The sequence below is a fragment of the Poecilia mexicana genome, unplaced genomic scaffold, assembly GCF_051168715.1.
Source record: "Poecilia mexicana isolate PSO_F unplaced genomic scaffold, ASM5116871v1 scaffold_8, whole genome shotgun sequence".
Lineage (NCBI taxonomy): Eukaryota > Metazoa > Chordata > Actinopteri > Cyprinodontiformes > Poeciliidae > Poecilia > Poecilia mexicana.
Window position 1 is genome coordinate 24,579,911 of NW_028263377.1, and position 72,089 is coordinate 24,651,999.

Here is a 72,089-nt window from a genome sequence, read left to right on the forward strand (position 1 = left end):
AACTACAAACCAACAGTTCATAAAACAATGTATTTGCTTTCATCAATAAAGTCCAAATCAGTTTATTTAGCAGCCATGTTTTTGCCAAATGTGCAAACATTTTGTAACTATAATCACATTTCATCATAACCTTGTTCAGCTGAATGAAAACAAACCCGAAGTAATTTATTTTTAGACCAAAGGAGGAAGCAGTCAACACACAGCTTCAGTTTTTACAGTGATTGACTCGAACCTGAACCTTCAAAGACGCATAAAGACGATTACAAAGTCAGTCTTCTACCACCAAGAGAATATTTCCAGGATTAAAAGCACTAATGTCACGGCAAGAAATTTAAAAGCTCATGCATGTCAACATCCCAAGTATCTCTCCAGTTTCCTGTCCCCTGAACCCAACCGGTCCAGGCAGATGGCCGCCCTCCTGGTGGTTTTCTCCTACGCTACAAGGAACTTGTTTTCATGTTTCTGTCACCAACAGGTGACTGGCTGCTTGTAAGGTCATCACCTCACAAGGTCGCCTGCGATTGCACGCCTTTTTATGCAAATAACGCTGAATAAAGTTAGATTTAATGCTAGGCAGGTTTTAATATCAGCTGCAGGACTTGATTTTGATTTTCTCAAACGTTTCGTGTTGAAGCCTGAAAATGTCTTTTTCTCCGATGCACACGTCTCAACACGCATGCAGCAGTGCAACGTGGAGAGTGACAGAAAAGCAGGAATAGAAAGTGCTGTGACACAGTTTTCCATCGCCCTGTAAATCTGGTCTCTCCTGCTGGTGCTGGTGAGAACATAAACTTAGTGACCTGTGGCTAACTGCCTGTTCCTTTCAGCAAAGAGACCACGAAGAGAACGGAGTCTTCCTTCTTGCCTCCAACTACAGCAGAGAGAAACGAGCCTCGTCTTCTCCTGGTCAGGCTGATGCTGTTCTCCACCGTAACATGGCTGATTCATAGCCGCAGGTTGAAGGGTTTACAGTCGGCAGGCAGAGACGGACTGCCAAACATGTTGAACCTCCGATGTTTCTAAACCTGATAAAATTACATAAAATCTAAAGGTAGCCTGCTATGCTTCCTTGAACAGATTAGGATTGATCGTCTACACAAAACACGTTCATTACATTTTTTGCATAAAATCATCCTTGGGTAGTAAGATTTTAGCCTGGTCAGTTGTGTCTATTTTGAACTCTTTCACAATGAGCTGTTTTAGGTCTCTGTCACTTTAAATCCAAATAAGCTGCTGCTTGCCACGCCCCCCCCAACTCAACGTTTACACTCCACATTAAAATCGCAAACAGATACGCAATTATACAACCGTACATCTTTGAAAATTCAAATTCAGTTCAATTCGGAAATAGTTTATTGATCCCAAAGGAAAATTAAATTGTGTTGTACCTCAGGTCTCCTGTAACAGTCTGTATTACAGCAAATTTGAAGAAGCTTCTGACTAAAGACAGGCTCATGAAGAGGATGGTCAGGCTTGTCTATAATTTTCTTGATTTCATGTAAAATCCTTCAGAACCTGAACAGAACCGTCCTTCTTTATCAGGTTCTTGGGCCGTTTTAGGTCTCTGGCTCTGATGCTGCCGCCCCAACAGATGATGGCAGAAGAGACGGACTGATGCTGCAAACACTGAGGAATCCAAGCATCTACAAAATGTACAGTTGGCTCTGCCCTTGCTTGTAGTCTTGTAGAAAAGCAGAAGTGGAGCCTCCTGCACAACCAACAAGACAGCAGCAAGTGGTTCCTGGCTGGTGAGTGAACAGCAAAACTCTTGCCTTTCCAGCAGCCATTGTACAGGGGTAGAACCAGCTGGAACTCATCTTGGGTTGCTAGGTAACGGACAGAACTCTGCTGGGGTTGCTAGGTAACGGCACGGTGCCTGCTGGTCTGTGACATTACATCTGGGACACCAAAACTCATTAAGTTATTGCCAAAAACAGGAGGTTCTTTTTTAGAAACGTTTGGGCTGATTTTTAGATGCAATAGAAACCCAGAAGTAAGTATAAGAATGCATTAAACACTGCAAAAACACAAACTATTTTTGGTCTAGATTTTAGTGCAAATATTTAAATTCACTTGAAATACGGTGAAACTAACTTAGGAGTAACTTTTTAGCAAAAATATAAAAACCTGTTTTAAGTCAGTAATTCCTTAATGATGAAAAAGTACTTGTTCTATTGGCAGATGATTTCACGTACAAGACATTTTTAAGTTAATAATTTATCTGCCGATGAAACAAGTGAATTTTTACATAAATGAATCAAGTCAGCTCTTGTAGCAGTATGTATAAAGTGAAAATATATTCAACAGATGGCTTTAAAAATGTAGACTGACTCCAAATGAGGGAATCTTGGAGGTTTAACCAGGGGGAGCTCCACCTGCAAGGCCTCAGGTTATAAACATCTTTTAAAAAATTGATTCGTTTTTGCCTGCAGTAAGCGCCAATAGATGTACTTGGATTTCTATGCAGAATAAATCTCTGAATGATTGGTCTTTGTGGTGTCACAGCCCAGAAATGTGAGGTAGATAAAAGGATCGATGGAAAAGAGGAGATCTGAGGCGCACAGACCTTCAGGACAGACATTAAAACACAGCAGCCCGGGCAGATCAGAGCCGGTCCACAATGACCGAGGTTCGGTGTCAGAGCCACTCATGAAACATGAAATGAGACGGATGATTCGAACCTCCTCGGATTTAGATGGTTGGCTCACCATGACGTCTAAATCGGCAGAAAACCAACTCAGACGACGGCAGAAGTCATTTCATGCTGTTGGAAAAAAGCTGCAGCTCTGTCTAGAAATCCACAGCTGCTGCTTTTTAAAACTGACTCAGTTCCCTTTTGTTTTGATGACAGAAAAACAGCAAATATGTCTGTGAAGCACATCTTAGAAAATCAGGCGTAATTCTGTAAAATAACATCTGGATTCCAAGTTTTATCACAGTACTGAAGTGTCGATAAGAACTACTGGTTTGTTTTTAGGTAACTTTATGACTGGAAATCACAGCCACAGGCACAAATACTGTTCTAGAAAAAAACGTTTGTAATGAACTTTTTTAGGCACATAAAAACATTAAAAAAGTATGATTTAAATCACTGAACTGGTCACCAACTCAATTTAATCATAATTACAAATCTATCAATAACTTTATTGGACAAATAGTGGAGAAAATCGTAAAACTAATAATAGTTTTGAGAGGTTTTAAACGTCTTTATTTGTAAATTATTGTGAAAAAAGTAAATCAGAATTCTTATGACAATAAATTTATTGTATTAAGTCTCCAACCAAAAAATTAAGGTTTTTGTTTGACATGTACACTGAAAAAAGAAAACTTAAAAAATTATAATTTGTTCGAAATAAATTTAATTTATTCAAGCCATTCTCTTTTTTTCCACCAGTGTAGTTGAAGTTGGATCCTAAAGATAAAGCAGAATATTATTACCAAAATGTTAAATTTCTGATTTGGACTGCAACTAACAATTATTCTAATATTTGATTATTCTAACCACTAATCAGATAAAAAATTGCCACATTTTTAATTTAACCACTTAAATCTTTTTTAAACAATATTAAAAATACACTATGTAATGTAATTTAACAATTAATTTTTTTTACATAAAAGATTTTATTGCCTAAAAACAATAATGTAGCATTGTGTTTGTGAATTTGAACCATGTGAAGCTGAAGCTACGCCACTTGAGGAGTTTTGGGTAAAAAATAATCCAGTTAGCGATTAATCATTTACTAAATTCACTGATTATTTAAATAAATGATTAATCTGATTAATTATTTTAACATTTTTGATAAAGCCATTGTAATAAAGTAGTTTAGTAACTAATAACTAGTTGAAGATTGTTTAAAAAGTGATTGATCTTTTTGGATAAGGCCGGTGTGATTGGTTAAAAATCGCTGCTGCTGTCATGAAGGAACAGAAACTCTGAGCTCTGAGATGTTTTTCGGTCAGTGCATTAAGCATTCGGCCACGTTGGCACAAAGTGCTCCCTGTGGCAGCATTCCTCCTGTTTCCATTAACTTCCTGTTTGGGACTTTATTTAAACTGCAGCCATGTTGAATGTGGACTGATTATTGCGTTGACACCAATAGTTTTAGTCTCGTAATCTCTCTCTCTCTGCGTGGCTCTTCTGTCCTCCAGCGTCTCTTGGTCTACTTTTTTCCCTCATAAACGTTCATGTCTTAAGTGCAATAAGTACATAAGAGTGAGCATGTGTGAAATGAAGACCTCAATCTGTCTTGTGTGCATAAAAAAAGGGATTGTCCCACATAAAAAAAGGGATTTACAACAATTTTGTTGGTTTCTGGTTTGACAAGTGGCCACTGCCGCCGGCGGAGCTTTTAGTTTCTCCCCCTCAACAATCCTATTTGTTTAACTCTCCTCCTCTCATCTCCTTCTCTCCTTTCCTCTCCCCTCCTCTCCTCTGTCGTTCGTCTCAGACTCGTTTTCTGCTCCACTGTGACAACTAGCAGAGGTCACTGTTTACTCTTATCAATCATCCCTCGCTGCAGGGCTGCAGGGGCAGCGAGCTTCTCCCACCCCTGAGGCCTGATTTGCCATCAGTGCAACCAGCCCAGTGATGGAGCCACATAATTATAATTAACCACACAGAATAAACTCAGATTCCTGCTCCCCCTGGAAATGCCAAGTCCATTTGAGCCTTTTTTTCTCTCCTAATACGAGACGACAGTCATGGTTTTATTTCTCTAGTTGTGGGAAAAACTAAACATCGTTGTTAGTGAGTTTAATGGAAATGGACTCTTACATTTTTTTTATTTTCCATTGAGAAAATAAAAGTTTGAATATAACTCACACTATATGCACTTTATTTCCTCTTCTGGGTGTTGAAGAGAGTTAGTTAAAGCTCACTAAAATTCTCCAACCTTTCTAATGCTGTGGAAGCTGCTTTTGGCTTAAGTGGTTTTTAAAATGTCTTCCAGTTCCAGTGTTTAGTGTTCTTTACAAAATTAAAGTTTATTGGTCTTTGAGTGGCGAACTTGCATTATTATGCCATTATCAATATATCACTTGAAATCTCAAAACAATATTATTGTTTATCGTGATAACTGGACAATTTACTATCCAGTAAAATTTATTTTGACAGGCCTAATCAGTAGCTACGTTCCCATCCAATTGTCATGCGAATTTTGAGCAAACATCTAAAAAACGTTGCAAAAGAAGAAAAAAGAAAATGCGAATTATACATGTTTCCACCTACTGGTTTGGAGCGAAATGTAATTTTGTCCGATGTTGACGCTGCGCATGACTGCAATACACAATAAGCAGAGGTTGCAAACGAGCATGGATCATACATCTCAGAAAAATGGAGAGAGTTCTCCTTGTTCAACATTTTGTGCCTCTGGTAAGGCACAGAACCAGCAGAAAGTTTCCTCCATCACAACTTATGTCCTTTTTAGTATACAATCTTTTCAAATTCAATACATCAAAATGAGCACAAAAAACATTGGGAGCACGGCTACAGCCTATCAATGTTTTCCAATGTTTTCTCCATTTTGAAGGTGTCACGTTCACCTTCCAAACAGCGTTGAACTTGACACTTTAATTGATTTTTCTTTAGTCATTGGTTTATCTTTTAATTTTATTGTTGTAAATTCTCCGTACCTCCCGGACATTGCTTAGTTTGTTCACTTTTTTCCCTGCTGAAAGCACAATATGCTGTCACGATCAGGCACAACAATTGGTTGGGTAATAAGACTAAAAGCAGCCAAATTCCAGAAAAAAAAACAACCTTAAGAAAGTCTGAAGAACTATTGATCCAGACTACTTTAAAAATACATGAGTCTGGCAGCTGTGGGAGGAAAAATGTAAGGAAAGTAGAAGTTGAAATGTACATATTTAATCGCTCAGGATGTTTAAACAGTACTTTCTGCTGAAACAAAGCGAACGCTTCGTTATGTAAGGAAACTCGACCCTCTGTCCCTCAAGATGTTCACTGCGTGTCGCCCTGCTGCTCCATTATGTCAACATGGTGAGCAATGTGCATCTATTAGTCTCTTTCTCTTTGTCATTGAGTTTTCTAAGATCACTACTGGTTCTACTGACTATTTGCTTCATCTTATTAAAAAGTAGTTATCAAGTATTGCAAATTAGATGGAGAATTTTTTTATTTTTGCTGCCAAAATCTTTCAGCAGAATACATTTTTAACCCTGACTTGGGGTGTTTTCACACCTGTTAGTGGGAACAAAATTGTAATATTTAAATTTTCAGCTTTTGTCTTTCAAACAATTCAAACCCTTTGAAAAACCTGTTCCCCTCCTCACCAGTGGGGGCGCTGCACAAAGAAACGACACAAAAACCTCTAAAGAAGACATGGAGCACAACTTCCTTATTCACAAAATGTAAACAAAAGTGGAGTGGCGTCAGATTTTAGCAGTTGAAGGATTTCTCTTTTGTCTTTAGTAAAAGACCACGAGCCGTTTCACCTGCTAGCGCTAAGCTAGTGTGTTTGCTTTGGTTTTATTTACCCAGAATGCCCTGCGCTGTGGTCCACTTCCTGCTTTTGGACCGGTGTCTGGTTTGCTTGGCGTTCACGTTTGCATCCGAACCGCGACAGAGTTCACTTTGATGGACTTTGTTTGGTCCGCTTTAGCTGAACTCTAGTTCGTCTAGAAAGTCTGGTTCATTTGAGGAGATACATAACTGACCAAAAAGTCAAACTCTGGTTTGCCTGCAACCCTCAGTCTTGGTTCGGTTGAAATGAACTCTGGCGCGGTTCGAATGTATACACACTCCAAAAACAGGAGGTGAACTACAGACCAGGGCATTCTGGGTAAATAAACCCAAAACAAAACAGTGGGAGAAATGAAACTTGGTCTTCTACTAAAGACAAAAACTGCTAAAATCTGTAACAGACTTCAACTTTCCAAAGTTTGGTAATCAGAGGTAAATCATGATCAAACTGGCTTGTGCTGCTTTGGATAACATTTTTCCCCTAATAAATAAAATCATCATATCAAAACTGCATTTTGTATTCATTCAGGCAGGTCAAAAGTCAAGGGATTCTTAACTTTTTAAGGTTTTTTAACCAAAGACGGATGCATTTCTCCGACCTGCTTTGCTTCACCAGAGCAGCTGGTGATGTTCCATAAAACACAGAAGCATCTTTATGTCCCCCTCTCTGCTTCCTCATGGCCTCCAGGAGAACATGATCAAATCATGACTCCAATAAGCCTATGTCTTCTCCTAACTAGACCTCAGCCTCTCGTCTCGTTGAGGTTTCCCACCAGCACTGACACAAGCAAGCACAGATCCGTGTCTTTTTCTGGCTGCCAGCCGAACAAACAGTGACCCACCATCCCCTCCTCATCCTGCTCTTCTCATCCCACACAACATTTTTACCTGCAACACACCCACCATCACCCCTCCAGGGGCATCTGCAGGAGGATTATTATCTAATCACAGCTCTAATAGGACCAAACAAGATCCAGGACGAGATCCAGAGACCATTTCCCACTAAAAAACACACACAGCAGCACTCACAAACCGCCTCTCTCTCCTCCTATACACGCCCCACATACATCAGTATGTCTTTAGTACAGGCAGAGAGAGGAGAGACGGAATATTAGTATTCAGAGCACAGGGAGGAAAAGGAGGAGAGGCAGCGAGCAAGCAAACGAGGGAGAGTGAGAGGGAGGGGACAGGAGGAAAAAAAACACAAGGAGGGGATGGAAATATAAGAGAAGAAGAGGGGAAACCGAGAGGTAAAAAAGGGGAGGGGAGACAGGGATCGTATTGTTCATTTCTTCCCTCTCAGTCTGCCTTCACCGGTTCCTGCTCGGACAGATGGATAGGTGCGGAATGCCCCTTTACGAGCGACGCATCTGAGTGAAAACAGCGGAGGAGAGAGAGCGGAGGACGAGCAGCAGGAGGAGCCCAGCGGTTCCTGCGACGCAGAAAGGTAAGGAAGGGGAAGATGTTCGCTTTTCGGTCGCTCCTGTAAAACATCCGCGGCTCTGGTTTCAGCGACGCTCCTTTGATTCCTGCATCCCCCGCACTGCTCAATGGGAGCCCCCGGATCCAGCCGCATGTGGCTGTTTTCCATCAATATTTAATGTTTAGCCTATTATTTGTGCATCCATGTTGCATTCTGCCTCTACATTTACACCCCAGGTATCTACTATCCGCCTGCAGTGTTTTTCTTCTCATTCTTTTGATCTAATATCCTCGCTTCTTGCAATGATTTCACTTATTATTATTAATTTTTTTTTCCTACGGGATATATAGGATGTACAGACGGCGGGGTGCGCAGAAAACACACACACAGAAGACAGGTTGACGTGCGTAAGACGTGCGTAATCCCACACCCCCACGGCCTCCACCCGACTCCCCCTCCATCTCTTTCAAAGCTGGAGTTCCTCCACCGAGGAGGGTCATATTTAAAAAATAACTGTCCCACAGACTCTTAAAGCTGCAGCTGAAAAATCAAGGGTGTGTGTGTGTGTGTGGAGGCGCTCCGTGTTGCTTTATGACCTTTTTTTTTTCTACCAGGTGCCAAACCAATCAGTGGTGTCCCGCATGTTGTTAGATGCCTTCCTGATTGAAACAAATGCTTTACTTCCCCGACATATCATCAGGTTCGACCCTAACGGCTCCAACATACTTCATCCGAAGCAGAACAGTCGACGCGCGGTCACGTGGTTTCGGGACGCTCGTGTTTGCACACACCTTTCACACACGGTACAGCCCACCTGGGGACACAGCTTACCTCCCCACTCCGTCCCTACGTCTTCCGTTTTGCTTTTAAAAAATGAAATGAAAGCGCCACACCTTTCTGCAGACAGCCTCTTCCAGGGAGAGCAACTCTGCAGCTTCCATCCAGGAGTTTTTAGCTTTTTGACGATCTTTGCTAGCCTGCTCAACGGGTCTCCCGCTCTGTAGCTGACAGCCATCTTGGAAGGTACCGTTACTAACGGCCGTAGCGGTTGCTATGGAGTTGCTATGACAACTACAAACAAGCCACATATTAGAACTAGCTCTCGCTTCATTCTGATCTAACTTCTAAGCAATAGTAAGTACATCAAAGCTATTTCTCGACAACAACTTTTGAGTACTCTACCCACCTCTGTGTAATACTAAGATAAATATCAGCGATATTTAATAGTAGTACTTACTGCCGAGCTAGCTAAATTAGCTAAGCTAGCATGTCCGTCCTAGCTGCTAGCTAAGACGAACATTTAGCCTGCGTGTTTGTTTCTACATGTACTTTCTGTGCCAGTCACCAGAACCTTGTTATTCACACACAGAGTTTTTACGTCCTTTACAAAACTGTTGAAACACTGATTGTGTGCCTGGATCTCGGTTTGGTTGTAGCGAACTCTGGTAAAAATAATCAGGGACAAAGAAAAGCAGTTGCATAGGGCTGTATTCACACTATTCCCGTTCAGTCCACTTTATTCCAATTGTTTGACGAGAAAGTCTGGTTCGATTGAGGAAATGTGAATGATGTAATCAAACATTGAATAAGTTGACTTTGGCCAACTTATGAAAAAAAGCAAGTCTCGGTTCAGTTGAAGTGAACTCTGGTGCAGTTTGAATATATTTGTGAACGCCAAGGACCGGAGACCACTCCAGCTGCAGGAAGCAGACTATACCACAATGTTTTCTGGGTAAATTCAACCAAAACTAAGGTGCAAATCTTGCATTTGCAGGTGAAATGGCTCTTGGTCATTTGCCAAAGACAAAAGAGAAATCCTACAATCGCTAAAATCTGATCCTACTCCAGTTTTGTTTACCTTTTGTGAGTAAGGGAGTTGCGTTCATGTCTTCTTCAGAGGGTTTCATGTCGTTTACATCAGTGGTTGCTGGTGCAGCGCCCCCACAGGCGAAGGGTGAAACATGTTTTCCATAGGGTTTGGCTCGTTTGACAGTGCAATGTTAAAGTGAACAACACCAGCTGAAGATGTAACACATGTTGTAGCTTTGGTCCCCAATAAAACCAAGTCTACCAGACTACCAGGTGTGAAAACACCCAAAAACCTGAACTCGGTCACATCACACTCCCTACCTGCTCTGCAGCTCTGCTTGCTGTGAGGAAAGAGCATCGGCAGTATCCCAGGGTTCCTGCCTGGCCACTTGTTCTCTCCTTCCCGCCTCATGTTATGGATAATTTAGACACTTGCAGCTCCAACAAGCTTAGAGTGGGAAGCTGTGAAAGCCTCAGCAGCAACATTTAGAAATGTGGGGCAGAAATAGTTGGAGATAAAAGGCGACAGTCTCCTTTGGATGAGCCGGGATGTTCGATTGCATGTTTATTGTGATATATGATCATGAGGAGATAGTTTCTGATGCTGCGAAGGTGTCCAGGTCTTATTATAGGGCAGACTAAATTGAAGCAACCTCGAGGCTGAGGCTCGGCAAAGCTATTACCTTCGAGTCAATAGGCATTAATATCCCCACGCTCAGTCTCAGCCCTCATGCGGCGCCGTCTCTTGTCCCTGCGAATCGCGGCACCACTCCACTGGAGTAACCAAAAAGCTGTGTTGTAGCAGCCCTATCTGTTTACCCCAGCGCATCAATCTGTCACGGCTGAGCGGACAGAGGAGCGATGATCGCATTGTCTCGGCCAGGCACCGCCGTGGCCTCGGAAAGGAAGTGATGCAAGGGGAAAAACGAGAATACGTCAGCCCTGGCAGGGAAGGGTCACGACCCCTGTGAGTCCAAGATATGTCTGAGGAATGGCGGGCGATCCGAGGGTACGCGAGTACATCGACTGGAGGTGGTTCGCCTCATGATGCGAGGCCAGCAGGGTGGCAGCAAAAGGCAGACGGCATGAAAGTCACGACCAGAGAGGAAGAGGCCACTGGGCCAAGCTGCCAGTCGGTACAGTGCAGCAGACTGGAAATGACACGTTTTTACAGGAAATACAGTTAACGCCAAAGCTGTCATTAAGGTGCTAACATGGGGGCGTGTGAAATTGAACAGATTTAAAAAAGAAAACAAAGAGCGGCAATGAAAACAAGAGCTTCAATTAAAGATGACTTCCAGGTAGAGATGAAAACAAAGGAAGGAGCGCAGCCGCGATGGGAAGACCTCAGAGCACGCTCACAGAGATCTGCATGAAACATCCTATTAAGCAAAACCAGCGGATTAGCTTCCTTTTGTCGACAGAGAGCATTGTGCTCTGACACAGAAAAGCATCTGCCTGTTTCAGTTTCGTAATTATGTAGGTGTTTTTTTTCTCCCCTGTAAAAATAGTTTGACGTTTTAGCAATAAACAGTAATTCCCATCGGTCTGGGTGTAATAAAGAGAGAGCAGGTTAATAAGACGACGATTTGAATATGCAGCAAATAAAAATATTAAACCAAGGGAGTGGAATTAAAAATTAATTGATAACCGTTGTTTGACCCAGAATTAAGACCCGAGTGCTTTCAGTGTGAAGAAAGCAAGATCAGGATACCAGCAGGTGAGCAAATCCAACCTTAAAAATACAGATTTAGAGTTTTTAAACTGCAGAAATGCTCTTAGTCTTCAGCCTCGTGGTGCAATGTGACCGTAAAATTTAGAAAACTTCATGTTAGAAATTGTGATTAATAAATATTGCAATAAAGATATCAGGTCAGAGCATCTGCTGCCATGAGCTTCTGTCCAACTGGCTAAATATTAGATTATTACAAACCACAATGAGATTTCTGTGTGAACGTTTACGTCCCCAAAGCAACACAACGAGGAACGTTGACGTCACACAGCAGCGCACCGTTTACTGACGTAATGCTGGACGCCAACGTCTCATTTTACAAACTCTAGAAGAGCTTATTCCCAAAAAAATGACTGGATGTTTTTTTTGTGAATTTAAAGAGAACATAGCAGCACCACTAAGATTTTATTTGCTGAGTTCATGAGAAGACTTTCGGAAATATACACATCATATCAATTCTGATTTATTTGCTGAAATCCTATATTTTTTGCATTATTATTCACTCATATCCAATGGAGCCTCGATCAGATTCTGCATGAACAGTTCACATCCCCAGAGTAACGTCAACAACAACAAAGCATTGCTTCTGGAAGTAATAATGGATGGAGCCATTAATGGATCCATTTTAAAGTTCATTCAGGAATAGCCGCTGACCGTACCGTGACGACATCATAACAACACAAAGGAAGCTGATAAAACTCGAGCACAACTAACAGCAGCGTCTGCAGAGGAGTCTGCTTGGACGTGAGGCTCTTCTCTTCCCTACAGACTGATGACGATCGAATTCCAGAATTATTATTTTTCTCAGCCGTTGTTTACGTCTGGCTCGGCTTCTTCTGGTGCAGAAAGATGATGTGTGTCTCACATCGATGACGTAAAAGTCGGATTGAATGCAACATGACCGCTCAGACTGCACATGGTTTGAAAACAATCAAATACAGGTCAGCTCCACATATTGGAAATGGATCAAATCTGTTTTTTGTTTTTTTTATGTGTGAAAAGATCCGAACTGAGCCCTGATCCTATTGTTTAGACATCTTTTTATGGCTGTTTCACTTTGACAAGGCGCCAAATTTTATTGTACAGTTAATTGAACTGAAATATTTTATCCTAGCGTTTATTTAACTTTTTGAAGTTTCATCGCCTGCTTTGCACCGCAGCAAAGGGAAAATAATGTAATCAGGTGAAGAACAACTCAAAACCACTCAGATTAATCCCTTTTCCTTCGCTCTGTCGGCTTCACTGCAACCGGCTGACAACAGCTCCGCTAGCCAACGTAGCAGAGGTTACCTTCGAGTTTATCCCACACATTGAGTCCAGTTTTACGTTTTCAGGCTTGATGTTTATTTTGCGTCTATTAATAATTGTTTGCCCTGAAACCCATAAAAATGTTACTCTTTTCGGTCTGTTTGGTTGTTTATCTTTATAGGGACATTTTTAAAGCATTCAGGCAGAGAACATTGTCTTTCCATGTCCGTCCAATGAGATTTTGCTCTGAGTCGTTGGATAAAACGGAAACCTGAAGGCGAATCTGTCACTTCATGACGCCTTAAAGCCCAGAAACTGATAAAATGTTCGCTGAGCTTCTGGATGTCATAGATGACAATCACTCAAATTCAAAATAACTCTTCCTCTCCGAGCCCAATGTGGATCCCTGTGTCTTAACAAACCTGCCTTCTGACATTTATATCACATCTGCAGGTCGATGAGGAAGAAAACTGTCTGGATCTACTTTGTGAAAAGACAGTTGAAGGAGCGAGTTCAATACTGGATATATATTCATTAGCGAGCGCCTCGGCAATAAGACTCTGGAGAATCATCGTCCCTTCTTTGTGAGCGCGGAAACGATCCCCTCATCAGAAGGAGATGCAGACACAAATGTTTCATCTGCTTCATCACCAGGAAGGTTGGATGTAATGGCTGCACTCAGCTTTAAAAATGAGTCATTGAACTGAAGCTCCCATCCTGGGAGATTTAACTGGAGCGGCGGGGGGGCGGCGTCTCACTCAAGGACATCTGTGGAGGGTCGAACTTGCAGCCCCCTTCTTCCTGATGCATCCTTGAATTTATATATTACAGATAAGGCTGCAACTAACAATTACTTTAGTTAATCTGGCGATTAATCGATTAACCTGTTGATTAATTGATTAATTGGAAGAAACCTTACATAAAAAAATCTGCAGAATTGACTAATTGCAACATTAGAAGTTTACTAAAAGATGAAAATAAACAATTTAATTCCTTTTTAATAAAAAAATGAACTTTTTATTGCCTAATATGCAATAACATACCATTCCTTTTGTGAAAGGATCCATCTGTATCTAAAATAAATATTTCTGACATCAGCATATGAAAAGATCAGCTCTTTTTGCTTGACTTAGCATAAATACAGTGTAGAGTTGATCTGTTAATTATTGTTTTGGACTAACTGATAAGTAATTGGATAGCAAAAGGTGCTTAAGAAACTTGTTTTACAGAATTTGAACCAAAGCTAAAACTGATACTTGAGGAGTTCTGAGTAGAACATATTTACAGACAAAGGTGTTTTTTATTCCTAAATGCAAAATGTACATATTATTTTTACAGTTTTGGCTAAATTACTGTTACATATTTTCCACAAAATTATTCTTAGATATTGAGATTTTAGTCTGCTCAGTTCTGCCTACTTTGAGGTCATTTCAGAATGAGCTGCTGTTGCTTTAAATCCAAATAATCTGCTGCTTGTTTGGATTTCAATTAAGCTTTCACACTCGCATGTGAAAATGGCTCAAAACTTATACAACTGTACATTTCTGAGCAGCATTAGTGGAGCCTCCTGCTCAGCCAACAAGAATGCAGCAAGTGGTTTCTGGACGATAGGTCAACAACAAAGCACTTGTCTTGTCCAGCAGCCATTGTACAGCGCATACGGTGGTAAAAAACCAGCTGACCAAACGTGTTGGAACTCAGCTTGGGTTGCTAGGTATTGGGTGGAACTCTGGTAGGATTGCTAGGCAACGGGCTGCACTTCTGAGGTTGCTAGGTGAGGAACTGCTAATTTATGGTTCATTTTTCAGACACCAAAAAACATTGACGTATTGCCAAAAACAAAATGCTTGGGGTGATAATACAAGGAGTTGAAACCAAACGGAAGTACAAAAGCATGCAAAGTTTGAATTTTACATCATGGCTCCCCTTTAATTTGATATTTGTTATCAATGTGGATGTATACAAAATAGACCAGGGTGAATTTGCAATTTGATTGCAAGGGAATGCAATACTATTGAGAAGTAACGCAAAGGAAAAGGAGGCTCGGCTACGTATCTCTCCACAAGCAGCTTTCTGCTGCTTTTATCCGGTCTGAGTGCTCCCTTTTTTTTTTTTTTTTTTTTTTACTTTTTATCTGTCCAGATTTAGCTCTTGATCTGATTGGACACTGATCTCATCTTGTTCGCCGCCGTGCGACTGGATGTGGTTGATTCTCCTGCCTTCACAACCCGACGAGGCGGTGACCTTGCACGCCGTCCTGTCTCCGCCGCTCAGCCGGACGGTGACCTTGCTGCTCCGGCTGCTCCGTGATGTGGCGTATTTATTCCTCGGCAGTATTGATCCCAGCAGTCAATGGAGAGGCTGTGGCAGCTTTACTGTTGTTCTGATATCCACTGGAGGAACATGTGTTTCTGGTATCGGTGGTCTTCAAACCGGAATGATTTGTAGATTTCTTCGCCACCAGCTTTTCAATCAGATTTTCTCATCTTTCTGTCTTTTCCTTCCTGCTTCTCCGTCTTGATGCTCCAGCTGGCATTGGATGCAGCCAGATTCTCTGCCAGACGCCCATTCCTCGGATTGAGATAACTTCGGCTTTAAGTCACTCAAACAAATTTGCTTTCCTAATGGAAAAGGAGAACTTGTTCTGGCATGGATACTGCACTGCAAAAACACCAAATCTTACCAAGTATTTTTAGTCTACTTTCTAAGAAATATCTAAGTTCACTTGAAATAAGACAAAACTAACTTTTCAACAACAAATATGAGCTTGTTTTAAGTAAATATTATAAGTTAAAATATTTTGTTCCGCTGGCTGATTATTTAACAACCAGTTATTTCCCCTCAATATCAAGAATTACTGGCTTAAATCAAGTTACTTGTAAGAATTCCACTGCCGCTGTTACCTAGCAACCCTAGCCAAGCCTCGCCTGTCGCCTAGCAACCCAGTTCTAGTTCCACTGGCAGATTCTTTCACAATATGGGAAAAATGTCTTGTTATAAATTAATCTGTACTTTTTTTTAATCAGTATTGGAGAAATATTGACTTTAAACAAGCCTCCATCTTCCTAAACATTACTTTTAAGTTTTGTCTTATTTCAAGTGTACTAAGATATTTGCACTAAAAACTAGACCAAAAATACCTGGTAAGATTTTGTGTTTTTCAGTGTTGTGGCCAATTTACCTCTTTAGCATTAGCTTACATTTACATACTGTTTGTTCCACTTTATTTTATTATAGGATATTTGGTGTTTTTCTGTGTGTGATTCCTTCGTTTGTAATATTTTTGCACCAGATGGACAGCTAAAATGGACTAGACTTGACCAAACGGGAAAGAAGAGATTGAGTGGAAGCACTTCTTGTTTCAGACGATGTTCGGAGAGTGAAATATGTCTTTGCGTAATGCGGTGACTGATTGATAGACGGGAGACAGATGGACACTGGAGGACCACTTTGCCAGGGAGGTGCCACTCGGCTGACGCTGACATCTCACAGAACAACATACATCAGATGATCAATAGTCCTGCTCCTGTTTGACACGTCACCTCGCTTGAGAAATTGGTCTTTACAAGGACGAAACAGCTGAGTGGGGAACTGAGCTGACTTCTCATCATGAACGCTGTGTTTTACCACTGATTTATTTTTCAGCCGCACCGCTTGTTCACGTTTCCGCTCACACCCGCTGGGCTTACAGGATGCTGCTAACGTCTCAGAGCAACACTCATTTTTTTAATACATATATTATATAGATTCATTACACACAGAGTGCAATATTTCAGGCATTTTTTTCTGCTCAGCTTCATGATTTTGGCTTAAAGCTAACACAACTCAAGATTCTGCCTCTCAGAATATTTATGCACTGCAAAAACAGAAAATCTTACCAAGTGCTTTTGGTCTGGTTTCTCGTTCAAATATCTTATTACACCTGAATTAGATGAATTAGCTTTTCATCAGGATGTAGGAGTTTGTTTTAACCCAATAATTCATTAATATTGACAAAAAATACTAGTTCCACTGACAGGTTATTTCACTTATTACATGGGGAAAAGTCTTGTAAGTAAAATAATCACACAGGAACTGCAACTTTTTCATCAGTATTAATAAATTATTGACTCAAAACAAGCTCCTATATCTTGCTGAAAAATTAAGTAGTTTTGTCTTATTTCAAGTGCGCTAAGAGATTTACACTAAAAATTAGACCAAGAATACGTGGTAAAATTTTGTATTTTTGCAGTGCAACTTCATTTATTAACAGGGTGTTGAGGTTTTAAATGTTAGAAGATATAGCAGCTTGTTTTAAGTCAATAATTCCTTAATATTGATGAAAACATACCAGGTCCATTGACAGATTGTTTCACTATAACATGGAAAAAAAAATCTATAATCTGCCAATGGAACTGGTATTTTTCATCCATATTTAGGAATTATTTACTTAAATTAAACTCCTACAGCTTGGTGAAAAGTTATTTGTAAGTTGGTTTTGTCTTATTTCAAGTGCACTAGACCAAAAATACTTTTGTGTTTTTGCAGTGAAGTTTATTTTTACTCATCTGGGGCACATTCTTCAATTGCTAAGTTAAGAAAGAAGTAGAAATGAATAAAAAGGCTGACCAATTTGAAAGTAAAGCCTGTAGATCTGCTGATTAAGATGACCTTAAAACATGATAACTTTGCAGCTTGGCAGCAAAGTAGAAAGAAACGAGGAATGACTCAGGACTTTTGCACAAACTTGTTTGACTCTGGGAAAGAGAAACGTTTTAGTGTTGACCTGTTTTTATTTTGACAGAATGGGACCAAAAAATGAAGACCATGAACTAAAAGCCAGTGTCTGTTGGATGAGAGGACAGAAAAGAGCCAGACTTCATGAGCTTGTTGTTTGTTTTTTTTCTGCTTCTTGCTGATTGGTTGGTTTGCTTTACTTTGCAGGTGCAGTTGGAGGGTTTTCAGCCAGACGTTGAGAAGTCGGCCTCCTGTCCAGGTGGATTGGTGGAAGAGACGGACTTCACCGATGCATGCCACCTGGTCCTGCTGGAGCTAAACACGCCTCCTCTGTTCACACCTCTCAGTGAAGAACGATGGTTATAAATTCACACGACAGATAAATTTGTTTTCCTCTGTCGAAGAAACTTTTACACAAACCTCCCTTTCAAATTCAGCATAACCAACACCAAGAGTTGAGTCCAGAAGAAGGTAAGGCTTTATTTGTGCTTTTCTTTTCAAATTGAATCTAAAATCTTTTTTTCAAATTTATCAAATGATCAAATTCATCTGGTTGTTTTAAAGGTGATCTAAAGGTTAGATATGTGGCCTATACAAAACATGATCATTACATTTTTTGCACAAAATCATTTTTAGAGATTTTAGTTTAGTTTAGGCCGTCCTGTCACTTTAAATCCAAATCACACCACTGTTGGTCACGCCCCCTCAAATAAATGTTTAAACTCATAGTGAAAATGGCTGCAGACAAATCTTTGAAAAGCAGAAGTGGAGCCAATAAGAATGCAACAAGTGGTTTCTGATTAGCAAGTCAAGAGGAAAACACTTTTCTTTTCCAGCAGCCATTGTACAGTGTTAAACCAGCTGACCAAATATTCTGGAACGTAGGTTGCCAGGTAACGGGCCTGGACTCAGCTGGGGTTGCTAGGTAACGACAAAATGACCGTGGAATTTGACTTAAAAGTTGGGAGGTTTTTAAATGCCTCATTTTTCAGACATCAGAAATAATTGACTTATTGCCAAAATACTATTTAGTGTTTTTTTTTAAGTGTTTGGACTGTTCCTTGGAGCAGTTCAGACCCAAACGTATGTACAAAAGGGTGCAAAATGTGGATTCTGCAAACGAGGTCCCCTTTAAACAAGGAAAAAAAACACAAATTACTTATTTTACTCACTCTGTGTGTCTCCACCACGTGTTTCAGAGACACAGCTTAAGAGAACCTATAATTGTGTAAATTACTGTGTAATTACTGAAAGCTACTGGTCAGTTTGAGACATCAACACTATCACTAAAACCACAGGAGATAATTGCCAACATGGTTCTGTGAAATTAGGCGTGCAAACCGTTGATTCAATAATCTGGCTTCAAATAAGGTAAAAATATAAATAGTTAATACTGATATTTAGGAAGCAAAAATAGAAAACCAAATTTTCTGAACATATTTTGTACAGTCAGTGATAAAAAGAAAGTACACCTCTTGGTCTGTGAGTTTTTTAATCAACTGCAATTTTACAGAAACATGCTGCAGATTCAAAAACAATTATTATTGATAAAGAAGAACAAATAACTGAAAAGGTTTGTGTGGAAAAACTAAGTACACCCTTGCTCCTTCCACTGGATTTCAGAATCAGCTTCGGTGAACAAGATTAGGTGAACAGATGGAGAATTTGACTTCGACTTCAAGCGTTCGCAGCTCACAGATATAAAGTATGAATAAATAACCATTAGAGGAAATAAAATAAAGGATAAAAAATGGTTTCTGAATGTATTTGGAGATTTGTGAGTCCCGCTAACAAAAAGCTAGTAGCAACATTCCCACTAATCGTAACCATTAGCTCTGCTAATACTAAAGTGCTAATCTAGCGTGGTATTTAGCAGAAGCTAATGCTAAAACACTACATTAATCTCTGTTGATACTCACAGCACAGCAAAAACACAAAATCTTACCAACTATTTTTGGTCTACTTTTTAGATATCTTTGTATGCTTAAAATAAGACAAAAATAATGTAAAAGTAACTTTTCTGTGTGATATAGGAGCTTGTTTTTAGTCAATAATTCCTCAATATTAATGAAAAGGTTCTAGTTAGAAGTGACAATCAGCCAATGAAACAAGACATTTTCTCATAAAAATGTCTTGTTTCATTGGCTGATTATTTTCATTGATAGTGAGAAATTATTGGTTTAAAACCAGTTCCTATATCTTGCTAAAAGGTTTATTTTTGTTAGTTTTGTCTTATTTTAATTGTACTAAGATATTTAAACTAGAAACTAGACCAAAAATACTTGGTAAGATTTTGTGTTTTTGCAGTGTTTTGGGTTTCAACACAGAGCAATTTAGCACTTTAGCATTAGCTTCTGCTAAGTACCATGAAGGTACAGCACTTTAGCGTTAGCAGAGCTAATGGTTACGATTAGTGCTTTAGGAATAGCACAACTAGCTTTTTAGTTAGCGGAGCCCAAAACTGATTCTTTATAGGTAAAGAAAAATCCTACATGGTCCTTTTATCCTTAGTTTTATTTCTTCTAACGATGTTGTGTTTGCAGTATTTGTGTCAATAACATGTTGATGGCATCAAATTTGTTGTTGCACACAAACCTGAGCTGTTGCGCTTCAGGAAGTGAATCAGACTTTTCTAAAAGTTTCTTCACTCTAAATTAAAAAGACTGGGTGACTTTGATTTGCACAGACGTTCGGTATCTTAGACTCAAATCTGTCCAGAATGCGACAAACAATTTAAATTCCTCCACAATGATGTGAGAGGCTAATAAAGTCAGAACTACCGGGAGCAATTGCTGCTACAGGTGGGCCTAAAAGCTGTTGAATCATAAATAGCTCCTCATTTTGGCTTCATCTTTAATAAATAATGAAATCTGTTGTTCTCTGTTTTGTACGCTTGAGGTAGGATTTAATTAATTTAACATCTTGGTAAATACCAGGTCCTTTTATTTTGCCCTCAGATGTAAAACATTAGAATTTGAAGAGGTTGTATTTTATTTTCACCACGTCTGTGGAGAAGCAAATGTTAATTTTCTGCCAGCATTTGCAGAAATTAGCAGCTGTTATTGTTCTGGTGGAGACAGAAAACGCATTAGTTTTTAGTCTTCAGAGTGAATCGAAGGCATCATGTTAAAATGACACAAAACTGACTTACAAGTAACTTTTCAGCAAGATATAAAAATTTGTTTTAAGTAAATAACTTCTTAATTTTGATTTTAAAACGTTCAGTAGCAGATTACTTTATGATGGGGATGTCAAAACGTTTTCTAACCAGAAAAGGCCAAAATCAACTTAAAAGAATAAAAATAAAAAGGTTTCTATTCAGAATTTTGTTTTCCTGCTCAGCCATAAACTAAGCATGAAATATTTTGATTAAACAAAGAAAATATATTTTTTTGTGAGAAAGTTCAAAGGGTTTCTTGTGTTTTCATTGGCTGCAAGAAAGGAAACATTTTACTAATTTATTTGGATTTAACAAAACTGAAACGATTTAGTGTATTTTCAGCATTAAAACACAATTTGTCACTCTTTACTTGAAAAAGCTTTAATAATGTAACTAAAAGCACATTAGGGGTCTTGTTTTAAGGTGAAAAGTTGTTTTTATGTTAGTTTATCTTATTTCCAGTATACCAACATATTTGCACTGGAAACTAGACCAAAAATAGTTTGTAAGATTTGGTGTTTTTGCATTTTAAAGTTAAGATAAGTGAGCCAGACATTTGATTTTCCGTGTCTTTCAGGGCATCTCAGCTTGGACCAGGACCCCCCGCCGAGCCGCTGCTGTTCTTCCTGCGTCGTCTTTTCCAGTTGACTCCTTGTGAAAGAAGGTGGACGGGCCGGCACTGTGCTTCTGCAGGAGGCCGTCCGATCGGTGAGGGCGGCGAGGGCGGCGCTGTCATCGGCTGACTGCTGCGGTGGGAGTGCGATGCGGATTGGAGCATGTCGGGGGACTGGGACGAAGACCTGTGTAAGAAGGCGCTGACGCTTTTGGAGGAGCTGTGCTTCAACTCCCAGAGGGTTTACAGCCAGAGCAAACAGTGCCAGGAGTTCAGCTACCTGGTGAGGGGCCACAACAGGCAGCTGGACACAGGTAACCCCCATCAAACCTGTTAACACCGAGTTTCACTGCAAAAACAATAAATCCTACCAAGTATTTTTGGTTTAGTTTCTACTGCAAATATCTTAGTTCAATTCAAATAAAGAGCAATATATAAATGTATTTGCAGAATTTATTTTCTTTTGTTTTTGCATATAAAGAAGCATTTCTGGGCACCGCTAGCTAAAAAGCTAGTTGCACTATCCCAAAAGCATCAAACCCAAACATTAGCACCGCTAGCGGTAAAGCACTATACCTGCCTGGTATTTAGCCAAAGCTAATGCTAAAGAGGTAAATTGATCCACAACACTGCAAAAACACAAAATCTTACTAAGTACTTTTGGTCTAATTTTTAGTGCAAATATTTTATTACACTTGAAATAAGACAAAACAAACTTAAAGCCAAATGTTTTGGGACGATATAGAGGTTTGTTTAAAATAAATATTTTTTAATATTAATGAAAAAGTACTGATTATTTCACTTTTAACAAGACATTTTTCCTACTTTGTAACTGAAATAATCTGCAGGTGGAACTAGAACTGGGTTGCTAGGCAACGGGCTGGGCTTGGCTGGTGTTGCTAGGTAACCGCGCCAGCGGAACTAGAACCTTTTCATCAATATTAAGGAATTACTTACTTATATAAAGCTCCTGAATATTGCTGGAAAGTTACTTTTAAGTAATTTTTTTCTTATTTCAGGTTTTCTAAGATAGTCACAGGATCAGAAAAACTAAAATTTTGTGTTTCTGGTTGGTGCAGCAGATTGTCCAATAAACACCTGATAATCAAATAGATTCTCTTTGATTGGGGACCAAAATGTCAGTTTGTTACATTTTCAGCTGCTGTGTTTCACTTTCACAGCAGAAGACATCTTTCCCATGTGTAAGTAAAATAATCTAGCAATTTTTCATGACTATTATGGAAATTTTTACTTAAAACAAGCCCGTATTTCTTGCAGAAATTATTTTTTGGTTAGATTTGTCTTATTTAAAGTGCAGTAAGATATTTGGACTGTAAACTAGACCTAAATGTCTTGTTGCTCTTTCTGAAAATGGCCTTTTTTGAGCCTGTTTGCTCCAGTTAATAATTAATCGATTACAAAATTGGATGACAGTTGTTTTAATAATCCGATTAATTGTTTTGGCAATAATGTTATTATGTAAAAAGAAACCATATTGTGTTTCGTAACTGTGATCTTGGTCTAATATGCTTTGTTTTTACTTAGGATTGGCTTTTATGATCAGCAAACTTTCAATAAGCCCAAAATTGTTGTGCTTCACTGGCCTTAAAATTATTAATATTCTGGTTTAACCAGGAAGTTTGACCCTGAAAAGACATGAAACATGCTATTTAGTTGCTAAATTATCTCACTAAATTAAAGGAGTAGCTATGAATAAATACTGCATTATGTAAAAGAAAAGAAGTGACAGTAAAAATGTGTTTGCTCGCATTTTTAACTGTGAAAAGAAGAAAATGAAGCCAAACACTCGTCTTCATGCTTTAAACATGTCAGAGACGGCTGCTGCTTCCTGGTTAGTTATGGATGATGCTTTGGATAAACGTTTGACCGTGAAAACACGATTTCACGGTCATGACGGAGGAGGAAGCATCAACACATCTGAAACGTTTTTTAGAATAAACAGCTTCTCCTTCTGGGCATACAGTTTGCTCAAGATCCTCCAAAGTGCATTTAGAGACGCCTGCTTTGAATACATCCAAACACATTTCCCTCCTAAAGATAGCTTTCATTTCCAGGTCAGTGTATTCAGGAAGACCACAGATGTTTGTTTCCCCTGAGGGGAAAGAACGGATCTAAAGACACCTTTAAAGTCTCCGGGGACAGAATTTAAGAAACCAGTCTCCGAAAATAGGATGAATCCATGTACTTATTTTATTCCTTTAATCAAAGAACAAACAGCAGGATCAAAAAATATATGATCAGCATTAAACACATCACTGAGTAAAGAGTGAGTGGCAATTATGACAAGGGAGATGATCTGAGAGGCGCTCCTGTTTAAGAATAGTTTGAAGCTGAGACGACTCGGAAAAACAAATCATGAAATATTCATGTTGCATATTGAAATGTTGATGGTTGGAGTCATTGCATTTCTTTGAAGATGCCCAAAGGAAACAAGAGACTGTTATTTATACGTACAGCTAAGCTCAGAATTGTTCATACCGCCGGTAGATTTAAGTCTGAAGTAATCGTTACGTTTCACCTGGTGACTGATGAAATATTGATGTTTCAGCTCGACGCAGACAGATTTAAGGCTTCGCAGCAAAACACAAAATATTACCAAGTAGTTTGGTCTAATTTTTAGTGTCATTATCTAAGGATACTTGAAATAATACAAAGTAAACCTACAAGCAATTTTTCAGAAAAATGTAGGAGCTTATTTTAAATTAAATAATTCCTTATTGACTGAAAATTACTGGTTCCACTGAAGATTATTTCACTTATAACAAAACATTTTTCTCACGTTCTAAGTGAAGCCAATCAGTTTTAAAGGATTTCTCCCAATTTACAAGACGTTACATTAGATTATTTTATTTTTGTACAGAATCGTTCTTAGATGAGGAGAATTTAGTCTGCTCAGTTCAGAAGGTTTTAGGGTCTCCTGTCACTTTAAATAAGCTTCTGCTGGCCACACCCACTAACTCAACGTTTACACTCAGACATGAAGATGACTTCAAACCCATGCGCAAATTTTACAACTTTAAATTTTTGAAAAGCAGAAGTGGAGCCTCCTGCACAACCAACAAGATTGCACCAAATGGTTTCTGCAATAACAAATCACTTTTATTTTCCAGCAGCCATTGTACAGCAGTAAAAACCAGTTGTCTGCTTCTGTTGCTGGGTGACAGGCTGGGCTTGGCTGGGGTTGCTAGGTAACGGCGCAGTGGCGGTTGAATCTGACTCAACATTTAGAGGGTTTTTGAAATGGTACATTTTCCAGATACAAAAAAAAACGTTAACTTATTCCCAATAAATGGCTGGGTGTTTTCCTTTCTTTTGTTTAGTTTTAAGCGTTTGGGTTCATTTAAAAGCAGTCGAGACCCAAATGGAAGCACGAAGACATGCACAGTGTGAGTTTTGCATAATAGGCCCTCTTTAGTTAAGTAATCGGCAGATCCCACCGTTCCCACCTTCACGTCTTCCCAGTTGCTTCTAGTTGTTTCCCTGTTACGCCACAACAAACTCACTTACATTTTCACTACCTAGTAAATCCTTGCAGGGTTCTTGGAGAGGCTAGTGGCCATTTTACCCCACCATCGTGTTTTTTATTTTGGCAGGAAGCGGGTGTACCCAGAGAGAACCACACATGCACAGGGAGAACGACGGCAGTGAAACAACACTAGTTCCAGCCTAGCATCTGCATTATCAGATTATTCTGTTATTATGCAGAGGCAGCGCTAATAAACCCAGTCTGAGTCGTTCCTGGTAAACTGCTGAGTTGGTATTGTGTGTGGTCTCCATGGGGACGTTTGGGTGTGCTACACCGATTAGCATGGATCTGTGGCTCAGCGTAGATTAGGCTGGATTGGCCGCCGTTCCTCCTGAGGTTTGGCCGACTCTCTGCAGAAACGCCAGGCCGCAGTTTTAGGCGTCGAGCCGCTGATGGAAGCGTCCGATCCCCCGGAGGGCCGCCGAACGGCGAAAGCTGTCAGCGAATGGCTTGTGTAAGCAGAGGAGATGCGTTTGATGTAGAGGATCGTACGGCTCCCGGCGGGGGCTGAGTCAGTCGCTGAGTGACGGGGAGCCTCAGCCGCTCCTCACGGCGAGCTTCAGAGGCCGGCTGCCCGCCCAGCAGCCCGGCCGCCTGCTGACTCGCTCTTTATGCTCGGTGGATTAGTGACGGATCTCTGGCAGGATCAGTGCTCAGGATGCTACAGCGACAAATGGAGGGGAGCCGTTTTCACCCCCCGACAGCAGCTGCACACGTTTGATCACATCCGTGACTTCACCGTAGCGCTGATCTCCCAGCCTGACTCAACCTACTGCTCTCCTTTTGTTTTGCTGCTGCAGATCAATGCATTAACCTTTCACATCTGAAGCTCTTCAGGTGTTTTCCTCTAAATCGCTGTCAAGCTCCTTCTGAGTTTCCACGGCTCTTACTCTTCTTATTATTGCCGTTTATGTGTCTGCTCTTTCACACATGGTAAGCAGGGGCGCGTCTAGATTTTTCTCCTTAGGGGCCCGGGCAGCAGGGTTGGCAGATTTGCCTAACTAGTGCTAACGACATGATTAACCAGATTAATCGTGATGCAAAACGCTAATCTTTGTACAATACAATATGAACTAACTAGCAGTAATTTAGCTCAAGCTAACTGGTGCTCAGTTAGCTTGAGCACTACCTAACATGATCTAGCATGAGAATTAGTTAGCCTTTTGCTAATCAAAGGGGCATGAGCATTGCCACAAGAGATTGTGATTGACAGCGCTAAGCTCCGCCTCCTGGCTCTCTGATTGGTTGTTTCTCATTACCATTGGGAAAAGACAGAGGAGCTAAATTTTTTAACACATCTCTTTCCTCCCATACTGTTACATAGTGACAATTTCAATAAATATGTTTAAAAAAAAACTTTTTTTAGTGAAAGTTACATTCTGCAGCTTATTATGTAAAAAAAACCAAACTTGAAAACAACAGAAAAACTATTAATGGACGTCATAAAGCAACAAAAGGAGCTTTTCTGTCATCTACTGACATGGATTGTGGACCAAACAGTAATCTATGTACGGTGTCAGCTCTGCTGGGAGTGGCCAGGCAGTGCAGCCAATCAGATTTCAGACGCAGCCGGTGCCCCGCCCCCAGCTACCCTCTGTGGCCACGCCCCTTTTCTGTAGATTTAACTGCCTTGCTGCCTTCCTCCTCCCTTGCCTCCTCTGGAGCTTACATGTCGGCTCCAACACGTCCTTTGGTTCGTCTTTTCTCGCCTCCTCCTCCACCTGGACCAATCCTGCTCTTCTTCTTTCCCCTTCTTTCTCTTCTTATCTCTTCTTCCCCTCATCTTGTTCTCCAACGAGTCGGTGCCCACCCCCACCCCACCTTCTTGCCACTCCAATCATATCTTTTGAACAAGTGCTGATTAATGACATACACAGACTAATGAATAATTCAGCAATAAGAGAGCGAGAAAGCAGAGTAGAGGAGGAAAGGGTGACGAACAAAGCGGTAGATGCTGAAGGAAAGAGTGCAGAGGAAAAGACAGCGAGGAACGAAGGGTTGAAATGTAACGGTTAAATAGACGATTAGCTTGTTTCACCTTTGACATTATTACATCTGGGGCTGAAACAATAAATCAGATTAATCGTGATTAAAATAGGTTTGTTGCATCTTTATGTGATGTTATCACACATCAAGCTGAAACAATTAATCATATTAACTGCAATTAATCGCAATTAAAATAGGCTTGTTTCATCTGTGACGTTATCACCACATCAGGCTGAAAAGATTAGATTAATTGTGATTAATCATGAGTAAAATTGGCTTTTCTCATCTTTATTTGACATTTTCACACATTGAGCTGAAACAACTGATTTAAATAATTATCAACTAATTTAGTAATCAATTAATCGTTAACTGGAGTCCCCCAGACAACCTGCTAAGCCCGGTGGTTGGGTGCGAGGGCCGTCTTTTTGAGTTAGAAACGTTTAAAGTTGACAGGAAATTTGAAAATATCACCTGATGATTATGGGTTATTGGAAGATTAATATCTGAACACCAACTGAAAGTCTTAGAAGTTGCAAACATTAAAAAAAACCTTAAGTAAATAGTAAATGCTAAGCCTGGTGGAGGCACAAGTAAAGCTTGGTGGCCCGCCAGGCTTATAATACACTGTGGGAACCCCTGGGAGTCTACAGGCTCAAATAAAAGGCCTTATGCTGAAAGAAACTCATATTTAAAGCAGTAATTAAACCAAAAAATATGCACATTTGCATCCAAATAATAATAATAATAATAATAAACATTTTCTTTTTTTCCCCAAAACTCCTCAAGAGGCAAAGTTTTATCTTAGCCTGGTTCAAATTCTGGAAAAACAAACGTCTTTTTGCTTTCCTATGTCAGAATATTAGGGCAATACTGTAAAAATAAGAAACATAAATTTCAAGAATAAAGTTGTAATATTATGAGATAAAGTCAGAATATTACCAGAATATAGACAAAATAAACTCAAACAAGTTTGTTCTCATAATATTTTGGTTTCATTCTTGCAGTTTTATGACTTTACGTTTGTAATTTATTTTTTATTCTAATAATTTTTCCTAGTATGGCCCCTATACTCCGATTAATCATTTAATCAAAAATTCATTTAGGCAATAAAATGTTTTCCTTATTTTAAAAGGACCTAATTTGTTTCAATGTATTTCTAATATTGTACAAAAAGGCTAAACTTTATTTTTCCGATTGATTGTTAGAATAATTGATTAATCGATAACAGAAATATGTCTTAGTTGCAGCTCTAATGACATCTGAAGTTATTGTCTTGTGACGCCTCCAAAGGAGCCATTTAGGAAGCGTTTTCTCAGTTAAGCATTTCTAATCTGTGGTCTGGAAGAAACCCAAGAGGGCAAAAGATGCCATTTTTGCTGCGAAGCCTCCGGTGGACAGGCCAGCGCACACAGTCTGCAGATCTGTAATGAGTCTGCTTGGTCGACACACTAACCATGCATATTCATGTTCAGAGCTCTGGGACTCGGTTCAGTGTGAGCTCCGATTGGTCCGATTCCGTCAAGACAGTCATCAGACCCGAAAGTGCTATTTATAAAAAGACTTCAAATGGTTCCAGGATAAGAATAAATATTCATTGTATATTTAGTCTATTTATCTATAAATATTAATGCAACCAGCATGTGCAGAAGTTAGAAAGCACATGTTTGCTATCACAGTTGTGGTCAGAAGCATGAAGCCGTAGAAAAGCTTTTTTCACATTTCAACCAAAACTTCAGTCTGTGCTGTTTGGTGATAGACGAACATGAAGCTGTGCATAGCTGCAAAGTGGAACCGGTGGTTAACATGCTCCCGCTAACACGCTAACATGCTAATAGCAGAGCTAATTTTTCCTTTAGCACTTTACCTAACGCTGAAAACTTTAGTGCACTTAAACACATTTTTCCTGATCATTTCTGAAGCACTAATTTACTTGGCTATTCTTTACATTTTCAGTTGTGTTGGAGCAGTTAGCATTTTTTATTCATGCTGTTATTTTGAAGTAAGCAAAGACTGTTAATGCAATAGTTTCATTTCCTGTCTAATTTTTTTCCCTTTATTTCAAACAGGAAACATGAAGGTACAAGATAAAACACAGACAGTAGAGAACTAGATAAAAACATAAATACAGATTATAAGGGAAAGAATGAACAAGCAAATTGTAAACTCAAAATTAAATTGATGATCATGGTTTGTAATGTGAACTTAAGTTAGCGCTTTAGCAGCAGCTTCAGCCAAATGCTGGCTTAGCAGTTGAGATTTAGCAAATTATAATGGTTATAATTCATGGTTTAGGGTTTAGCACAACTAGCTTTTAAGTGAGCGGTGCTCCCCACTGAATGGAGGAACTGGTTTTCACAATCTTTTAAAAGTGAAAGTCTGAAAAAGACGACACCCATATGTATTTACAACTCCTTAGACAGTACCTTCTAATAACTTAAAGTAGGCTATTCTAACCTTTTCAGAGTGTTTGTCCTGCTGGAAGGTGAAACAGTCTCAGCCTCTAACAGATTTCTTGCTCCATCCATCTTCCCATCAACTCTGACCGGCTTCCTTTTCCCTGCTGAACATGGAGGGTTGCATGTAGGCCAAAAATCTCTATTTTGGTCTTTTCTGACCAGAACACCTTCTTCCACTTTTGCTGTGTCACCTACATAGTTTGTGGCAAACTGTAAATAGGACTTCTTATCTCTGTCTTCAACAAAAGCTATAATTTGATGGAAGATTTTGGAGTGAACAGTTATGCTCCTGCTGAAATATTCCCCCACCTGAGCTATGGATCACTGCAGCTCCTCCAGAGTTACCTTGTTCTCTGGTTAATGCTGTCTATGACTGTAAGTTTAGGAACATACAGATGAATGGAGGAGAAGCTGAAATGAAAACCAATTAGCCATTTCAAAGCTAACAACAATGAATCAACTGTCAAGCATGGCAGTGGCAGCATTATGTTGTGGTGCTATTTCATTTTTCAGTGTAACAGGAGCATTACACAAACTCAGATCCAGCAGTGGGCAGCGCTAACTAAAAAGTTAGTTCTCTTAACACAGTGCTATGCTAACATGTTATTTAGTGGAAGCTAATGCTAAAGAGCTAAATCAAGATGTTATTTAGTGGAAGCTAATCCTAAAGTGCTAAATCAACATGTTATTTAGTGGAAGCTAATGTTAAAGCTAATGATGAAAGTTTACAAAACAGCCAACTTTGTTAACACTTCAGAATTTACTCTTGAAAAGTAAATTTAGGGGAAGCTAAGAGTGCTGAACATTTTCAATGTTAGAAAAATTCTAAAGCTCTAAATGAAAAACTAGCTCTGTTATTAGCGGGTTAGTGGAAATGTGCCAAGTGCTGTTTAAATCAACAGTTGTTCCTGGGGGCAACAGAAAGAAATACATAGCCGAATTGATTTCTGCGTGACGCCAGCAGGCCAACATTAAACTTCTGGACTATTCTTGACTTCAGTCTCATTAAAAATTTGTGGATGATCTTTGACATCCACCAATTCTGAAAATTAGAGTTGTCAGACATCCAGCCAAGCAAACTAGTGTTTCAGACATTAGCTTGAAGAATTAATTTAGGGGAAGCTAAGTGCTAAATATTTTCAAAGTTAGCTAAAGAGCTAAATAAAAAAATTAGCTCTGCTATTAGCATGTTAGCCGATTAATGTCAAACAGTTAGACGGCTACATCTAGACACATTTGAGTGTTTCTATGGGACAACAGAAAGAAATACACGGCTAAGTTAATTTCGGAGTGAATCAAACAGCTTCTGGATTAGCCTTGACTTCAAATCTTATTAAAATTTGTGGATGATCCTTAAAAACTGGGCCTGTTCAAAGAAATCTACTTATTATCACGTTAAATCAGGATGGCATTCGTGCTGAGTGTATGTAAACTTCTGACTGTTTGATGGGACGGATGTGGACTTCATTCAGTCCAGCGTTTTTGCTCGAATGAGTCATTCTCTCCCCACCGTCTGGCCCCCGCTCTCCCCCACTAACCTGTCACAGATTAAAAGGCTCATAACTGTGAAGAAATGCAGGATGACATCACTGTGGGTGTGTTTTTTTTTATGATTATTAATTGCCATCGTCATCATCGCCTCCTCCCGCCTCATCTCGTTTTTTTCCTTCCTGCCAGCGTTTGCCCCCATTTCCAGCTCGGATAAAAGCTGCAGAGAATGGCTGCAAATTACACTTTACGCCTGCAGCCGCTGGCGTTGATGTGTGATTTGTAGATGTTGTGGTAACGGTGCTTTGGTTTGGCATATGCATGATGTGTTAATAGCATGCGTCTGGAGACAAGGTTGTTGTTTTTATTCATCTTGGCGTTGTTGTGGCACCAGCAAGATGGATAAAGCTTTTTACGACGTCACATGACGAATCCTGCCTCTTCACTTGGGCTTTGCTCGTTAATTCGCCTCTTAAGGTGAATCATGATTGTTGCAAACCCCAAATTGTTATTTGGGGATTTTGTTGTGTTGGGATTAAAATAAAAACCAAAGATGTTGGACTTATAGGTGCTAATCAGAAGCTACATGTTCCTCCAATCCGATTAATATCTGTATTGATCCCAATATTGTAAAAAATCGGTGAATGATTCATAACAGTAGATCTATTCAGTCTATTTCTATGCTTTAATATCATATTTAGATTTCCTAATTGCACTTTCTGATTCATTTGAAAGGTTTGTTGCAGTTTTATTTTTAAAATGTTTGACCAAAGTAGTCAACTTATTGTTTTTGTCCGTTTCTGCGTTTCCATTACAAATGTGTGAATTTTCTGCTAATGTAAAAAATAAATAAAAAAAAACAATTTCACAATTCCTTTGTTTCCAATAATGAGAAAAATGATTGTAATCACACGTGAATAAGTTTTTTATGTAATAAGTCAGTAAAAACTTGGAGCTCCGTCATTATGGAGCTACTTCCTGTCGTCGTCGTCTTTGTGGTTTTTGCCAGTAGTAACATCTGGTTGTTGATCATGTGACTCGTGTAGTACTAAAAAAATGTTTTCCATCGCAGATTTGCAAAATAAACCAATTTTAATACAGCCAAAATAAAAAACTTAACCAACTGAGTTTTTTCTAAATTGCTGCGTTTCCATTAAGCAGATTTGTTTTCGATTGTCAAATTCTGCATTTAAATAGTCGGTTATTGACTTTTATCCTCCCAACTGAACTGACTGAACAAATTAAAGTTGTAATTTTTACAGGTTTGACCAAACTGTCAGTTGGTGCAGAGTCATGAAATGAATTTGTAGTTTATTATATTTATGCCTGAGTTTAAAAAAAAAAAAAAGAAACGTATTGAGTCTGTTCTGATTTCTGTATTGATAACAGAAGTGAAAATTTCCACTTATAAGTTAAACAAAATGCATCCCTGATGTAAGTGAAGTGATCAGATATTGGAAGTGGATCGGTGCATCGTCGGTCCCTCAGGTTCTTTATTTCGCTCCGTTTTCTGTTCCCCTCTCTGCAGAAATCTCCGTCAGCCTGCTGTCGGTCATCGTGACGTTCTGCGGCATCGTCCTCCTCTCCGTGTCCCTCTTCGTCTCCTGGAAGCTCTGCTGGCTGCCATGGCGGGACAAGGAGGGCGGCGGGCTGAGCCTGACGTCGGGGCTGCTGCCCGGGACCGCCGGGCTGGGAGGCGCCGCGGGGCCGTCGCTTTTACCCCCGCTGCTGCAGAGGAAGGAGGGCCACTCCTCTTCCTCGCTCTACCCCTCGCTGGGGCAGCAGGGGCACCCCCACTTCTCTGACCTGGTGGGGCTGGAGAGAGGGGAGGGCGGAGGGGTGGTCGGGGGGCCGAACGAGACCCAGGAGCATTCGTACCTGGACATGGACTCCTACCCCAACAATGCTGGTGAGAAATGCCCCTTTTGCCCCAACCTGCAGCTTTTATTTATTTATTTTTTTGTATTAATTCATCGATTCATTCCAAAATCTGAGCAACTTGAACCTGATTTTCTCTGCACTCAGTTACAAATTATTTATAGATTAACATATTTGCATGCTTGTTGTTCATTTATATTCAGTCATTTTAAATTACTTTCATCACTCTTAGATAAATTTTACAAACTGGAACTGAAGCTCTTTGATTTTCCAGCAGATTTATTTTTTCGTTGTGAGTTTTTGCTGCTGAACGTTGTTCATTATTGTAAAGATGGCCGCCCTTTTCCGACGGCGCTGCTGGCCTTTACAGTCCGGATGTCGATCAAAACACCAGCCTGTTTCTGTTTTTTACTGCTACAGCTGAACTGTAGTTACATTACTTCTCAATACTTGACATTTACTTGAGTATTTTTTTTTTAGAAAATTTACTTTTAGGAGTATTTTTACTTTTGCTTGAGTAAAATTTCTGGATTTTTTTTCCCCCTCTGAATGGAAAACAAACATATAAAAAAAAATTCACCAGTGACAGACCTGCAAGTTTAGTTAAAGTTTCTTAATCTTTTGGACTTTTAAACATTTTCTTTTGCTGATTTAGTTATATTTTGTTATCTATATAAACATTTTGGTTGTTAAAATAACAAAATTTCCACTTCACTTTATATTTTGTTTCATCTGATTATGTGATTTTTAAGTATTAAATGACTGATAATCTGATCAGATTCTCCAGGGGTGTTTCTGATCTGACTGTGGCCCGAGGGCCATTTGTGGCCCTTGTACTCATTTTGTGTGGCCCCCAGCTGTAATCAATAAAATGATACAAATTTTGGCTATAGATGCAGTTGGAGACTTTTAATTTGTAATCAAGACAAAAATGTTACCAACTTAATTTTTTGACACAGGAAAACGTAAAGAACAACACAAAGTATTTTATTTTAACCAAAAAAACACAATACTTTTTCTTTTTATCTATTTATGAAAAGATAAACTTATTTGTGTTTTTGTAAATAAGTGTTAGCAAAAAGTAAAACCAAGTTTATCCAAATCAGCTTTTATTAAAACTTGACTAAATATAGCAAAAGTTTTGAAAGAAAGTGACTGAAATCCAGTTCTTACTGCTAAAAATAAATGTATTCTATTAAACTCAAAATAAACTGAAAACTAGATGTTTTTCTTTTAAATCAGAACACGTGCAAAACCTGTTGCAGTGGATGAGGGCCATTGTAGAAAAAAATACAAATTAGTAAATATCTGCAAAAAATAACCTGAAATTTTCTAGAAAAAACAAGGAAATCTGCTGGGGGGGGAAATCTCATTTTTAGATTAATATCAGGAATTTTCTACAAAAAAACCTTGAAAATGTCTGAATTTCAAATGCTGAACAGTTTTCTATAAAATGTCCAAGTTTTCTAGAAAATTTCTGAGATTATTCACAAACGTTTTGGCAGAGATGTTCTCAGTTTTTCTGTCTTAAACGGCCCAAATGCGCCGTCATAAAAATCCCTTTCAAGTTTTGGTTCTGCATTAAACATCAGGCTGATTTATCATCTTCTTGATTTTACGTTGGGTTGTTTTCGGTCCAAAACTACTTTTGAGTCGCCAATTTTAACCCACATGACAAAAAGTTTGGACACTCCATACTTGAGTAGATTTTTACCAAATACATTTTTCCTCTTGAGTGATTTATTGGACGGCGACTCTTTTACTTTTACTCGTGTTGAAGCAGTTCTTCTCCTACTTTAGTGTAATTTCTGGGTGCTCTGCCCACCTCAGTCGGCAGCGTTAACTGAGACAGACGGGTTTGTTTTTGCTTCTCTAGGGACTCTGAAGCTGAGTCAAACGTCGCCGGATGTCCCCAACTCGGAGGGCGGGGCTCATCCCAACAAAGAGCTGCCCAACGCCCATTCCCAGCAGCAGGTCACCCCGCGGTCAGTCAGCCGACCGATTCCTCACCACTGAACTTAACGCATGCTAATTGTTTAAAATCAATATAATTGAATGTCAACTGGTGCAAAAATGTGTCTGAGCACAAACCGCCAGTCATCACAGGAAGGTCATCCTCAGGTCAGATTCTGCAGCGCCGAAAGAATCTGCTTGAGTTTGCAAAGTTGCATCCAAAAACAACCTGATATTATTGATTATTGGAGCTTTTTGGGGGTTTATGTGCAGAAAAAAGTTTGGTGAAATCCAGGCAGAAGGTCAAACTGAGATGATTAGAAGCGTAATGTTTAAAGAGAAATAAATACTTCTCTTCTGGGCCGTATCAAGATGATGATGTCCTCAGAGGTTGTCCCCAAATGTACCGATAAAGCTCATCAAATATTAATAAATAGCTGCCTCTATGTTTGGTGAGTACTTCTTGAAATTCAATAATGATAATTTGCAAAATAAAAAACTGAATTCTGAATAAAAGCCAGTACAAAGAATATAAAAATATAAAGTGTATTTAACTAAGTTATTCCCAAACAAAATCAATAAATCCCTTAAATATCACAGATTTGACAGCATAAAATTGGCAACAACATCAAATGATCATGAAGAAATTCAACAACAGATGAGAAGTTATTAAAGCTCATAACTGGTTCTTAATTTATGCTTCATTCAGTCAGCAGGTAAAGGAGAAAATAACCTGCAGAATCAGAAAATAATCTGCAGAATCACCAGAAAATAACCTGCAGAATCACCAGAAAATAACCTGCAGAATCAGAAAATAATCTGCAGAATCACCAGAAAATAACCTGCAGAATCAGAAAATAACCTGCAGAATCAGAAAATAACCTGCAGAACCAACAGAAAATAACCTGCAGAATCAGAAAATAATCTGCAGAACCAACAGAAAATAACCTGCAGAACCACCAGAAAATAACCTGCAGAACCAACAGAAAATAACCTGCAGAATCAGAAAATAATCTGCAGAATCAGAAAATAATCTGCAGAATCAGAAAATAATCTGCAGAATCAGAAAATAACCTGCAGAATCAGAAAATAACCTGCAGAATCAGAAAATAATCTGCAGAACCACCAGAAAATAACCTGCAGAACCACCAGAAAATAACCTGCAGAATCAGAAAATAACCTGCAGAACCACCAGAAAATAACCTGCAGAACCACCAGAAAATAACCTGCAGAATCAGAAAATCTGCAGAATCAGAAAATAACCTGCAGAATCAGAAAATAACCTGCAGAACCACCAGAAAATAACCTGCAGAACCAACAGAAAATAACCTGCAGAATCAGAAAATAATCTGCAGAATCAGAAAATAACCTGCAGAATCAGAACATAACCTGCAGAACCACCAGAAAATAACCTGCAGAATCAGAAAATAATCTGCAGAATCAGAAAATAACCTGCAGAATCAGAAAATAACCTGCAGAACCACCAGAAAATAACCTGCAGAACCACCAGAAAATAACCTGCAGAACCACCAGAAAATAACCTGCAGAATCAGAAAATAACCTGCAGAATCAGAAAATAACCTGCAGAATCAGAAAATAACCTGCAGAATCAGAAAATAACCTGCAGAATCACCAGAAAATAACCTGCAGAATCAGAAAATAACCTGCAGAACCAACAGAAAATAACCTGCAGAATCAGAAAATAATCTGCAGAATCAGAAAATAACCTGCAGAATCAGAAAATAACCTGCAGAACCACCAGAAAATAACCTGCAGAACCACCAGAAAATAACCTGCAGAACCACCAGAAAATAACCTGCAGAACCACCAGAAAATAACCTGCAGAACCAACAGAAAATAACCTGCAGAACCACCAGAAAATAACCTGCAGAATCACCAGAAAATAACCTGCAGAATCAGAAAATAACCTGCAGAATCAGAAAATAACCTGCAGAATCACCAGAAAATAACCTGCAGAATCAGAAAATAACCTGCAGAATCAGAAAATAACCTGCAGAACCACCAGAAAATAACCTGCAGAACCACCAGAAAATAACCTGCAGAATCAGAAAATAATCTGCAGAATCAGAAAATAACCTGCAGAATTAGAACATAATTTGCAGAATCACCAGAAAATAACCTGCAGAATCAGAAAATAATCTGCAGAATCACCAGAAAATAACCTGCAGAATCAGAAAATAACCTGCAGAACCACCAGAAAATAACCTGCAGAACCACCAGAAAATAACCTGCAGAATCAGAAAATAATCTGCAGAATCAGAAAATAACCTGCAGAATCAGAAAATAATCTGCAGAATCAGAAAATAACCTGCAGAATCAGAAAATAACCTGCAGAACCACCAGAAAATAACCTGCAGAATCAGAAAATGATCTGCAGAATCAGAAAATAATCTGCAGAATCAGAAAATAACCTGCAGAATCAGAACATAATCTGCAGAATCACCAGAAAATAACCTGCAGAACCAACAGAAAATAACCTGCAGAACCACCAGGCTGCGCAGCTTCTAGTTTCTATTTTTCCTTCGTTTTGCTCATATTTCTGACTCCCTGTGTGATTTCAGACCCAAGCCCATGACTCACCAGCTCTCCAGCCCAGATTTCCACGGCGAGGAGAAGGAGCAGGTCACCTGCATCGGGCAGATCAAGCCGGAGCTTTATAGGCCCAAAGGCGACCAGGGCGAAGGCAAGCAGGGCGACACCTGCGGCAGGATCTGCTTCCTGCTGCGCTACGCCTTCAAGTAAGCGAAGCACGGCTGGCTGCGCACTCTGACAGGAGGCTGACGCTAATTTAGCACATTTAGCTGGGAAATGCAGAACTGGAAGCACTGGGCAATTTATCTGGAACAACTTGTTCAGCTTTTGCTCATATTGTTTTTAAGGTTTGGAAAGTGCTTGATTTCTCTGCAGAGTCATTGAAAGTGCTGATATTTAAGCTGCATAGTTTTGTAATAAAGTGCGATCTGAGTTTTGGTTCAACTTTAAATAACGTTTTAGGCTTTTAGTCAGATATTTTTATACCCTGAATAAAGACACTCAGGTTTTCAGAACTCAAGACTGACTTTAATTTTCTGAGATCAGAAGTCAGAGTTTAGATTTTTTTTTTTTTTTTTTTTGTTTCTCAGAATTTTTTTTTCTCAGAACCTTAATTTTTTTTGCCTTGGAATTAAATTTTTTTTTTCTTTTCAGAATTGTTGTTTTTCCCCCCACAGAATTATGAATTTATTTCTCAGAAGTCTCACTTTAATTTTCTGACATCAGAAGTCAGAGTTTTGATTTTTTTCTTCTCAGAATTAAATTTTTTTTTCTCAGAATTTAGATTTTTTTTTTCCCCTCAGAATTTTGAAAAATTTTCCTGAAAAGTCTCATTTTATTCATGTTAAACTTAAAGAGAGACTCGTGTATAAAATCTGATTTCTGACTTCAGACAGAAACTACAGTGACTTCTTCACCGTCTGAAGTTAAATCAAACTAAACTTTTCTTGTTTTGGTTAGTTAAAATTACCAAACCTATTTCTGTTTACTAAGTTTATATATATATCTATATCTATATATATACATATTTATTGCTCAGTTTTAAATGCTACACAGCTTACCAAGAACATTTTTTTAGAGATTTATTTGTAACTTTCTTTGTATATTATGTCTAAGCATTTAATTTGAGCAGGAAGGTCATTAACATCATGTGTTTGTTTTAATGTGATGGATATTTGTTATTTCTCATGGATCAATAACTTATTGATCGTCTCATATTTCATACGTTAAACAACGTTGTTGAAATTGGGGCATTTTTTGGTAAATTAGTTTCTCGGACCAGTTTGTTGTTTACGCTGTGTGAGACTTTTCAAAGCATAAAGTTTTGTTATATTTTACTTAACCTTACCCCTGTTGAATATTATCATTAGAAACAGTGACAGTGAGTGAGTGTGGTGCTGGAAAAGTTTGATTACCTTGAAACGGGTTGGATTTTCCAGTGCGAACCGCGGCTTGTCTGCCGTTTTTAAGACAATGCTGGAAGTCCGACCCACATTTTATGCACAACACCAGCCGCTCCCTTTGATTCTGCGATGCCCTGCAGCGCTGTGAAAGCTTTCACCGACTTGCTTGATTGGGTTACGTGTGAAGGAGCAGAAGTGGTTTAAAGAGGGTCTCATGTTAATGGAGAAACCATGAAAACATAATCTGAAAAGACACAGTGGGAGCCTTGAAACGTATTCAGACCGACACTGGCTCGTCCTTCGGCCCGAGGTTCCTTCCTCTTGCATCGGAGTCATGTGTGAAATGACTGAAGAAGTTTGACCTCCGCAGTTACACCAAGCAGAGATCAAAGGAGTCTCTGACACAGCGGCCATGATGGATATGTGAGCGCGAAGCAGCAGGACTGAATCCCTGAACGCTCCTGAAGGAGGAGATCGTTTCTGCAGCAAAGCTTGGGAACCGTTCTGGGTTTTCCACCAGAAGGGTTCAAATAGTTGGTCAGCAAAAGTCCTGCATGCAAAAACACAACATGCAAAGTAAATTTGGTCTAGTTTCTAGTGCTAATATCTGAGTACACATAAAATAAGACAAAACTGACATATAATTAACTTTTCAGCAGGAAATGGGAGGTTGTTTTATTCAATAATTAATATTTACTGAAAAAGATATTAGTCTCATTATTTAACTAATACATTTTTACCATAAGTGAAATAATCTGCCAATGGAGTTTGAGACTGAGCTCATAAAGTTTCTAGAAAAAACGTTTGAAATTTCTGAGTTTGAAAAGTTTAAAATTTGCTAGAAGAAATTCTGAAATGTTGAGCCTAATCTCAGACTTTCTGCGGGTTTTTTCTTACAAATTCTTTACTGTCAGAAATTTATAAGTTTTTTCTAGGAATTGTCTCAAAATAATCTCAATTTCAGTTTTTTTTTGCAAATTCTTTACTTTTGGAGCTCAAAAACTCAAATTTCTTTAGAAAAAAGCTTAAATTGACATTTCTCAATTTGAAAAGTCAGAAATGTTCAACTTTGCAAAATCAGAAACTGTTTGACTTTTGAAGCTCAGAAATTTTCATATTTTTTCTAGAAAATCTCAGAGATTAATTTCAAAATTTCAGAATTACTCGATGGAAATTAACTAAATTTTTGTCTACCTGCGGTGAAGCTAATGCTAACCTGACCATAACGGTTATGCCATCAGTATGTGACGTATTTATGCTGAACATCCTTTACTCTTGGGCTGAGGTGTTGGTGTCACACTGATCGTTATCGAACCGATCTGCTGCTAAATGGGGATCGCGGTTCTCAGCCCTGCTGGATCTGAAGGGCATGTCGGGTCTGCGGGGGGCAGCTCTGCATGCCTTCCTGCCCTGACACGTTGAAACATTGCAAAGCATGAAAGTGCTGATGGTTGGAGAAAAGAAAGGGTGCGACCGTTTCATTCATGAATTATATATGTGAGCCGGTTTGAGCAGCAACCTGCATCATCAAAGGACAGAGAATTAGCCTAATGGAGGAAACGGCAAAACAAAACCATTCCTGCGTCTCGTTTAAGTCGGCAGATGACGTCTGTCTCTGTAGTTATGGAGTGAAAAACAAAGGTTGGCGTTGCTGCAAACAGTCACCTGGCGATGGGATTGGTGCGTTAATGTGTGAGACCCGCTAACAGTCGATGTCAGACCTGCTCCTGTCCTCCGGGAAACGCATTTCTATTGACAAGCCCATTAAAAGCTGACACGTTTCCACAGCGGGAATAACGGCGAGCTTTCCGTGGTCTGCCAGGAATAAGGTGGCGGAGCCTGTTGGAGCTGCGATAGGAGAATTCACTCTGAGGAAACATCAGGAAATCCTGAGTTATTCTCCAACACAGCTCCTTAAAAATGATTTAATTTCAATTTTATGTTTCCAAGGTTTGGAAAGTGTTTGATATTTTGTAATAAATGCAATATAATGATATAATTTGCATTAATTTGGAAAACATTATCATTAAAACAAGATGCTTTCATGTGCCTATAAAAAGTTGTGTTTTAATGTTGGTTAAAATGAACAAATTGTTTCTAAATACCAGAAAATGTAGCGAGAACATTTTTAGATATATTTTTAAAATTCTGGTATAAACAAATCAAATACAAGTCTTAAGATTAAGAGAACACACACAGAAAGAAAATATATTCTGTATATTCTGCTTGAAGGTCGTTTATTGGAACTGGTCGATACGGCTGAAAAACTGATCACAATATGAGTGTTTCATATCAGTCGATAATTATTGATTAGATTTTTGTTTTAATATCTCAAACTGTTATCGTTGTTTTCTCCTTCAACTCCACAGTTATTTTTATTTTTAAGCAGTTATAAGGTGAAACCTGGAACAGGGCAAGCTAACAGGCTGTTGCTAGGTAACCAAAGAGTGAGTGAGTTGCTAGGTAACCAAAGAGTGAGCGAGTTGCTAGGTAACCAAAGAGTGAGTGAGTTGATTCCACCAACTTAGCTTAGCTAGCCGTGAGGTTGAGCAGCTAAGGTCTTTCCTCTGCCTAGATCTCCCAGAATGCTGTGCGGTTTTGGATCGGAGTTCAGTGAAATTATTAAACACTGTGTTGGACAATATCTATCACGTGTCTATCATGATTGATTGATTGATATTGTTATTGATTTATTGCCCGGCTCCAACCCGATTTGTTTGGATTGTTTTAGTGCCGGGGTGTCCACACTGTGGTCTGGGGGCCATTTTTGGCCCATAAAATGATTTTGTTTGGCCCCTGAACACAAATCAAATACTAAAAATTTGGCCAACTGATGACCCCAAAATTAGGAAATGATCTGTTTTTCTTTTAATAAGGCAACAATCTGGAGCCTCTTTGTGTTTTGGATCTTTAAGGATATCTAGATTTCATGTTTATTATCAAGCATTAAAATAAAAATAAAAAACACAGTTAACTAAGTTTAACATTGTCAGTTTATTGAATCTTGTTGCCCATAGGTAATTTAAATTTGTCAGAATTTTGAAATTTCATTATTAATTTTGCTTATTATCAAGCAGCATTTTGAGTTTTTTGAATTTTGTCAGTTTTGGCCTCCGGAGGAAAAAAAATTAAAAATAAAAAATAAATAAAAAACACCACTGATGTAATGAATATTTATTATTCCTAATGGCTAAATTATTTACTGGTATGTGTAATTGAAATAAAGTAAACGTAGATTTATATTTTATATGATATTTTATTTATTTTTAATTAGCGTTTTGTTCTGGGTGTACAGGGTGTGAGAGATGTTTCAAAACAAAGTTTAGCTGTAGAATCTTGAATAAAATCATAAATCACTGTTAAAAAAGCAATAAATTAATATTAAAGTAAATTAAAGTAGTCTTTGTTTTTATCTCATGCTTGAATTTTCCTGTGGAAGAAATCTACAAACGCTGCTAATAAAGACGCTTCATTGCATTAGTTTCCTTTTCTTTCCAGTTATTATTAATCTGGTTAATTAATTAGAAAACGTAAACATTTATCCTGAAGCGCAGCATGGTGCAGCATCATCTTGATTCGACCTGACTGCGTGTTTATGTGGCTGGATGCGAGTCGGGGGTAAACGCTTGTCCAGATTCTCCACGGCTCTGATGTCAACACACATCCTGCGGACGCTGCAGCTGCTGCAGGTCACTGTCTGCCGTTTGCCCCGCTGATCCGGCCTCAGCCTCCAGCTCACGCCGGCCTCCTGTACGGCAGCAAATGAAGTGCTGACAGCCTCGTTAACACATGGAGACGCAGCCTAACGAGGTCTGATTAAAAGCCTCCGAGCTGTCCTCATCTTCATCTGGTAATTAAATGCATAATAAACGGCGAAGCGTTCGTATGTGCAGACATCAGCGCCGGCCCGCGCGGAGATCTTATGTTTGTTTGCGTGACAGAGATATTTTCAGTCCTGCTCGGTTGTTTGTGTGTTTGTGCAGAAAGGGGCTGTTAGGCTATTTTTATACAAAGGCTGCTGATTGTCCAATTTCTAACTAATGTGTGCAACCTTTCAACATGTTTTTGTGTGGAGAAGTAAGAATAGCTGCAGGGCACAACATCGTGATCCGCCACCTGAAGGTTTCTGGTCTGAGTGGCTTTTTCAGAGTTCAGTTTAACTCATTCTGAGTCTTATCCGTGAACAAAGTCTTCTTTAGATTAGGGCTGAAATGATTAATCGTGATTAATCGGTTAATGAAACAATCGATTAATCGTTAACTGGAGCATACCAACTCAAAAAAATACAAATTGTTGAAAGAACACCGTGCTTAGAGCAGTAATTGAGTCAAAACTGTACAAACATACATTTTGTATTTAAGATAAAAAAAACATGTCTATAAATATGTTCAACCCAAAACTCCTCATGTGGCTTTACCTGCACCTGGTTCAAATCCTGTAAAGTCTTCCTGTTTTGGTGCAGAGTTATCAGATAAATTTGTAATTTAATGCATTTCTGTCTGTGTTTTATTTAAGAAAGAAGCGTTTTCAGTCAGGTCAGCCTGGTTTTGTGTATCGGATCGGTGTCGGTCGATACTAATGGGTATCAGAAGTGGATAAAGTGGACCGGTGCATCCGTAAGGCTCATCCCAGGACGTTAAAGATAATAAACGAGCTCCGTTCTGTGTGCCTCTCTGTTCTTCTGCGCTCACTGAGCTGACGGTGCAGCTCTGGAGATGGCGCACACAAACACTCGCCGGCTATTCTTGCTCCGTCTCTTCTTCTCCAGAGACTCTCAACCCTCCCACTCCAATTTGTGTGCACGAGTTCAGCACAGGTGTTTCGGTGTTTGTGTGTGGGCTAATCCTGTCTGAGTCTCAGCGTGTTTGTTGTGCAAGCCCTGACTCCATGTCTTACTTTAAGGATAATTCGGTTCTGCTTTCTCCTCGTCTCAGCACGGAGCAGTTGGTGGTTAAGATACTGAAAGCTCTGGACCTGCCAGCGAAGGACGCCAACGGCTTCTCCGACCCGTACGTGAAGATCTACCTACTGCCAGACAGAAAGAAGAAATTCCAGACAAAGGTGCGTCCCGCTCGCCTCCGTCCTCGTCGGGAATCGGCTGTTATTCCGGTGAAAGGAAAACACTTTCCCACCAGTTTCATTCTGCTCTAACAACCCATGGAGAATTACACAGTCTCACTAATGTAATCCCATCTAATCAAGTCTGAGGCACAATTTATGCTGGATAATGTGCTTCAGATGAGAACTGCAGATAACTGTCACATTTTCCTGGGGTTTGAAGACTCTTCAGTCTGGTGTGAGGGAAAGCAGATCAAGATCAGATTGATTTACAGCGACGCGTAACGCCTCGCTCTTCAGAAACCGTGTTGCCAGATTGGGCTGTTTTTGGTGAGGTTGTTCAAATCCAGATTACTTTTCACAACATTTGGCCAAATAAATTTTCAGGAAGGTAAACCTTTTCCTTTTTTATTGTACTTCCAACAAAAGGGCAACAGTTTGATGCTATTGGACCAAACAAATATTAGGACAGTTGAGAAAATCAGTTTTAATGAGGATAATAATTTGCTATAGTTCATTTAAACTAAAAAAAAAGTTTCCATTCATGACTTTATGTCTAAATGTTGGTTTTTACAAGGTAAAAACCAACATAATATAATTTTCCATTTTGAGATTATCTGAGAAACGATGAAAATGAATATTATACTTACCAGAGACTGACCTAAGAGGTAGCATGCACAAAAAGAAAAACCTGGAATTGAGCCCTGCTGGATGCCGTATTGTAATGATACCATAAGTCACGACGTAAAACTGGAGCAATTTGAGAGCAGTGAACAAGCTACTGATAGACCTGAACAAAGTGAATTAAACTCTGAAATGTGATGCTTCAGTGCCTCTGAGATGTCATTAAAAACTAAATAAGATGACGGCTGTGGATAAAAAATACACTGTAGACCTAAAGTTAGAGGGAACAGAAAGTCTAATTAAGACGAGTAGTCCTGCTAAAAGAGGTAAAAATTATTTATTGGAGGGGTTATGTTCCCTTCATTTGTAGTTTTGGTTCATATTTAATATAAAGATGGTGCTGCTTTCTGTTGCTGGTACAGAAAAGTGAATGTTAAATGAATTTTCCCTTCAGAGAATCTTAGTTGCGTTGTGGAAACTGTCAAAGAGTGAATGGTAACCTGCATAACTTTGAGCTTAAAGCAAATGGTTGGAGGTGCTATAAACACAACAGATTAATAAAAAATAACAATACTTTTCAATGCAGCATTTCATAAAGATCCAAGGTTTAATAAACTCATCTTTCCTTCTGGTTTGTCCAGAGTGGGAACAACTGAGAGGTTGTTTGGGCCTATTGGTTGCCACAGGTGACCAATTAAGCTTCCTTGAACAGGTTGGGATCGGCTTACGGTCTACACAAAACATGTTCACTGCATATTCAAAATCATTCTGTTTTAGAGCATCTTCTCACTATAAATCCAAATAATCTGCTGCAGGCCACGCCCCCCAGGTCAATGGTTACACTCTCAGGTGAAAATAGCTGCAAAAAGATGTATAATTATGCAACTGTACATCTTTGAAAAGCATAAGTAGAGCCTCCTGCACAACCAACAGGAATGCAGCAAGTGGTCTCTGGATGGTAAGTCAACAACAAAACACTTGTCTGTTCCAGCAGCCATTGTACAGCAGTAAAATCAGCTGACCAAAGCTACTGGCACTCAGTTTGGGTTGCTAGGTTACGGGGCAGAACTCTACTGTGGTTGCTAGGCAACAGGCAGTGTCTGCTGATATGTGACGTTACATTTCGGGTGTTTTTGAACCAGCTCATTTTCCAGACAGCAAAAAACATAAACAGGCAGATGGTTATTTTTTTTTTAAGCACTTTGGTCGTTTTTAGAAGCAATTGAGACTCAAAATAACAGTTTTAAAACGTGTGAAAAGTGAACTTTACACAATGTGTCCCCACTAACCAGATATAACTCACCGTTGTTGTTTTATGACATCCCTTGGTTCAGTTTCAAAATGTCTGGTTCTTTCTTCCAGCAGCTTTACGCCACAGATCTGATGCTGTTCAGTTCTTCTTCTACTAATAATGGCTTTAGAAAACACATGGTCAGTTGTACCAGTTGGTAAACCTGACTCTGTTGCTCGTAGGTTGCAGACTCACAGAAGTCCTTCTCTCTCTAGCTTTGCCCTAATGAACGACTAATATGACTCCACAGAAATGTTTTTTTACTTTTAAGGTTTTAGCACCTCATTGATACTAAAAGTAGCTAACTAACTTTGAGTCTTGTTCCTTGTGTAGCAACATCAACCCTGAAGATTAGCATGAATTTAAAGGTAAGATGTGTTTACTGAATGGAAAAATGTCAGACTTTTTCATTTCCTATGTGCCAATCACCAGGACGGGACTGAGAAGCTGAATAGGACCCATTTCCAGTAGATGTGGGGTTCTCCAGAGCTGCCATCCTGCAGCTTTTTGAAGCAGCCCTTATCCAGCACCACTGGATCAAATGAATAGCTTGTTACCAGGCCTTTGCAGAGCTGAATGACATCCTGATTAGGTGTGTTGAAGAAGGGGTGCTTCTAAAACTCCAGGATCTCTGGAGGGCTGGATTTGGGGACTCGTCTCAGTACAATGTGCTGTTAGTCAGCCTCTGCTGCCTTGCACCAGAATAGTTTGTTCATTGTAATCCGTACAGATGGCAGACATTAAAATGGAATGTCTGGTTCAAAAATGTGAAAAATGTGCAAAATTTATATTTTGCACATTTTTGGGTCTCAATTCTAAATGCTTAAAAAAAAACAAATGATATTTTTTGGTAATAGGTTCATATTTTTTGGTGTCTGGAAAATGATGAGTTTCACAAGCCTCCTGAATGTAACAGGGCACCTTCTGCCTGTTACCTAGCAACCCCAGCAGAGCTCCAGGACTTTTGGTTTACAATGGCTGCTGGAAAAGACGAGGGTTTTATTGTTGACTTACCATCCAGAAACCACTTGCTGCATTCTCGTTGGTTGTGCAGGAGGCTGCACTTCTGCTTTTCAAAGAACTATGGTTGTACATTTGTGCATCTGTTTGTAGCCATTTTCACCTGAGTGTAAATGTTGAGTTGGGGGCAGCAGCTTATTTGGATTTAAAGCGAGAAGAAGCAGAACTGAGCAGACTAAAATCTCATTATCTAAAAATTATTTTGTGCAAAAATCTTATGAACATGTTTTGTGTAAACCATTGACCTATCCTAATTTGTTCAAGAATTGGTTAGCTATAAACTAAAACAAGAAAACAGTTTACTGAAGTGCTTTTATATTTGGAAAAATATTAAGTCAGACCTTCACTAGCTGTTGTATAATTCCCACCCGGCTTGAGGTAATATTTGAGAACATTTCAGGATGTTCTGTATCAGAAAATGTTCCTTTTGCTCCAGAGAATCAACCTCCCTCTGTCTCAGCTATCCTCTGTGGAGAAACTCAACATAACTACTTCCAAATGTGATATATGGCGGTGAACTTATATCCATAAACACCAGCAGTACTTCAGAAGAGCACTGGAACAGTCACAGAAGTGGGACAGAGTGAAAAGCAGAAGCTAACGTCGCCGATGAAGCTGTAGCCGTTAGAAGAAGCTCCCTCTTGGTTTCGCCTTTTGTTCAGCTGTCTCTCGCGTGCAACAAAAGATCCCTCAGCCTTTGAAAAGCATGAATGCTTCTGTAATTTACATAATGTGGCTCCCATTTTTTTTGTTTGAAGTGTGTCTGATTGTTTAATTTCAATCACACCCTCATTAACATTGAAATTTTACACCTTTCATATTTGGAGCTCTTTTATCACACACCCCGCCGGCTGATTGTGACGCCGGCTCACAGAAAGATGTTCGGAGGGGTTTGTGTTTCTAAGAGCCGGCGCTTCGCCATCAGACGCATGTTTGGCGACCATCAGGTGCTGATAAACCGGACTGACAGACCCGCTCTGGCGGAAAGTCTTCGTTTTCATTTCTGTTGGTGTCTGGAAAGTCATGTGACGTTTCAAAAACCTTCCAAATGCAAAGTCACAAACCCCGACGGCACTGCGCCTCACCCAGCAAAGAACCGTTACCTAGCAACCCCAGCGGAACTCCGCCCGTTACCTAGCAACCGAAGCTAGGCAGTGAGTGTTTACTCCTCGACAAGATTTATACCAAAGGCTTTTCCAGCAAATCTATCCCAATTTGGTGATTTACTTGATGATTCTGATGATTTATAGGAACAGCAGCAGCAGCTTCTACGCCCCACAAATCTGGAACAAACTTCCGGAAAATCGCAAAACAGCCGAAACTCTGAGTTTCTTTAAATCTAGACTAATAACCCGCCTGTTTAGATTTGCTTTTGTACCGTAATTAATGAAACACTAGACAACATTTTGGAAAAATGTAATGTTTTTTGTGTTTTTATGATATAAAGCACTTTGAACTGCCTTTTTGCTGAAATGTGCTATAAAAATAAACTTTGATTGATTGAATTGGAGGAGTTTGAAGGCAGATGAGGTTCAGGAAAATGTTACAAATGAAATCAGCAATCTTATTTCTCATTTGAGCTTTTAGTTGACCTGGAAAAGATGAAGAAGTTTTGAGCACAGTCACATAAAAAGAGAAATGAGAACCTTCCCTTTTAAACTTCTTGCTTCAATTCAGTGGATTTGTTTTGATCATTCTCTCCAAAATGGAATAAAGAAATTCATTTTTATCCTTCCGGCACAGGAATAAGGTCAGGCCATGGGTTAAGGTTTAAATGCACTTTTCATCCGTGAGTCATCCGTCTTTTCTTTATCTCCTCTCCAACCAGGCAGCCAGACTTTCTTATGATCTTTGATCAATAGTTGAGGGTCTCTGGGGGTCTTTTAATGTTTTCTCTGAACTTTGGCTGCTTTTTTTGTTCATTCTCAGTGCATTGGCCCATACATTTCCAAATGATTGTTTTTCCTGTCTGGTAAGCCACTTATTTTGTATTTATGAATTATTCTGACATTAAAAGGTCCTTGAACTTGACGTATGAGTCAGTGTGGAGTTTAAACTTAATCCACAATTTATGAAGCCATTTTTAGGTTCCTTTGAAAATCTTTTTCCAGAATTTTGTCACATTTATTCCTCTTTAATCCATGAAAAATTACTGAAGATATCATATTCTGAGTCCATATTAAGCAGTGAGCAACACTGTTGAAAGTGTTGTTCACTTTAAAAAATCAGGTTTCACTAAAACAGTCATTTTCCAACAAGATATTATAATATATACCTCCAAACTGTAATTTGTTGGTAAGCTTGTTGCAATAAGCAATAAATAAATTAATTGCATGATATTTTCCATTTCCATAATTGTTTTTTCTTCTCGTGTCTCTATTTCCACCAAAGTCTGGTGCTTTGGTCTCAACTTGCTTCTCTTTTTGAAGAATCATTTTGTTTACAGAGACTTCAGTGTCCATTTTATTTGTTGATTTGTTTAGTTATTTTGGATATTTACAGTGTTTTCCATTTCCAGTGTTAAATGCTAATTAGAATTTAAAGTTTATTGATCTTTGAGAGGCTGTGCTGTATTACTTTAATATTACTTCAAAATGGTCTCAAAACAATATTATGAATTTCTGGGACAATTTACTGTTCAACAAAATGTGTTATTGTGACAGGCCTATTTTTTTTATCAATCAATCAAATTAATTGTTATAGCACATTTATAGTTCACAACTCTAAGATAAAAAGTCATTAAAACAACCTACAGTTTGAGAAACCAGTAATAAACGTTACATTTTGTCAATCATCAAAATCATTAAATATGTTGGTCAATGTTCCATTTATTATGGTACAAAAGCAACTCTAAACTAAAACTAATGCAAATTTTTGACAGACGGAGACAACTGAACGGTGAAGCGGAGAAATTTTCACCAGTGATGGTTTTGTTTCTGTTCAGTCGAATTCTCAACAGGTTTCCAGAAACTGGTGCCGCTTACGTTTCCAAAATGTTTCGGATAAAAAAGGTTTGTGTTTCGCCACAGCACGGCGAGAGGAAAGGACAAAGCAAACACTTGTTGGATATTTAAATCAATCATCACAGCAGTGGGAGTGAAAACTCAGCGTGTTTTCAAAGACATGAATTCCAGGGAAATGTTTTTTTTTCCTGTGTGTTTTAGCTGGAGAGACGAAGGTACAAACTGTGATGATTGTCTGAAATCTGTGTCTTAAAAAAGTCTCTGGTTTTCCTCTGAGGAACCTCGGCTCGCTTCTGAAACTGCAACAAAGTAATCAATGGAAAGACTCAAATGTCAAAATGATTATTTAATAATCAGGGCTGATGCCATACAATGCAGCTCTCAAGTTACTGTGTAATTATTCAGCATGAACCCGGCGTTCGTCTGGACTCCTGGCCAGAGGCAATTATTAACGAATACGAGGAGGAGGGTCTGAATACGTCTCTTTCTATTTACTGTGTCCATTTCATAATTGCTGAGGGCAGTAAAATTATTAATAGCAGGTGGTTAAAAGTATTGAAGCAATTAAACTGTTTTATTTAAATAGTTATTACATGTAGCCTTTTATTTTTACTGCTCATTTTTTAAAGATCTCAATGAAAATGCTCACTTTTCTCAACAATCTGGTCTAATTATACCGATAAATGCCGTTTAAATTGGCCAAATGTGATTTTTAAGGCAAACAGAACAACATAAACAAATCAAATTTGAGTCAAAAAACATGAAAGTTTTCAAACAAGAAAGGTAAAAAGTATTCAAAGGGCATCATTTAAACAGTTTGTATGAATCGTTTGGGGCTTTTCTACCAACGTAGCTGCAATCAGACATCTTTACTGTCCAAGTTTTTCAAGTTTCCTAAAGCTGCAACTTTGCTCTTTCTCCTTCAGTCTTTTCCTAAATGTTTTTATTTAAGATGCTGATTAACCTGTAGATGTCGCTCGGTCTGATCTTTGGGATGACTTTGCTGAGGTGTCCACTGCTGGGAAAGTTTTCCACTGAGGAATAATTATTTTCTCTGGAGAAATATAGATTTTAATTGCATCTTTTCAGATTCATAAACGTTAGTAGTAGTGAGTTTTATGGCTGTTGCATCCTGTCAGAATAGTTCTTGATGAGCAGCATGTAGCAGATAATTTTCCTCTAAAGGAGACTTTTAAAACTTCAATTAAAGTAGCATGCTCCTCTCATCTATTACACCATATTTAAAAGGCTATATTTCCTCTGAGTGTTTTCTAAATTTGCCGGTGTGTCTCTCAGGTCCACAGAAAGACCTTAAACCCAGTGTTCAACGAGACGTTCCAGTTCGGCGTGCCGCTGAACGAGCTACATTCCAGGAAGCTGCATTTCTCCGTGTACGACTTCGACCGCTTCTCCAGACACGACCTGATAGGTCAGGTGGTGGTGGACAACCTGCTGGACTTCAGCGAGGGCAGCGGGGACAAACCCATCTGGAGGGACATCGTGGAGGGAACGGCGGTAAGACACAAACCGAGAAACGCTCAGAGTCCGTGTGACTCGAAGGTTGTGTTGGTTAGTCAAGTTCATTTTTATAAACACGTTGCAGCGTGACGTCATGGGCGAAGGTCCTGGAAAAAAGCTGCTTGCTAACAAAGACTACCATTGGTTTTAGCTGTTAAATTATCAATATACCAAGCTAAATCTTAAATGTACATAAAAATAGTGAAACAGTGCTTTGCTACTTGTCAGCTGTCAACACTAGCTTCTACAATGAGATGAAAAGGTCAAGAAATGCTTTAAATAAGAAAAATAGAGAGGCAGATGAAAGTAGGTCAACTATGCTAGCTTGACTTTGAAAATCTGGCATGTAGATGTGCTGTGGAATTCAGTGTGTTTCAGGTCAGTTATAAAATTTCTAAAACGGCTCTTCTGACGAAGAGAAGCTGCCGAGTAAGGCGTTCAGAACTGGACGGATGTGCTCTGTCTTCCTGGTTTTAGTCAGAATGCCAGCAGCAGCATTCTGGATCAGCTGCAGCTGGAGGATTGATTTTCTAGGCTGACCTGTAAAGACTTTGTTGCTTTAATTAATGAGACTAAAGCTAAACAAATGAATGAGTTTCTCTAGATATTGTTGAAACATTAGTGCTTTACTCCTGGAAATGTTCTTCAGGTGATAGAAGACCGACATTGTATTTGTCTTTATGTCTCTAGGTTCAGGTCTGATTTAGCTCATTTTGTACATCTTAACGTTAAAGTGGTAACGTTAAGCATTTTATGTTTTCTGTGATGAATGAATGAATGAATAAACCTGCATAGTGTAACAGATAAAAATCTGCTAAAATCGCATGATGGGCATCTTCCATAAATAAAACTGTTGCTTATTTGTCTCATAATCCAACAATGACTAAATTAAAACTAAAAATTAATAAAATTGTAAAAGTTTGCTGTGTTTTACAATCTGCTCACATCCTCCTGCTGCTCAAAATGATTTGTTGAAACAGAAACGTGGTGGTTTCATCATGAAGGCGTAATGTTGGTGTAGGTGAACGCGTCGGAGCCGGGTCAAAATAATCTCAGATTCAACTGAATTTTTCTTTCCTCAGACTGAGTTTTGTTTTGTTTTGTTTTTGGTAAGTCTGTTTTCTTGTAGCAGTATGGCTGCGTCTGTTTGTTTGTCTCAGTCATGTTTAATAAATGACATATATGGATACCTGCAAGGCAGCTAAATAAAATATGTTGTTTAAAAATTTATTTTAACAGGCTAAAACTTTTTTTGTGAAAGATTCTGAGTTTTGAAATTTGTTTAGCCTTCAAATGGAAGCAAATGGGGAAAAAAGAACTTCATTAAGTCTAATCAGTTACATTTTTTAATTTGATTAAACATTTTTCAGTCCTGAAGGAGACACTTTTATGCATAACTGTTTGTTTTTGTAATTCTCCTTCCTGCCACTAGAGGCGATGAAACGAGTTGCTGCCATTAAATGACGACTGGCTTCCTGAAGTGAATAGTCTGACTTTAGTTGGAGTAAAAGCAGAAAGAGATGACCCAATAACTTAAAAAAAATCTATATGACATAAATTATATTATATTATAAATTCACAGTGGTTTATCTCATATTTAGATTATTTACAGCTACCTGCAAATAGTTAAACCAGCAAATACTTGAAACCCTCTATAAAAATTCTAAAAACTGCCTATTTTAATAAATCAAACAAAATATACCTTAATATGCATTAATACGCTCTGTGGAAACTGTTTTAGCGCTACAGCAGAAGCTAGCATCCATCGTCGCATTACAGTTTGTTGCCTGGAGATGAGATACGTTTTGAATCTGCACTGAAATAATTTAAACTTTATAGACAATTTAAAGTAGTTTAATTAATCCAGTTAAATACTTTAATAAACAGCAGCTGCCACAGTAAATAGACTGATCCAGCTGTTGTTTGTTTTATATGATTTCTTTGAGTTAGAAATCCACATAATTTGCATTTCTATTCCAAAAACCTCATTCAGGAAAGTTATTTTCAAAATATTAGATTCACTCGCAGTAATCTGAGATCAATAGTTCAACAGACTAAAACTCGATATATTTATGTAAGGCAAACAAGTCGCCACTTCTCTCCCAGCAGGCTTTAACTAGACCTCCGATCTCGTCTGATCAAAGTGCTGAACTGCTTCCTGTTGCTCTGATTCAGCTGGGCGGTTCTGGATCCAGTCGGAACGGTGGCATGCTCAGGTTTTGACGGTAAATCCAGTCTGGTTTCTGCTCTTGGAGGAGCGGTCCGTATGGAAAACAGTCAGCCTGCAGGATAGATTGATTTAAAGTCTGGTCATGTGAAAAATCATCTAAAGAGAGTCTGTATAGATTACTGGGAAGGAGGCCGAATGCAGGCCGAATCCAAACTTTGTATTGGTTTACGTTCAACTTGATTTATATGAAATATTCATGGAAGGCTATTAGCAAATTAGACGGAGCAGAGCTTTAAAAATGTTGGCACCAGGGTCTAATTTATTAAATAAGTTTAAAGCATCAGTGTATATCAGTGCTTCACCTGAGGAAGTGTTGATGAGTGCGACTCTGACCGGAAAGCAGGGATTTTAATGGAAGATGGCAGGGAAGATAAAAAATATCTTCCCTTTAAAGGTAAAGTTTAAACTTTACCTTTAATAACAAAGTTACCTAATTTTTAAAGTGCAATCAGTAATACTTTTATAACAAATTTATATCAATAATCATTTATTGGTTAATGTCAAGTTGTCATAACAAAGACATTTTGAATAATGTCAACTTTGTATTAAAAGTGTCATAATTTACCGAATGACGCTTTATGACAACAGTCATAAATATTCATGAAGGCTTATTCATGTTCATGACGTGTGTTATGTCATGTTTGACAGTGTCATGTCAGTCTTATTCACCCCCCTTCAAATAAAGCATTACCGAAACAACTTGTTGCTAGGTAACCAAAGCTGGGCGGAACTTGAAACAAATTGTTGCTAGGTAACCAAAGCTGGGCGGAACTTGAAACAAGTTGTTGCTAGGTAACCAAAGCTGGGCGGAACTTGAAACAAGTTGTTGCTAGGTAACCGAAGAATGAGTGAGTCAGTAGATTCCACCAAGCTAGCTCAGCAAGCCGTGACAGGCTGATCATTTCCCAGAATGCTGGACGGATCTGGATCAACGTGAATGTCCTGTAGATTGAATGTTGAATATTTTTTCAGCTGCATTATACTGTTCATTTATAGATTTGTTTATAAGTTAATATTTTTCCATGTGTTTTCTCGTTTTATTTATTAATTTAAGTATATATTTATTTTATACATACATACACTTTATATCACACTTGTGTATATATTTTTATGTTGTATTTGCCAATATTTACCACTTTATTGATCATGTGTATATAATATATTATGTGTATATAATATATATTATTATTGGTTTATTTTCCAGCTGTACTTGATACAAGTGAAATCTCAGGTTTTTCAGAAATTGTCCGCTTATGAAAATCAATCAATTAGATCAATCAACTTGCATCTCAAGTGACTTTCCTGTAGCTGAATCCCAGGCTCCCTTGGTGACAGAGGGATCTGTGTTCAGGGTCAGATCTGTGTGTCCCTCTGTGTTTTTCCAGCTGAATCTGTTCGGATCAGAGCGTCTCCACCTGCCTTCTCATCTCTGTTCGTGTGTCTGTCTGCAGGAGAAGGCTGATCTCGGGGAGCTTAATTTCTCGCTGTGTTACCTGCCCACCGCAGGCAGACTCACCGCTACAATCATCAAGGCCACCAACCTCAAAGCCATGGACCTGACAGGTTTCTCAGGTGAACAAACTGCACATCATGAGGTCATCAACACATTTACAGGAAGCGGCTCCCTCTAAAAACTCCTGCTTTTGTTCAAAGCTTTCTCCATGAAGTGGTAATTTAGAAGCGTTTGGAGCCTCATCAGATTTTAATAATCTAATTCAATGACACGTTACAATTTCATTTAGACACCAGTCATTAAGTCTACAGCAAACTCCCACTGTTTTCTACGATTCTTCTTAAGTTTGGTTGGAAATATATTTCATACATAAAGGAAAGCTATATAGAATTGCAAAGAGAAAAGAATATTTTATGTATTTATTTTCTTTTACAAATGGAAATCTTAAAAGTGTGGCTTGCATTTGTATTCAGCCCCACTGAGTTGATATGCTGTAGTTACAGCTGCTGGCCAGTAGGGGGTATTGTTCTATCAAAGTTTGCACATGAAGCGGTTAAAATTTCTGCCCATCCTTCAGGGTAAAACAGCTGAAACAGTTTAGATGGACTTATTGAGGAAATGAAGAATCCCTTTGGATAAAGAAGTACAGTACACTGGCTTGTAAATAATAAAAAAGAGTAAATGTCCACCAAAAAACTCATTAATCTCTGAAATTTTCTAGAAAAAACTTGAGATTCAAAAGTCAAAAACTTTTGACTGTTGGAATTTTTCTAAGTTTAAAAAGTGATTTTGACTGTTGGAAAACTTTCTAAGTTTGAAAAGTCAAATATTTGACTTTTCAAACTCAAAATTTCCTTGTTTATTGTTGAAAATTTTTTGGAGCTCAGAAATTTCCTTATATTCGTTAGAAAATCTGAATTTTTCTACCTACTTTGGCCCTAATAAGCCAGTGTGGAAAAGGTTAAGATGCAGAAAGGCAATCTGAGTCGATATGACACAGATCCAGACTAAATCACTTAGAAGTTGCAGATAAACTTTGATTAAACCCAAGGGTGCTCAAAGTGTGGCCCGAGGGCCATTTCCAGACCCTGGACTGATTTTTTTTTGTGGTCCCCAGACCACATTTCAAGAAAAAATTAGGACAAAATTACAACTTCTAAATCCAAATCTACTTACAGGAATGTTATATACAATATGAAATCTAAAACAAATTGAAGGTTGTCATTGTAACAAGAGGAAATCAAGGGGTGTGAATACTTCTGCAAGCCACTGAATTTAAACCCTCAATGTTGTTGCCAGTTTTGCTTAATGTTGCACAATCTGAAAGCATGTCTAGAGAAAGGTAACAAATGGTGTAATAAGGATTAGAAACTAAATAATGCATGAGATGGGAGCGATTTTTTTTGTTGTTGCACACACCAACAGATTACGCCTACATGCTGTTATTATTGCCCCATTGATCTCAGCATGATTTAAGAGCATCAGAAGATACCGACACGTAGTAGAGGAACTCGGATGCGTGTGATTATTCCCGGCTGCTGTCGCTGAGCGACGGGATCCGACCTGTTCTGCTTCTCCCCTCCCTTTGTGTTGCTAATCCAGCTTTGCCTCGGCGACTCGATTCTCACCAGCTTTCATGTGTGACAGATGCAGATACGCGCGAACTCTTATCTCACGCTCCGTGCTTCCATCCTGCGTGTATCTTCTTCTTCTACAACTAATTCCCGTTTTTCTCTCCAGACCCGTACGTGAAGGCGTCCCTGATATGCGACGGACGGCGGCTAAAAAAGAGGAAGACCTCCATTAAGAAGAACACGCTGAATCCCACGTACAACGAGGCGCTGGTGTTTGACATTCCCAATGAAAACATCGAGAGCGTCTCCATCATCATAGCAGTGATGGATTATGATTGGTGAGGCGCTGTTCAGTCGCCGCTCGCTCCGGGCGCTTCGACAACAGGCTGATCGTAACTGGGAAGCAGCTGTTTGTCAAAAGTCTTTGTGCATGCGGCATGTTTGATTTTGGGGCCCGCTGTCGAACACGACGAGGGGCCTCCTGCAAGACGCCCCCCTCCTGCTGAATGATCCCTTTTTTACATAGATGGGCAGCTCATGAATAAGCATGATTTATGCTAATGGGGAAGGAAGACGTGCGGCCCTGCCAATGTTTATCTCACAGTCACTTGCAGCGTCACTTGGCTGCTTTATGTGTTTGTGTATAATTGCACCGCCTCCCTGTTATGCTGTGTAGACGCAGCACTTGGCCTCTGTATAGGTGTTCATGTCTGCCTGATGTCCTTCCAACCCCTGCCAATCTTTTCTCCAAAGCTTAAAGGTGACCTATTATGCTTCCGTGAACAGTTTACGATGCGCCTACCATCTACACACTGAAAGGATTTTGATCTCTTTTCAAAATGTGTTGTTTTAGGGTCCTCTCACTTTGAATCCAAGTTATCTGCTGGCCACGCCCCCCAACTCAACATTTACACTCGCAAGTTAAATGTCTGCAAACAGATGTGCAAATATAGACACATTTCAACATGACGTCACAAACGTCCATCTCCCTGCTAGAGGGCAAGAAACTGCTAACTGACAATGACTAACTTTGGTTTTAGCTGTCAATTTATCAAAATAACGCGCTAAATCTGAAATTTACACATAATATATAGAAGAAAAACTGCCAACTAGGTAACAGGTTAAAAGATGTTACATCTCACAGGTTTGGAAAAAGTTTTTAAAAAAATAGCGAGGGAGAACGAAGTAGCTCAGTTATGCTAGCTTGACTTTGGTAATCTTAACATGAAGATATGCTGCAGAATTCGGTCTGTTTCAGTTCAATTTAAAAAAAAAAAAAAAAACGGCGACCGTAACAAACTCTGACAGATCAGAGCGTGTGTTTGAATTAGTAAATCAACCACGGTTTGTGTTCAATCAGAATCAACATTAATTACATTAATCATCAGAAAAATAAACAGCGAGCCTGAAAACATTAAATTGTAACAGCCTGAACGTTCTGTCGTTTGTGTGGGAAATGTTTTCGTGTTTTTTGGCGTCGAGTCCTGATACATTTGTGGAGCTGTTGTCAGTCAGTTGTTATGGCAACGGGTCTTCGTGTAGCATAATCAACACAGAGTAAGAAAAACGACGAATTTCAGCCATTTTTTTCTGCGTTATTTTTGCAGTTGCTGGAGCGCACTGCACTAAATTAATAAAACTTCCATTTGCAGGTTTCATTTTAACATCCATAAGGTTTTTCAAATGGCTGATTTTCCAGATACCAAGAAAACATTAACTTAATGACAAAAACCAGCTCAGTGGTCGTTTTTTTAAGTACTTGGACTGTTTTTATACTTGTATGGAGGTATAAAAATGTTCAAAATGTGAATTTTGCATAATAGGTCTCCTTCAAAGCCAATAAATGAGCTTCCCTTCATTTTTGTGAAACTCTACTTGTCCTTTCTTGTCTCCTCTCGCTGTCAGCATCGGTCACAACGAGGTTATAGGCATGTGTCGAGTGGGCAGCGACGCCGACGGTCCCGGGAGGGAACACTGGGCGGCCATGTTGGCAAACCCTCGGAAACCAATAGAGCACTGGCATCAGCTCGTTGAGGTGCGCACACGCATGGTTGATTCAGAAATAACAGATGGTTAATTCATCTTTTAATGAAGAGGCATGATCTACCACTGGAAAATGTTTAAAAATTCAGCCTTTAATTTATTCAGTGTTGGGAAAATCTGTAGGTAGGAAAATAATACCTCACTTTTCATTCGTAGTTTAATTTTCTGTTTTCTTATGAGCAGAAATATCACAAAATGTCCTAATTATGAGACAGTTTGATTAATATCACATTCATGAGATTTGAAGTAATATATTTTTATTATTGTTTCTATCAATTGTTTAATTTTGAGTAAAAAAATTCTTTAGACAAATTATTGTCAGATTTAAAGTTGTACATATGTTCAGTCTGAAAGTTATGAAAAGTAAATAAAATTCAAGAGATTGGTTTAAAAGTCATAATTATGAAACTAAAAATCATAATTACAATACTTGATTTCAATTTTGAGTTTGAAAGAGTATGTGGGCTAAAAGGTCAATTTAGAAAATTATGATTAATTAGTGATTGGACTTGATTAAAGTTTTTAATCAAGTTAATTGCAGGGTTTATAATAGAATATATTCATTGATCTCCAAGGGGAAATTGCTTAAAAACTGTATATCGACAAAATAACCCAGCATTTAAATTAGAAAATCCTTTTTGCTGCTGAATTATAAAAACAGTCATCTGAGCTCAACAACAGATATTTATTGTTTTTAATCTGTTATTCAACCATCAGATAGTCAGAAATGCGGTGGACGCTGACATTAGCATTGGGAACTTATGCTAGCTCCTACATGCTAAGCATTGAGACGCTATTTTAGGCTACAATACCTTTGCTAACAAGCCAACTACTTTTAGCAAAACTTGGAACAGGAATAGTTTTTTCCTGTGTCCAATCAGATCGTTTCTTGGAGCAGAAATGAATCCCTAAGAGAAGCTGCTTCGTCGTCCATTGCTGTTGTCTGCATAGACATAATATAAGGATAGACGCCTCATGGACCGCTCTCGCCTATTGTCGCTGACGAGATTTAGGGCGGCCATCTTGGAGCGGTACTCCACTCCACTCAGCGTTATGCGTTTAGCAGCACAATGACGTATCAGCGGATTTAATCGATCATAACACACTTTTTTGTTACTGTAAACCATATTCAAACATCTATCAAAGCTACATTTATAAACAATTGTATTTTTTAAGTATGTTTTAATACATAGTTCACCATATTTAAATATGCTTAGTGGCTATAACAATAGAATAGGAATGGAATATTCTGATATCGATGTATGAAGAGCATATTACAAAGCACACACCCGTTCATAATTTATTTAATAAATTATTTAGTAATATCAATACATATTTATATAACTATACAAACACTAATAAATAAAGATTAATAATGGCACAAATAAATAATGAGTAATAGTGAATTATATATATATATATGCTTATGTTTTTCAGCCAACGAGTCCAAAATCCGATGTGATTCATCCGTGCTGCAGTGAATCCGTCTCTCTTTATAGATTTCTCCCTCTTCTTCCTCACATCGTGTCTTTAGGAAACTTTCCTTTTCTTTTTTTGTGACGTTTTTTTATGATAAAACAATAACAGGAGATTTTTCCCCTTACAGGAAAAAGCAATTGGTACATTCGTATCAAAGAGTGCCACAGCCCCCTCCCCTAAGCCGCATATTGTGGTGGACGGCCCCCACTCTGATTAAAACGGTGAGTCGCTCATGTGTTTATTGGCCCGGAGCATTCCACAGATAGCATTAGCTCTCTTGGACTCTGACTTTTTAATTCCAGCACACGTCCACCGCTGTGTGGCAGATGCTCTCTGGTCCAATTAACACGGGGGCATCTAGTCGGGTCTTAAAAAGCATGACCAAACTGTGAGGGCGCGATAAGGCAGAGGCTGTGAAGTCCTCAGATGTTGCAGCTCAAAGGCTCTTCTCTGCAAAAACACAAAATATTGCCAAGAATTTTTCTCTGCAAAAATCTTAGTACACTTGAAATGAGACAAAACAAACATTTCAGGAAGATAAAGAAGCTTGTTTTAAGTAAAATAATTTATTAATGATGAAAAAATACTACTTACACTGGCAGATTATTTCACTTATAACAAGATATTTGTTATAAGTGAAATATAAAACAAAGGATTAGAACAATGCAAAGAAAATAAAAACAATACAAAATAAATCCTAAATAATATGAGAATAAAGTCCTAAAGTTACAAGAATAAAGTCATAGTTTTGTGATTTTATTATCGAAGTATCAGGACTTTATTCTCATTATTTTGATTGTTCAAATAATGAATACCCTATTGATTATTTGAACAATGAATTATTATTCATTATTTACTAATAATGAATAATTATTACAAATAATCTGGTAATATTATGACTTTATTCTCAAAATATTAGGACTTTAATCTCATTATTTTGACTTTATTCTCAAAATATTATGACTTTCTCATTTTATTACAATTCTATTCTCATTATTTCAACTTATTCTGGTACGAATATATCTTGCAATATTATAATTTATTCTCAATATACTTTGTAATTTTATTTTTCCTAAGTACGGTCCTAATATTTTGTCACAGAAATTATCTGCCAGTGGAACTGGTCCTTTTTCTTCAATATTAAGGAATTATTTACTTAAATAAGCTCCTATTTTTTGCTGAAAAGTAACTTGTAAGTTAGTTTTGTCTTATTTCAGGTCTACTAAGACATTTGCAGAAGAAACTAGACGAACTTGGTTATATTTTGTTTTTGCAGAGCATCATCTGTAATCTAGATGTTATGGGTTATGTAATGCTTCTCCTCCTCCTCCTCCTGCCTGACTTGCAGAAACTCCATGCTGTTTATATATTATCCTGTCTCCCACTGTCTCACGCATGCTTAATCCGCCTCTTCTCTCCTTCCTCAGGTCATTATCATCTCTACGGCTCCGGATTCTCCTTTTTTTTATTTTCTCTCTCTTGTTTCTTCTCCTCTCATCTGTGAATAATTCTCTCCATCAAAGACGAGAGAGACGTGGAGACGCTGCCAGTGTCCAGCTGCTAGTGCCGTTTTGCTCCTGCTAATGAATACTCCAACTTCTGCGCTGTGTTTGCTGAGCTGGAGGGGAGGGGGCGGAGCTTCACCCATCCTGAGCTGCAGTGTGAACATCAGACTACAAACACATGCAGACAGGAACAAAGTCAGGTGTAAATCTGGGACCTAGCAAGAAGTGCACACACTTTCCTCTCTTTCTGTCTCTTACACGCACACACACACGCACACACACACACACACACACACACACACACACACACGTTTGTGTTGCTATCTTTGTGGGGACTTTCCATTGACTTCCATTCATTTCTACAGCCTAAACCTTACCTTTACCCTTTTCCTAACCCTAACCATCACATACCTAACCCTAACCAACCAAAACTCAATTCATACCTTAGCCCTAACTCTGACCCCTGACCCAAAAACAGGGTTTCCCCTCGTGGGGACCAGGCTCAGGTCCCCACAAGGAGCACTTGGTCCCCACAACGTAGTATATGTCAGGAAAATCGTTCCCACGAGGTATTACAAACAAACACACACACACACACACACACACACACACACACACACATGCAGATACACAGAGTTTGTAGTATGTGTGTAGTTCATGTGCTCTTTGGATATGTGTAGCAGTGACGTGCGGTTAGGGGAGGCAGGTGAGGCAGTGCTTCACCTGTATGAGTAAAAATAAGAAGTAAAATCAGATTTTCCACTTTTTCTATAAATTGTTTTTTTATTGATTATTTCAACATTTTTATGGTCAAATTCGCTGAATTTACGCTGCATTGCCTGTTGAAATGCATTAAAGAAGACCAGCGTGAGGCAGTGTAGTACCGTGCCTCACCTCTGGGGGCGCTGTATCACCAATCTCCTTGCTTAATTGCACATTTTCTACACATGTTGACTTTCCACAGTATGTTTAATTTATTTAATAAATGTTTGGGACACATTTAGTCTTTCTGATTGGCCATAAATGTGCAGTGGAAATGGGGCGAGTGAGGCAGAAAGTACCATGCCACACTGATAGGGGGCAGTGCTGAGCCCAATAGACGCAACGAGAAACAGATGCTCTTCTTCTACGCTTTGAAAAGAATGAAATCAGAGATGGAACAAAACGTCTTTGGCTGCCAGACTTTTTGAAAATAAAAGTAAAATCAGAAATAATTCATTGTTTAACAACACAACAAAATAAATATTTGTGGAGAAGGATAAGTTAATATAAAATAAAGGTAAGAACGCATACAATTTTCAATTTTAATCAGAAAAGAGAGAGGTCAGCCAATGAAAACATTTACATAATCAAAAAAATAACCTTTTTAAATATTGATTTATCTTTCTTGCTATTATATTGTTAGATATAGTTATTATAAAATTTGAAATATAGCATCCATGGACCCATTCAGCGTGACGTCACATGTGCAGGATCTCACCCCCACCTCCCTGCTGGAGGGCAAAAGCTGCTCGCTAACAAGGATTTTAGCTGTGAAGTTGTCAATATTACACTAAATCTTAAATGTGCCCCAGGTATATCAAAGAAAAAAAGGATGCAGTGCTTTACTACTAATTTTCGACACTATGACAACTAGATAACAAGGTCAGGAAAAAGTTTTAATTAAGAAAAAATTACTGAGGAAGAGGGAAGAAGTTCCGTTATGCTAGCTTGACTATGATAAATGTAACATGTAGATGTGATGTGGAATTCTGTGTTTCGGTTCAGTTAAGAAATTAAAAAAGGCGATCTGAATACCAACTCTGACAGATTATCAGTAGAGCAGGTGTTTAAATTAGCTAATCTACCACCACAGTGTTAGCTTAGCCAATAGCAGCAGTAGCTAACCTTCCACGGCGATCACTTAAAACAAACATAAAGCCTAACAACAAAATACTGTGACGAACTGAATGTTCTGTTCTTTGTGTGGGAAGTTTTTGACTGTTTTTTGATGCTGAAACCTGAAACAAAGTGGTGTTGTTGTCAGTTGCTATGGCAACGAGCCTGCGTTTAGCATAGCCAACACATAGTGTGAGAAAAAAGTAGTTTTGAGTTCTTTAACGTTTTTTCTCCATTATTTTTCCCTTTGCTGTGACGCACTGCACTAAACTAATAATGCCTACATCTCCAGGCTTAGGTAATTGTTCAGAAGGAATCGTCTTTTTGCCCTCCAGTGATTTCAAGATGTTAACAATGTCATGCAAGGGGTCCATCTTGGATTTTGGACTCTGGTGAAGTCCGTGCCTTGCCGGTCGTGAGCCTCGCTGCACGTCACTGATGTGTTGTAGTTCATTCTAGACACAAAAAAATAGAAAGCCATCATAGAGTGGTCATTTCAACCAGGACCAAAGCTTCATGCACTTGTACAGACTATGGAGAGAAAGTTAAGTTTCAGGAGGAGGAACAAAGATTAAAAAATCCCAAACATCCGTTGTGCATCCATTTGGCGGTTTGAGGGAAGACGTTTGGCTCCTATTGATGTCAGATGAGCGGGAAAATGAGGACGGACTCGTCGGCCTCAGCATGTAACGCAACCTTGAAGCGTGTCCCTCTTCGTCTTTTTTTTTAAATCATCCAAGCGTCTCGTCAGGAGGGGAACTTTCTCGCCAGACTTTTACGGGTTTCCAGGATCGGGGTTGGACTGTTTGGATCGCCACTCGGTTGTTTTTCTACCATTCCAGGACTTGATGTTTTTGCTTTCTCAATCGAAGAAAAGAAAAAAAAGAAAAGAAAAAGTCATTGTCACGCTTCAACGGATCAAATTGTTGTTCATATCATGTCTCTGACAGGACTTTAGAAGGACACACACTTCTGTGTTGCTTTTATCAGTGTGTTTCAGTGTTTGTGGGCGTGTTTGTTTTGTACTCGTGTGTATGTGTGTGTTTGACACGTATCTGTGCTCACCGTCGTCCCCTCTTCCTCCTCCCATCGTTTTTCTGTCTCCACTCCTAAAATTCAGGCGTCTGCTCTGAGAAGTTTGCTTCAGAGCCAAACCTTGTCTCGTTTTGTGTCTCTAGAGTGTGTGAGTGTGTGAGAGACAAGAGAGCGTGTGTGTGTGCGTGTGTGTGTATGTGTGTGTGTGTGTGTTCTACTTGTGCCTCATTGCACTATAGGTGGGGAAGCACCGTCTTTGATAGACGTTAGTTTTTATTGTCTATGTTGTCTCTGATAACTGCTGCCAGTCACCAGTCAGCCCTCCTCTCCTCTCGAACCTTTTGCCTGATGTAAGTAACCGTGTTAATCGTGTTCTTCTTTCACTAATTTATGTGCTGAATGTTGGCGCGAAAAACTCAGATGGGATCGAAAGTGGTGAGGTGCTGGTGTATTTTGCTTATAATTATTCAAAGGAACACAACAACTTAAAAAACATGAAAAAACTGCTGCTTTACAAGCTGATGACTGAAAGTACGGAAGCCCATTGCTACCAATTTTAAACTGGCACACTGCATGCCATTATCGGGAGTTAAAACGTTATAGTAATGGCACTAAAAGGAATCATTTAGTTTATATCAAAGGCATGTTTAGGAAATAAAATATCAAAAATGTGAGTTTGAAGGTCATTACATTGAAAACTATTTAAAAATTGTTTTTTGTGTAATTTAAATTTCAATATTTATGAAAGTCAATTAAGAAGTCCTATTTACATGACAGAAGTGGTCAGTTTTTAAAGTAGTAGGTTCATAAAATTCAGAAATCTCAATTCAAGTAAGTCATAAAAAAGATGTAAATTAAATAAAATAAAAATTATATAAAATTTATTTTATAGAAAATTAATTTTCTATTAAACAAATTTTTCATAGGAAAATTGGGTCAAAATTGTGAATGTAACATTTATGAGATTCAAAGTAATATATTTTTTAATATATTTCTAAAACACTTAAAGCTATGATTTCAAAAGTAACAATTACAAAAATTTGTCAGAATTTTTAGTAAAAAGATTATATATTGTCAACATTATCATGAGATGTAAAGTCATACTTTGGATCTCAAGTCACAAAATTATTTTTTTAAAGTAAATAAAATGAAAGAAATTAGTTTAAAATTTAAATTATTTTTTTAAATTTGAGTTTCAAAGTAACTGAGTAAAAAGTCAACCATTTTGAAACCCATGATGAGTTTGAGATAAAAAGTCATAATTCTGAAAATCTGAATGAATTTATTTTCATTCAATCTCTATCAAACATCCAAATTATCACGATAAAATTCAAAGTTCAGATTTCCAAGGCTAACAGAAATATTTATAGAAATGCAATGTGGCAGTTATGGGCTTCCGTATAGGTTTGGATCCCCCTGAAACAAAGCTGACGTGGAGGGAGGAAAAAACAACACTTATAAACCAACAGAGTTATAAAACCACGCCTGTCGCTGCTAATGCGACTGAACTTGAGCAGAACAGTAACGCTCGGCGTATTGTTGCCACTTCCCTCTAATCCGCTCCCGCACAAACACGCCGTGTTCTCCAGAGGGGGGATCTACTTTCTTTCTCTTTACGTCCGGATGAAGGAAATCAGGTCACTCGCTCTCTGTTCTCTGTGTTTCTCCAGTCAGGGGATGATCAATCAGCTCGTTGAAGGTGATATTGATTCATTGGAGCTCCATAATAATTCTCCTCCTTCTCTTTCCCTTCGGCTCTCTTCTTCTTCTTCTCCTCCTTTTCATTCCACCTGCTCGTTTTTATTGTTTTTTTTCCCCAGCCCTCCATCTTGTCATGTCTCTTATCGTTTGCCCTCTCTCCCCTCTCTCATGCTGTCTTCTCTTGTTTGTGCCAGTCCCGAATGGTCATGGGGAAACATGTTTGCATGCTTATATTAACACGAATGATGTCAACTTGATGCAATGAAAAATTCTATAAGTGATGCTTTAAGCAAAATCTGACAATGAACTTGATACTAATACTACTAATGACGGCTAAATGGAGACCTAGCAGTTTAATCTCTGTGGTCAAAAAAACTACAACAACAACGATGAAAATGACGTTTATGCTGTGTTTATCAGTGTTCTGTTTCCTTTCTGTCGGTTTACAGTTGTTTTTTATATATATAATTTATTCAAGAAGTTTACTTTTTTATTGGTTGTTGGTGATTGAGGGCGATTGTTTCAGTCTGGAAAGGTCACAGGATGTTGGTGAATGTGTAAGTAACTGCGTGGCTGAAGCAACAATAATGGAAATAAAGGATATGTATCATCCGCTCTGGTGTTTCTCTCTTCTTCTTCTAACTGTTGCTGCGCTCCTCCAGGCAGAGTATCAAATGTAAAGCTGGGGGGATATCAGGTTTTTTACCCTCTGTAATTGACTGGAGTATTAGGATTAACATGCTCCACCTGCAGAAAAGCTCTCAGACTCTCCGCTGTGCATTAAGTCCTGTAATTATTCAGCCACTTTGTCATGAATTCTTCATCGAGGCCTGAAATACAGCGCCAGCGCTCGCTCCTGCCACTGCACTGCAAAAACACAAAGTCTCACCAAGTGTTTTTACTCTAGTTTCTAGAGCAAATGCTTTGCTTCACTGGACAAAAATAACTTCAGCAAGATATAGGAGCTTGTTTTACGTCAATAAAATTAGCAGATTATTTCACTTATAACATGGGGAATAATGTCTTATTATAAATGAAATAATCTGCCAGTGGAATTTGTTCATTTTTATATAATTATTTTAGAAACAAGTGCCTATATCTGGTTGGAAAGTTTCTTATAAGTTAGTTTTCTTATTTGATATTATTTTCTATTCATTTATGACCTCGTCGTGTTTGAACACTGTAAAAACACAAAATATTAGCAAGTATTTTTAGTCTAGTTTCTAGTTAAAATATTTTAGTGCACTTAAAATAAGACATAGGAGCTTGTTTTAAGTCAATGATTCCTTAATACTGGTGATTATTTCACTTATAAAATGGGGAATAATATCTTATAATTGAAATAATCTGCCAGTGAAATTTGTTCATTTTTATATAACTTTTTAGAAACAAGCTCCTATATCTTGTTGAAAAGTTTCTTGTAAGTTAGTTTTAATAATTTATTTAATATTATTTTCCATTCTTAGGCGTTTATGACCTCGTCGTGTTTGAACACTTCAAAAACACAAAATCTTACCAAGTATTTTTGGTGTTGTTTCTAGTATAAATATCTTAGTGCAATTAAAATAAGACAAGTTACTTATTCAGCAAGTTATAGGAGCTTGTTTTTTTATCGATGTATGCGTTTTGATGTTAAACCCATGAGGTTTTCTGAAATGTGTGTTTAAAATACCATAACCAAATCTAATCAGTTTTTCTCTTTCAATAATCTTTGTATCAAAATAAAGCTAACAGGTGGGACACTCCAACAGAAGTTAAGTATCACAGCAGCTGCTACAGTTTCAGAAAAAATGAGGATGGAACATAAAATAATTTGGATTTGTTTTTTGACCCTCACTATATTTATCTTTTTTTGCATTATGCAGGATATAAATCTTTCAGAAATATTATTAAAAAAAAGATTTTAACTTTTTGAAACCAAAGATCCACCTTACCTGTGTAATGAGTGATGCAGCCACCACATTCTTTGGCACTACCAGAGCTCCATACAAAATTCTGCTTTATCATCTTCTACCCAAGAGCCTGATGTTTCCATGGATACCAAATACATCTATGCTTAACAGAAGGGAGGCGCAGTAATGAGAGTCGGGAAAGTTAAAATCTTAAATCTACTCAGAGTTTACAGAAACTAACTTAGGATAAATCTGATAAAAAGTGTCTTTTATTCAGCTTTTTGTTTAAAACTAATAAACTACAAAAAACAAAAAAATCCTTAAAATTGATTTTTATTTTTATTTATTTTTTAACTACTAGTTCCACTTACAGGTTACTTCACTGATACGGTAACGATTTTCTCCCCATTTTATAAGTGAAATAATCTGAAAGTAAAACTAGAAATTTGAATCAATATTCAAGAATCGCTGACTTAATCCAGCTCCTATTGCTGAGTAGTTATGCAAAATTACTTGGTGGAATTTTGTGTATTTGCAGTGAAAATACTGGTTCCACTGGCAGATTATTTTACTATTATCCCCATGTTATAAATAAAATAATCTGCCAGTGGAACTAGCACTTTTTAAATCAATATTAAGAAATTATTATCAATAATCTTGCTGAAAAGCTACTTGTGAGAAGAGGTTGTCCTAACGTATTTTTACAAATATTTGCGGTTTATTTTCAGTTTTTGGATGCCCTCCATTTTCTGCTGCCCTGGTCAACTGCCCATATCAAAAACCGCCACTGCTAATAAGTTACTTTCGTCTTATTTGAAGTGTACTAGCAGATATGCACCAAAAACTAGACCAGAAACCGTTTGTAAGATTGTGTTTCTGCAGAGTGCGCTCTTTAACTTCTGCTCTCTCTCCCTTTTTTGTTTTCTTTTAATCACTTTTATTATTCGTCGTGTCGCTGCTGCTGGAGCGAAAAGCCGCGCAGTAGCAATTTGCAAGTCGAATATTTTAGCAGACAGCAGAGAGGGGCGATCACAATGAGAGGGGAAATGACGGAGGAGTAGGAGAGGATTAAACAAATGAAAAGAGGATGACGAGGACGAGGAGGCGGCAGAGGAGGAGGAAGAGGAGCGCAGGAATGCATGGGGAAACCTGGAGCGGCAGAGGAGATAGCTGTGGAGGATGGGTCTGTATATAAACCATCCATAATGGGCAGCTACAGACCACACACACACACATATATATATAAATATAAATATATGTGGCTACCCACCAGTTAGCTTTGCTTTAACACTAAAGACTAAGAGAGAAAAATGAGAGGATGGGAGGGGGCTGAGGGGGAATTTCCGTCTCCATGGCAACTTTCCCACCGTGCAAAAAAAAAAAAAATCATTTAGTCGGAAAGACATTTCACTCAGTTCAGTGAGCTGTAAGAGGCAGCGGACGGGTATGAGGGGCCGTTTAGGACAAAATTTACGTTTTGTCTCTCACACACTACCAAAAAGTCTCGCATACTCCAAAAAAGTTGCCTCGCATACTCAAAAAAATTACGTTTTGTCTCTCACACACTACCAAAAAGTCTCGCATACTCCAAAAAAGTAGCCTCGCATACTCAAAAAAATTACGTTTCGTCTCTCACACACTACCAGAAACTCTCGCACACTCCAAAAATTACGTTTTGTCTCTCACACACTACCAGAAACTCTCGCACACTCAAAAAAAGTAGCCTCGCATACTCAAAAAAATTACGTTTTGTCTCTCACACACTACCAGAAACTCTCGCACACTCCAAAAAAGTAGCCTCGCATACTCCAAAAAATTACGTTTCGTCTCTCACACACTACCAGAAACTCTCGCACACTCCAAAAATTACGTTTCGTCTCTCACACACTACCAGAAACTCTCGCACACTCCAAAAAATTACGTTTCGTCTCTCACACACTACCAGAAACTCTCGCACACTCCAAAAAAATAGCCACGCACACTAAAAAAAATACTAAAATGTCACACACACACAAACGTTAACTTTCTCGCACACATACACTGCTACCAAGCTCGCACATTCACAAACGTTAACTGTCTCGCACACATACACTAACAGCTCGCACATTCACAAACGTTAACTGTCTCGCACACATACACTGCTACCAGCTCGCACACACACACACACACAGACGTTTATCTCTCACATACACAAGACTAAAGTTGAACACACAGTACTAAGACTCGTTTTTTGAATGTGTGAGAGCGAGACTTTTTTTGAATGTGTGAGAGCGAAACTCTTTTTGAATGTGTGAGAGCGAGACTTTTTTTGAATGTGTGAGAGTTGTCACGGAAGAGGCGGGGCATAATTTTTGGATCAAACTGCGCATGCGTAGATCCTAAACTATAATTTTCCATTTTTGACTCACTGTATGTTGTATTACTTAGTATATTTGTGTTTTTAAATATATATAAATATATTGAAACTATCTTTCAATAGCTACCTTATATTAAACTATGTTAAGGACAAATGTCAAACATAGTGCAAATATTTTGAAAACAAAGTAAAAGATCTTGCAGGTATATTAATCTCCTTCCTCCATCAGAAATGAAAAATTATAAATGCACACTATGTGTTGGGAACCTGTGTTTGTTGACTGACTTTTATTTGTCAGGCTTACGAGACAAAAGCTGAAAAAGATCGATTTTCTTCGCTTTCAAAATAACACAAAACAGCGAAAAATGACCTCCACACCAGACCTCGTTTATTTATGTATGTATTTTTATTTTGATAGCTGCCGATTAAACTGAAAGTTACACATTGATATGATCATATGAGTAGTTTTTACCGAGAAATCGATCAGAAGCGCCGTGAAAATGGTCAGATTCACCGGATCCACGTCTCTGGCTGCAATGCGCGCTCCCGTCACAGGGGGAACAGATTTTCACGGGGGAACAGAATTTCTCACAAGACCTCTTAATAATTCCTGTAATGCTGGCACCCAGTGGACAGATTGTACTACAGCAATTTTGCTATTTTTAATCAATCAATCAAATTCATTTATTTCTATAGCACATTTAATCTACAAGAAAGTTAAACGTTCTATATATATTTAAAATATATATAGCACAAATATACTAAGTAATAGAACATACAGTGAGTCAACAATCGAAACTTAAGGTTTAGGATCTACGCATGCGCAGTTTGATCCAAAAATTATGCCCCGCCTCTTCCGTGACAACTCTCACACATTCAAAAAAAGTCTCGCTCTCACACATTCAAAAAGAGTTTCGCTCTCACACATTCAAAAAAAGTCTCGCTCTCACACATTCAAAAAACGAGTCTTAGTACTGTGTGTTCAACTTTAGTCTTGTGTATGTGAGAGATAAACGTCTGTGTGTGTGTGCGAGCTAGCAGTGTATGTGAGCGAGACAGTTAACGTTTGTGAATGTGCGAGCTGTTAGTGTATGTGTGCGAGACAGTTAACGTTTGTGAATGTGCGAGCTGGTAGCAGTGTATGTGTGCGAGAAAGTTAACGTTTGTGAATGTGCGAGCTGTTAGTGTATGTGTGCGAGAAAGTTAACGTTTGTGAATGTGCGAGCTGTTAGTGTATGTGTGCGAGACAGTTAACGTTTGTGAATGTGCGAGCTGTTAGTGTATGTGTGCGAGACAGTTAACGTTTGTGAATGTGCGAGCTGGTAGCAGTGTATGTGTGCGAGAAAGTTAACGTTTGTGTGTGTGTGACATTTTAGTATTTTTTTTAGTGTGCGTGGCTATTTTTTTGGAGTGTGCGAGAGTTTCTGGTAGTGTGTGAGAGACGAAACGTAATTTTTTGGAGTGTGCGAGAGTTTCTGGTAGTGTGTGAGAGACGAAACGTAATTTTTTGGAGTATGCGAGGCTACTTTTTTGGAGTGTGCGAGAGTTTCTGGTAGTGTGTGAGAGACGAAACGTAATTTTTGGAGTATGCGAGGCTACTTTTTTGGAGTGTGCGAGAGTTTCTGGTAGTGTGTGAGAGACGAAACGTAATTTTTGGAGTGTGCGAGAGTTTCTGGTAGTGTGTGAGAGACGAAACGTAATTTTTTGGAGTATGCGAGGCTACTTTTTGGAGTGTGCGAGAGTTTCTGGTAGTGTGTGAGAGACAAAACGTAATTTTTTTGAGTATGCAAGGCAACTTTTTTGGAGTATGCGAGAGTTTCTGGTAGTGTGTGAGAGACGAAACGTAATTTTTTTGAGTATGCGAGGCTACTTTTTTGGAGTATCCGAGACTTTTTGGTAGTGTGTGAGAGACAAAACGTAATTTTTTTGAGTATGCGAGGCAACTTTTTTGGAGTATGCGAGACTTTTTGGTAGTGTGTGAGAGACAAAACGTAAATTTTGTCCTAAACGGCCCCTCATAGAC

General features: G+C 38.6%; 1 protein-coding gene across 1 annotated transcript; it reads left to right on the forward strand.

Annotated features, from left to right (window-relative positions):
• The first annotated feature begins 21,150 nt into the window (after positions 1-21,150).
• syt3 (synaptotagmin III) lies at positions 21,151-60,054 on the forward strand. Its single transcript, XM_015010033.2, has 10 exons — positions 21,151-21,496; positions 32,188-32,568; positions 34,414-34,522; positions 37,073-37,249; positions 43,381-43,507; positions 50,699-50,917; positions 54,602-54,722; positions 56,344-56,515; positions 58,083-58,212; positions 59,827-60,054. The coding sequence occupies exons 1-10, from the start codon at positions 21,346-21,348 to the stop codon at positions 59,914-59,916; spliced, it is 1,677 nt and encodes a 558-aa protein (XP_014865519.2). The 5' UTR covers positions 21,151-21,345; the 3' UTR covers positions 59,917-60,054.
• The last annotated feature ends 12,035 nt before the right edge of the window (positions 60,055-72,089 follow it).

What these genes read in the sequence shown, in the direction of transcription:
- syt3 (XM_015010033.2), top strand. Translation starts at nt 21,346, where the DNA reads ATGTCGGGGGACTGGGACGAAGACCTGTGTAAGAAGGCGCTGACGCTT. An exon ending in GGACCTGACAGGTTTCTCAG is followed by an intron (nt 54,723 to 56,343) that starts GTGAACAAACTG and finishes TTTTCTCTCCAG; the next exon opens with ACCCGTACGTGAAGGCGTCC. An exon ending in ACTGGCATCAGCTCGTTGAG is followed by an intron (nt 58,213 to 59,826) that starts GTGCGCACACGC and finishes TTCCCCTTACAG; the next exon opens with GAAAAAGCAATTGGTACATT.